Genomic DNA, 71,443 nt, shown 5'->3' on the forward strand with positions numbered 1-71,443 from the left:
GTCTTTTTCTATCTCTAGTCTCCAAATCAAATTCTTGTAGAAAGAGCATCCATCTTATCAAACGTGGTTTGACATTTTTCTTGATAATCAAATATTTGATTGCTGAGTGATTAGTGTACACAATTGCCTTAGTGCTAACAAGATAAGAACAAAACTTATCAAATGCAAACACAACAGTAAGTAATTCCTTTTTAATGGTAATGTAATTCATTTAGGTCTCTATCAATGTCTTGCTGGGATAGTAAATATAATGAAAAATCTTTTATTTCCTTTGGCCTAACACTACACCCACTACAAAGTCACTCGCATTGCACATGAGTTCAAATGAAAGATTCCGATTTGAGATTATGATGATAGGTGTAGAAACCAACTTTTTCTTCAGTTCTAAAAATGCAGCAAGGCAAACATCATCAAATTTGACAAAAACATCTTTCTCCAAAAAAATTACAGAGTGGTTTGGAAATTTTGGAGAAATTCTCGATGAATCGCCTATAGAACCCAACATGTCCAAGAAAACGTCTAATGCCTTTCACTAATGTTGGCAGTGAAAGCTTCTTAATTGTCTCAATCTTAGCTTTGTCTACTTCTAAACATCAGATGGACACTTTATGTCCAATAATAATGCCTTTTTGCACCATGAAGTGGCATTTTTCCCTATTCAAAACTAAGTTTGTTTTTTCACATCTTTTGAAGACTTTAGCAAGATTAAGGAGACAATTGTCAAAATTATCACCAGACATAGAAACATCATTTGCAAATACCTCAAGACATTGTTCCACCATCTCAAAAAAGATTGCCATCATGTATCCCTGAAAAGTAGCAAAAGTGTTACAAAGTTCGAATAACATCTTTCGAAAGGCAAAAGTGTCATATGGGCTTGTGAAAGTGGTTTTCTTTGGATCTTCAGGAGATATTGCAATTTGATTATATCTAGAATATCCATCCAAGAAACAATAAAACTCCTTACCAGCTAGTTTATCAAACATCTTATCAATGAATGGCAAAGAAAAGTGATATGTCCTTGTGACTTTGTTGAGCTTTCAATAATCCATGCACACTTTCCAACCAGTCACTGTTCTAGTAAGAATGCGCTCATTGTTGGAATTAGCAACCATAGTCGTCCTTGTTTTCTTTGGCACACATTGAATTGGACTTACCTATGAACTATCTGAAATCGGATAGATAATACCAACATCCAACCATTTAATGATCTCCTTCTTAACCACCCTACTTCATGATCAGATTAAGTCTCTTTTGATGCTCAATGGTGGCTCGGTGGTTGTCCTCTAAAAGGATCTTGTGCATGCACATAAAAGGACTAATTCCTTTGATGTCGACAATAATCCATCCTAATGTCTTTTTATGCTCCCTTAGCACTTGTAAAAGTTTATTTTCCTACACATTAGTAAGAAAAGCAAAAATACTAACAAGAAGAGTAGATGAGTCACTAAAAAAAGCATATCTTAAATGTGTTGGCAAAAGTTTAAGTTTCAAGGTAGGCGGTTCTTCAATAGATGGCTTGGCTAGTGAAAATGAAGCAGGTGGAAAAAGACCCTTTTTATAGCCTCCAAAAAGACCTAATTCTACTAAAATTGGGAAAAAGAATGCTTGGATATCAGCAAGCACTGCGGCCTTGCTTCTCAAGCGTCGCGGCCTCGAGCTCTTGGCCACAGTATGATTTTTTTTCTTCTTGGGCACTGCAGCCTTAGCTCCTTGGTTGTTGCGGCCTCAACTCCTTGCTACAGTATAATGCTTTGTGCAAATTTTGCTGCAGCTCATCCTTTTATGACGTAATTTTCACCTCATTTTGATCCGAACTGAGTAATGTGGTAAACATGAAAGTTGTAACCCTATCTCTTAGCTTTTCAATGACTCAAGAATTAGGTCAATTGAACTTCCATATCAAGAGTCATACTTGAAATACCGCAACATATACGATTAAAGCTATCACTATATTTGCACAAATTATCACCAAATAAGGTCTTTTCATTAAATTTCCTACAAAGCAATAAAATAGCTGAGCAATAACTAAACTTAAAATAATTTAAATCAATTAAATATAAAATTAAACTAAAATAACTTAAACTAACTACTCATCATGCATTGATCTTAACTAAAATACTTAATTCGAAACCTAAAATCTCAATGACGTAACAACTTAAGCACCCAAAATGTGACAAAATAACTCTCCACTAGTACAATGGGAGGGTATTAATTTCGAGTCTCAATATTTATAATCCTAAATAAATATAAAGAAATTCTAAATAAAAAATATTAATCAAATAAAAAAATAGAAACAAAAAAAATAAAAATAAAATATAATAATATTGATAATGATAGTAAATACAAAAGATACTAGATGAAATACATAAAACAATATAGAGTTGTGTAAAAATAAATAAAATAAATATTTTATGATAATTAAAAAAGAAAATTTAAATCTTTAAAATGAAAAGGATTGACATAAAAATAAAATATTTAGCTATATAAAGCACATGTAGGAAGAAAAGTAATATAATAAATAAGTAAATAATTTTACTTTCTAAAGGATATAAAAAAGAGAGTAATAAAAAGTATAAAATAAATAAAGGTAAAAAACAATAAAAAGAAATTTTCAAAAAATGGTAGAAATATAGTAATAGTAATTAATAATAAATACTAGAATTTTTAGCATGTCACGAGCCATTATTGCATTATTTAAACGTGATGGCATATCGATATATTTTGTGTGTGTGTGTGAAAGCCTCGATGATGGGACTTTTCAAGAGAGCTTGTGAAGGCGAGTTCTCTGGAAAAATTTCTTAGTTGAAAAAATATCTTCGAGTCCCACTGGTATGATAAGAGGGCTCGGAGAATATTCTTAATAAAAAGTCTTTACTTGTATTAGGGTTTGCATTACATGAAAATGTTTTTACTTATAAATGATTACCTCGATAATGAGATTTACTCGATAAGCTTGCAAATGTGAGTTTTCTAGAATGATTCTCTAGTTGAGAAGTATATCGAGTCTCATCAATATGATGGGCAGATTTGAAAAATATTCTTAATGAAAGGTTTTCATTTGACGTTTGTCGAGATTTATAACATACATTCCATGATTGCATAACGTACATGTCACACAAATAAATTGAATAATGGACCTTAGGTTGCGAATAAAATAAAAAAACAAAATAATAAACGATGATTAAGGAAATATGAGAATAAAATTAAAAATTAAGATTAAAATAGGATAGCATGTGATTAAATGATACCATTCGTAAAATAGGTGTCAGGGGTGCTAATCCTTCCTTGTAATAATCGTACTCCCAAACCTAACTTTAAAATTCATAAATCAAGTTTTGATTCTTTAAACAAACTTAAAATTAATTTTAAATCTCGTTTGATAGAACGAATTTCACATATGATCGATCACACCTTATAAAAAATATTAGTGAAAATTTTTAAAAAATATTTTCATCACACGTAAAGACAAGCTGTACGTGTAGCTGTCACGCTACACGTACAGCTTTCATTCAATCCGTTATTCATTTGGATAGGAAAAAATTGAAAAAAAAAAAAAAAGCTTATTTTTGCCGTTGGATTTTTGCGCACGGACTTTTGTAGCATAAAGGAGTCCAGAAATTCAACTGGTGGAATCTCACTGCCTCTGTCATTTGGCATATCCGGTCTTCGATTAGGGGCACTATTATCCACTTGTACAAATTTTTGTTGATCTTGAGTTGTTGTTTTAGCTTCATACACAGTGTTAACAACAACAAAGCCACTCAAACTGCCTTTTTTCATTCTGTATTAGATTTGCTTAGTCTATGTTTATGGTCTATGCATTTGCTCTAATTTTCTCCACTCGGAGGTAGGGCCTGAAGGAGAAAATATCAGGATTATCATGGTAATAGGAATATATTTTTTTGGAGGAAAAGAAAAAGAAAATAGATACGGTAAGATGGGGTCAAATATTGGTACAATGACCTTTTGAAAATTAGCTCAGACTGCTCAACTGTTTGCCGATGGTGATAGAATGATTATTGGGCCATTGTTTCGGGGTAAAACAGCTGTTGGGCCACTGACTCACTGCCTAAATTGTTCCTTTGACCGCTGATGTACACTAGCTTGCCATTTCCTTTCATCTTACCAAATCTAATTATCAAATCCTTAATATTCACTCACCTTATCATATTTACATGTTTTATAAGGATCTCGTGTTTTGTGGATAAATTTTCGGAAAAAGTGAGTTAAAATAGGAATAAGTATATTATTATTATTATTATTATTTTGGGTAAATTCCACAATGATTAACAGTATTTTTAGTTAAATTTTCATTAAAAAGATAATAATATCTAAAATTTTATTTTTTGCATTTGAACCTACATTTCCAAATTTTTCTTCAAAGAGAGAGAGAGAGATTGAAGGCCTACATCAAAGAACATATCAAACAACTCTATAAGAGTTGTGTGGTAACAACTAAACAATATAGGTGGGAATGCTAATTTGTTAATCAATGAAGGTGAGAAGGAAAAGAAACTCGCTGAGCAATACGTCGAGGCAACCCAACAACAAGAAAAAGGTGATCTTCAATGACGACAATTATTTCCACTTTCATCTAATTTCTTAGAGAGATCCTCTATTGCTCATTTCTTAATTCTTTAAAGCCTCCATCACCTTCTTTGTGTTTTCGATTGTACATTGTAGGTGGTTAAGGGATACAATCTCACAAAAAGGTCATACATGCATTATGTAAATAAAAAATTTGACATAAACAAACTTCGTTCCTAGGCTTGCCTTGGTTGTATATCTGCCTTCATAGCTATTGAGATTTACGCTAAGCAATTTATGTTTGGGTTTTTAATTTTTAAGCTTTTTACTTGTTGTCTTGAGATTTTTTTAAAGGAAGGATTTTGATCGTTTATGTATTTTTTTACAGCTTATTAAATTAATTTTTTTTTGTATATAAGTAGGTGAAGAAAGGATTGTAAACTTGTAATCTGACCAATAATAGAATTTGGACCATTGATTTTGTACAAGTTTTATTTACGTAACAATCCGTTGTTTTTCAAAAAAAAAAAATGTTTGGCTAACAGAAGTTGTCGAGAAAATGTAAATTTGTTGTTGGGATTTTTCATGTCAAAGACGTTGTCCATTCAATGGTGATTGTCAGCTTTTTTAAGAATTTTGTAGAGATATGTGAAACAATTGTTTCTTTTAATAAATGTTGGAATGTAAATTTTTTAAGGAACGGAAACCTAGTTCTTAAGAAATAAATATTAATCTATTTTATGTATATTTTTAAACATATGTCTCTTTTTGTCTTTTTAATAAAAATTTAATTAAAAATTTAGCACATAACTCTTGTAAGAACAATAGTAAAACACAATTTTATTGAAAGAAAAAAATAACCTCAAGGTATAATGTGAGAAAATACCATATCACAAAAATACATGTATTGGTTTTTTTTTTTTATCTTGTTGATATGATCAATAAGATATCTTTCCTAATGTTGTTTTTATAGAAAAATTAAATTGACGAATACACTATAATACAAATAAAGGCAAACCCATAGCGATGGCGAAGGTAAGGACCGCAACCTCTCAATTTTTAAGTTTTGTTTTTATATTCTTATTAATGGAAAAGGACCACATATATTTAAGTAAAAGGAATTCTTCATTAGTCCCTGTGCCGTGGTTTCGGCTGCAGCAACAGGCTCCAACTCAACGACCCAACAACACTGGCAGGAAACTACAGGAATTTCCCAACAGAGACAACACCACCAATTTGGAATCAAAACCCAACAGGATTCGTAATAAATTTTGACATTATCCCTCCCTGCATACCAAATAAATGTGCGTGACATTACATGTTCACCTTAACTGCTCGTCCATTATTGGGAAAAGCTTTGTCGTTTTACTATTGATGAAACAGATTGCCATTGACGGATTTACGCTTCTTGCATCCTGCATCCTGTTTTCATTCTTTGCCCTTTGAAAAACGAAGGAAGATGAGCCCACCTTTTTAATTCGATGTCGCTTCCCATCATTATACTGTAGCCTACTTTTGCTGCCCATCCTCGTGTTATTATAAAGAATTAAATTATGTAATAAATATGAGTAGCTCATCCTTCATTCTTTAATTCTGATAATATACGTGTAATATACGTATGAATACAATAATCGTTCAATATTAAATTATGATTATACGTGTGATACACGTAAGAATATAGTAAATCATTCAATTTTAAATTTTAATTATTCGTGTAATAATTTAATTCTGAATTCTGAATTCTATACTAAAATCATAATAAAAGAGAGAAAGAAAGGTTAAAAAGAAAGAAAAAATATGTTAACCCTACTTTCCAATTTAAAATTTATATTTATTAAATCCAATATATAAATTATTAACTTATTAATAATTTATGCTTTTTTTTTTCAACATTTTTCTCATCGATTACCAATCTTATTTGAGGAAATAATGTATGACTAGGACAATTAGCTGAATATATTATTCGAATTCAATCATTATCATTTGTCAAAAAAATTTATAAAAAAAAAAAAGACTTCTTCTTTTTCTAGATTCTCATTTTGTCAAAAAAAAAAAGACTTCTTCTTTTTCTAGATTCTCATTTTGTCAAAGTCGTCATTGGATTATATATATATATATATATATATATTTCAATCAACATCAATAATGCACCTAGTTTCATAAATTTATCTATAATTAAAATTAAAATTTGTTAGAGACCAATCAAAATCAATTTCATACCCACACAATTAATAAAAAAATTAATCATAATACGATTTCAAAGCAAACTCGATGTTTTTGAAGAAAAAAAATTTTGGATATAAATTATTGGTAGATAAATTTTATGACTATTTAAACTTAAAATATCTAGCTAGGCCACCCACTTGCAAAGCTAGATTTTAATTATGATTAATACTAATGTTCTTATAGAATATCGAAATCATATTAAGGTTAGTCCAATAGACTTTGGTACACACACTAATTTAAAGTTACTACCTCTATATATATATATATTAGGTAATACATAGGGATCAGTTCAAAAAAATAAAAATAGAATGTTTATATTTTCAACATAGAAATCATATGAACTCTTTGATTTATATGAGAATTGAAACAAACCAATGTGGTAATCTTTAATCAGTTTGGTTAATTGTCGTTATCCATGACTAAAACCACCTAGTAATCTACATTAGTAAACTAATTAATTTTTTATTTGTTTTCTTCTAAAGAATTAATTTAATTAAAATTCTTTGACTAAAGAAAGGCTAAGGAAAAAAGAAAGCACCACCGACCATATTCCACTCATTATTTAATTACTAAAACAAAGTTTTTCTCCCTAAATAGCAAAGTTAGGCGACACCCAAAGAAGGCAAATGAAGTCCGGAAAAAATTAAAAAAAAAAAATCCTCCTAGTCTCGTACGGAGGCGTCGGCTGAATCCCACGGTTCTGATCTGACCACGTGGCTAAAATCGGGCTGCGGAAAAAGCGGAACACGCGACACGAGGCAAAAAAAATTGTTGCTGTTCGGAGGAGGAGGGGAATTGTCCTTTCCCGACAAGCCGTACAATTGTCCACGTGGGAGCACGCTGCTGATGGGACCACCTGGTAGGTGCACGTGTCAATGTCTGCGCTCATGACCGTAGATTGCGGAGATCTTTATTTTTGGTACGGATTTTTTTTTGCTTTTATAGGGGATTGTGCCTTTGTGAGCCCTTGCGGAGCCTCTTGTAAATGTTGTGTCCTTTTCCATGAATAAAAACAAAAAGATTTTACGTGGGTGGGGGCTTCTATTTTTTATTTTAATATTATAATTATAATCTTAATAACTATTAATTATATTTTAATAAAAATTTATTTATTACTTTGGATATAATGGTTTTGGTTTTCTTCCACTCCATTAGGTTTGGTGGCTTCCAATCCTGCACATTACCCACATGCCCATCAGAAGAGGAGTTCTCCAAAAACATAAAAAAAAAATAAAAATTAAACTTTAATTTTTTTATTAATTTTTTATGCACATGTTATTCAAACTAAGTCGAAGCCATTGATAACGAATGTCGAGTTAAAATTTAAGATTATTATAGTTTTCGATAAATACGAGACAATACATATGAATGACATATTTATATATGTTCTAAATTATTGATTAAATTTGTTTTGAAATATTGGAATTTCAACTATATGCCTTTGTATAGATTAATGTACAACTTTTTTCTTGTACACGGCAGAATTTGTTGACCTTTTTTACTTTACATGCATGTAGAATGTGTCTACTTACTATTTATAGAAACAATGAGTTGAGTTGGTGTGCAATTTTGATGCACATTCTCTCTATATTTAGCAAGCCCAAAAAAATTTTTCTCAAAATTCAAAATGTCCGGTTTGAAATTTCAGAAGTGACGATTAGTTTTTAATTAATTAACCATATATAATAATGTCTATAAACAAACACGTGTGTTTAATTAATACTCGAATATGGATAAAACACAAGACTGGTAGGCACAATCATGGTTGAATTCTTGTACATTTTACAAGTATAATCCCATCAAGGTAGGTGTGGGATTAAAACCATGAAAAATTAATTAATCAAGGTAAAATATAAGAATTCAATGATTGAAGTGTGGTGGGTTTTAGATATTAAAAATAAATAAATTCTGGTATATTAATTGAAGATGAGATTGCATAAATACTGTGTTCAAATCTATAACTTACCTGGATGTCACGGTAAAAGGTAAAATATTCCTACCCCTACCTTTAGATTTTTAATGTCAACGACCTTGTTTTATTTTGTAGTTAATAGGTAGGGGGGGTGGGAATGGTGGCCATGGTCCCCTTGGCTTTGCCCAAATTGTCTTTTTACCCCCGAGGGTTCCTCTCCTTATTCTTATAAACTTTTACTTGACCACCTAGTAATTTTAAATTTATCATTTACCCCTTTTATGTTCTCCTTGAAGTTTTTTGTTAATCCTCTTTTAACCCTTGATTTCCTCTCTCTTTTTTTTTATTTTACAATTATTTTTTCAAACTTTTCAATGTGTTTTTCTGTTTGATTTTATATATATATATGTAGCTCTATCAATTAGAACTTTGAAAATGACCAAAAAAAAAATGAAATCTAAGTTTCTTTGTGACAAGAAAAATCATGTATACATCACTAAATCGAACGACACATTTCATGCAATTACGCTTTTTTACATTAAAAAATGATGACTTGTTTGCGTAACTAAAATCTAATAATAAGCTTCTACGTGTAAAAGTGGCTTGATTTCCTGTTAACAGAGAATATGGCGAATTTAATGCCCCTAAAATTAAGATAAAATGAAACATAAAGAAAATGAGCTTATAGAGCAAGCATAAAGATACTTGGGGAATTAGGTCAAGCTTCAATAAGTCTTAAGGAAAATAATAATTAGGTTAATCCAAGCAATGATCTTCACGTGCATATTATAAGTTTCTTACTTTCAACAAAATTATGCTTCAACTGAAAGTCTTTCAAGCATTTGGCTGATAAAAAGTTTGAATCCACGTACAAGTAGTCAATTTGATCTTTGCTTCCAATGCCGAAAACTTCCAAAAATAGAGCAATACGTACCGTGAAATCCATGCAAGTAGAAGAATCGTTGGCATTTAAGCAGGTGCATTCATTTTCTTTCTTTTCTTCTTAAGGCTTTATAGCAGCTTTCCAACCCTTTCAGCTGAGCAAAGTAGACCTTGCTATATAGGTGCGGATAGGGTTCAGAGTGTATGAAATTGAAGACTTGGTAACATTTACTCTCTACATTGAAGACTTGTATAAATTATTCTTCAAAAATTTTCATGAATTACTCCTTGGTCTTTTGGCTATAATAACCCTTCACGTCTACTTAAAGAATATTTCAATAATATACTCACACACCAATCACGATACTATACTTAGTATAATGCTCTTGAACTTAAAATTTTAAACAGATGGGATTAAGATGCATGGGAATGAAACTGTCTAGAGGAGAGGGGTAAGGTGACACAGATATGCTGCTAATTTCTGAAGAAATATTTCTACTGTAACTTCTAATAATGCAGAGATTTTTTTTTTTTTTGGATTTGAAAAAAAAGGATTCAAACTTTGTTCTTTGATCATGCACCAACTAATGAACCAAATACTCAGAATCCTAAAAATGTAGAGACTTGTAACCCATGCACGTGATATATATCTACCAATAATTAAAAAAAAAACTTTGTACAAATTCTGTCTCAAACTCAGAATGAATAGATTCAATCTTTCAGAATGCTAGTGTTTAAGGAAGAAAAAGATTGAATTCATCATCTGATTCATGCTATTATACTACTTAAACTGACTCTCAGCTCAACTTTATTACTAGTGATACATGCTTCTGTTTTACCTTTTTCTTTTTTGTGAAAAGCATACCAGACATATATTGAATACGAAATCATACATCTTGTGGTTTACATGAGAGGCTCAAGATGAAGCCAATCTCACAGCAACAATCAGAATGACACAACCGTGCATACCCCATCTAGAGGGAAGCACACTTATCCTTTTAATTATGCTCGATGTGTCTCCTTCAATATCAAGAAGTGTATTATTATGGTACACTTTTTTCAAAGATTTGCATGTCTAGCAGCTTAATTTGACCAAATGTTTTATCAGAACATTTAAAATCATTGCCATGACAGGCAAGGTTGAACCAAAATGCCAACTGTAAGCAAACCAAAATACATTGTTCCCAATTTTCATTAACATTCATCTATACATCTGAGTACATGTCTATGTGATGCAAATGACTTTCAAGTTCAAGAAAATCTATTCCAAGTGAAACCAACTAATAATGAACTTCTTATTCCTGCCCTCCCACCATTTCATGGATGTTCTATTCTAAAAGCAACTTGTACATTATGTCTTGCTATTTTATACTTTGGGTGGTCAAAAAGTCAGAAATCTGAACTAGCTTCATAAAACAAAGATCAATGGAAATTTTGAAGCACTCTTTTTTTTATGACCCTAGACCGTATTGCAATTTGCAAAGGCTTTTGTTGAGTTCTGTGCTAGACTGCTACTAAATAATACGTATGACTACTGGTATTGTTGGTGCATGCATGTAGTTTAATATTCTGGGATATGTGCCAGCATTTCTTGATTGGCAATGAAAGAGGTTCAGAGCTAGGAAACTAGTTCCTTGGTCGGTGCACTACGGATTGATTCTATGTTCATTTCGAGGATCAGATTTCTTGAGACATAGTAGAACATGAAGTGGTTCATTGGAACTTAAATATATATAGTTTCTCTCAAGTCACAGTTCCAAAGCTCAATATGTAAAATGTATTTAATAATTATCAATCAAGAAGGGGAAAAAGGGTATATTTTGAGCTATGCCCTAGTACCGGAAAGCGTTTATATCAAGCCTTATTTGGAAAACAATTTACAGAAAGACTTGAAGTTAATGAAGTTGAGAAGAAGGGGTAAGCATGAAAAAGAGATTAATATACTACTACTAAGCCAGAGGTTATAAGGGAAGAATTGTGAAAGAAAGTTGGGAAGTCATGATGGAAGACTTGCCAGTAAAGATTGCTGATGATGATTATGGTAACAGCTACCCTCCTTAAGAAATGATAAAGAAAAAAGGTAAAAGATGCCAGCAATAAGATTAACCTGATTATTAAGCACCACAATCATTGGATCACAAAATGTGCTATCCATCCAATTTCAATCATTTCACGCTTAGCATTAGCTTGAATCATTTGCTAAATTTTCTTTGCAGAGTGTCATCATCCACATATACTCCAGAAGATACACTCTAGAGAAGCAAGAAATATAGCACTCTAGCTTGTGTCAGCAGTCCAGAAATACACACTATGGATATATAATTAAGATTCCAGGGAGCTTCCTTTCGCCAAGCTTTAAAATAGTAATTTAATAATCTTTCAAAGGATGACACACAAAATCAGATACCCCTAAAGGGCAATCAAACATCAGCCAAGTGTATATTAAACAAGAATTATCCTTGATAATGTTCAAAAGTTTGTCTGCCCAAGTGGATTAGGAAATAGCCCTTCAGCCCTCAATATTCCATCTCACTTATTGGCTTAGATTGTACACTAATCTAATACTTTATGACATGTGTGTGTTTTTCTTTTAGCTGTCACCAATATTAGAAAAGATGAATCTAGGTTTTGTCTTTTTGCCTTATAATCGATCTGTTTTTGGTTATATTTTAACTAAAATACCTAAACGACACTATTCACGGGCTCGTGAGTTTCCTCCTCCCCAATGCCTTGTCTTTGAATAGAAACATTTTTTTATTTGAGTAAATTCTCTAAATATTATTTAAGCATAGGGAAATGCTTTCTTCATGAGAGAGAGAAAGAGGGAAAGAGAGAGAGAGGTTTCGAAATAGGTTCCATATTTATATATGAAAACAACATAAAAGATTACAGCATCTACCATTGGCATTGGCTTATACCATCATTATATATAGAACATTGTATTCTTTTACCAAGCCATTGAAATATGATCAACTCAAGTTGAATAGAGAAATACCTTATAAAAACAAAAACCCATTAAAACCATATCATCCAGACAATTGATGATTGCGGAAGGACCTATCCTTCTCCCATTTATATGGTACTTTCTGTGAAAAAACAAAAAACAAAGCTCCATTAGCATCAAGCCATATTTAGAACATTATAATTAACTGTGATTGAAAATGACCCAAGGAAAGCAGCTAGCAAAAATAGAATGAAGAAAGTATATTTATGTTAATCTGAAAGAAGAATTGTCCAGCAATATAAATCAGATATCCAGAAGTATTAACCTAGGTATAGAATATTCAATGTACATTACAATTTGATGAATGGTTGGATATATACTACATATAATAGCATCACTTTGCTACCATCATTTTTTTTCTTTTGGTACTATTCCTCTCCAATTACCTCTGCTTCCTAGGAGCTGCTCATCCCTGTCACTACCATTCCGAACTGTCCCCTAAAGAGCAATTTGAAGGGTACCCACTTATCAAAGCACACTAGCTTATTTTCAAACCAAAGCAAAAATACAGAGAGGGTTACCTCAAACTGGGAAAAACAACATAAATTAATAAGCAACCCTATACATACCAAGTCACCAACAAAGAAAAGAAAAAAAAAAGGCAAAAAGCATAGAAGGAGAAACCATATATTTGGTTCATTTTAATCAAGATAGTAGTAATTGTTTTTTGGTTACTCACTAGCGGCAGTGGCATCAGCAAGTGTTGCTGATGGCGGAGCTGGTGGTTGTGCCGATGGAGCCACCTTCTGCTTAGGCCTCTTTCTTTTCTTCTCATAGCTAACACCTCTAGCTTTGGCCTGGAAATCCCTGACTTCCCTTAAGTAAATCCTGACAGCTCTAGCTCCGAAAGGGTTCCCTTCCGGCCTACCTCCATGCTCCTCATAAGCAGCTCGGAGGCGGCCAATGAGTGCATCAAGGCTACCCCAGGCTTGTCTAAGTGGACAAGGACATGGAGCAGGAGGGTTAGGGAGGCCGAAGAAAGGACAAGTCTGGTTATGGACTTTTGTCTTGCCAAATTGATCAAGGTACCTAAGAAACTCCAGGACATGAGCACCACTACACATTGAAAGTGACAGTGGAGGCCTGTGGTTTCTCAGGTATTGGCAAAAAGTGTTCCAATCTCTGCGCTTTTGGTTCTCATAGCGGCTTGGAGTGGTCGATGCAGGTGGAGTTGTTGTTGTAGTGCCAGAAGTGGGCGTTACAGTGCTGCTGCTGATGATGTTGTTGTTGTTGGTAACTAAGGTGGCTATGGTATTTGAGCCTACTATCGGGCATGGATAGTTATTTGGGTTGTTTTGTGGGGAAATCAAGTCCATGGGAGAGATATATGATCTTTGTAATTTTCTTTTTCTTGGGTGTCGAAGGATCTTGGCAGCTGCTGCTTTTGCTGTTGCTGATGATGTTATCTTTGCTTCTGGTTTTGATGTTCTTTCTTTTTAGGGTTTTTCAGTTCCTTCTTCTATCCTTCTTGAAAGACTGAGATGACCAGAGACAAAGAGATCAGATTATATATATTGTCTTCCTTTTTGAGGAAAAAAGAATAGAGATATGAAGCTAATTAAGGAGAGTAAAAAACAGTTTCTTTTCTCTTTGCTGAGGAATTGACAAAAAGTGAAGGGCTTTTCACTTCAGGTGTATTGGTGACTATGATAGCTCAAGAAATGATGAAATGCAAGATTTTGCATGGCTTCCATGAGAATTGTTGAGAGAGAAGAGAGAGAGAAAGAAATAAACAAGTAGAGGAGGCAAACAAGGTTTTTGCTCTTTGAGAGGTAAAATTCAATTGAAGCAAAGAAAAGATATACAAGAGGAAGATGTAGTCTCCCTTGCTCTTCTTCTTCTCTTTGTTTTGGAGTTCCTTGAACAACACCCAGCAGAGTCTGCAACAAATCCTGAAAGACTGCAGTTACTGGGTATATGAAAATATGCTCTCAAGAGAAAAGATCAGATCAGATCATCAGATTTCTTTCCAGCAAAAGGGCAAGCAAACTGAAGTTAAATACTGTTGATAAAGTAAGAGAGAATGGGTTTTTGAAATAGAGAAAGAAAGAGAAAGGAAAGAGAAAAACTCTCATAGTCCAATGGGTCAAGCGATGATTGCAATGGGATATAGAGAGAGAGATATAGAGGGGGGGGGGGGGGGGGGGGTTCAGTCAGTGAATGGCCTCTGCTGGTTAATAAGTTAGTGTAAATTCTCAACAAAATAAAAAAAAATAGAAAAGAAGCGAGAACCTGTTTTGCCAAAAATAGGACAAGGTTGGCAGTGAAGGCAGACTTGATAGTGACCCAAGGGCTGTACGCCAATTTCTGCTTTCACTTGACTCACCTTTGTCAAGCGCGTGTACGCAACAGTACAACACACGCACACAAAGCCCCTCATTTTCCTTTCTATCTAAAGGCTAAAGGGAAGGGAAAGAAAGATTGATAGCTACATTCACATAGCCTAGGAACCTTCACAGCAATTGCCCAAATACCTCTCATTTCCCCCCCAAAAGGCTTGTAGGATAAGTCCTTACGATAAAAAAAAAAGGGGTTTGAGGGGTCTCTCTCCGTTTTTCATAAGGGCAAGTTTGCATGGTGGAAAAGGGGGGAGCAAAAGCAATGCCCTCCTCCACACACTATATCTTATGACCCAAACCCAAAGTACAATCTCATGTTGTTGTCAAAGGCATTATAATCTTTAGATCTTGTATCTTTGTTGGGGGAATGACTTTGGATCTTTCATAGGTAAGTTTCTAAACCTATATTTTCACCCATTTTGATTGTATATGTCCATGGTGAATCTCACACTTCTTTATGAGTCGTTGTAATTGGTTGTCTTTATGTACAATAAGAGGTAATTTGTCAGAAACCGGCAATTGTGTGGGTTCTTCATGGTAATGGACAAAATGACAAAATTTCAACAGTATTTAACATATGACTATTTCCCCCATTTACATCTCATAAAGAAAAAAATTGATAATTGCCAACAATGTAGTACAAATCATAAAGTCATTTCATTATTGAAAATTTTTAAATTGGATCAATTTTTTTTCTTTATTATTTTCATTCCTTATCAATTGAATTTCATAAAATAGTAACACGTGATATTTAATAAGATAAAAAAATCAAATAACGCGTAACATTTAAAAGGGTAAACTAATCGAATATGCAAATAAAATTTATTGCATTCCAGAGGTATTTTAATAATAGAGGAATTAAAATTTTGAATAGGAAGATACAGTAAACATGAGGGAGGAATAGGGGTGGGAGGCGGAAGGGGAAGCAAAGCAAAATGTGCAGTTTTACACTCTTTAATTACTATGTTGAAACAATGTTTACTAGAAGAAAAAGTTTAGGGACTTTTCACTTTTACTAGGCAAAGACGTAAAAATGAGTCGAGGATCAGCCAAGAACATGACCAACATTGCTCAGGAAAAGCCAATTTGATTCAACTATACGATGTGCAGTAGCCTAGTAGCCATTGATTCAGCTATATAAGAACCACTTTCTGGTGTTAAAGAGGATCATTATCACTACTCTACATCTCTAGAGATGCCTTCTTCCACTTCCCAAAGTTGGGCTACTTTTAGGGTTTTTCCCTTTGTAATTAACTTATACTATCTAATACTATACGTATGTTGTATAAATTACCCATTTTTCCAACGTAAATACAAGATCAATCCTTGCAATTTTCCACACATAAAATTTATCACCAAAACCGATGGATTTGGTACCATACAATTGTAGTCCACATGATCTTCTTTGTCACTAACAAAAATCAAGCCAAACCCACAGCTCATAACCACCACCAAAATTTATTAAAAAAGAAAAACCACCCAAAAAGCTACCTAAAATTACCTATAAATTAAACAAAATAACCAATCAAACCCAAGGCTCATATCAATGTTGAAGCTGAAATATATGTAAAATCACCTAAACTTTATGCTCAAATCCATCAAATCAATACAGGAATAGAAAGTACTTTGAAAACAGCTCATATATATATATATATATATAAATTGAGAAGAGAAAGAGAGACGATGGGATGAATGTGGATAAACATCAACCAACCACTAAGTCAAATTCTTAAATGAAATAAACAGTAAGATATACCCATGTATTTAACCAAAAGTCAAATTTCTAGATGAAATTGATAACAATAATAATACCAACAGTATATATATATATTGCTTTAAGTTACCTTTAAGTTATTGATAAAACAATTTTACATATTATAAATTTTTTTCAGATCTAACGTGGGTTCTTTATTAATACTAGGTTGTACGACACATCAATTATAAATACTGTGAATCTATATACAACAAGCTATATTTATTCCATTCAAATGAACTCTTTTTGACCAATTTGAGAAAAATGCATTACCATGATAATTTTAGTTTAAACTAAAAATTAAAAATACAATTTAAGTAGATTATGAAAGAGGTATTATACGATGAATGTTACTAGAATTATTTTTAAAATTATTTATTAATATAGTGACGGTGAAAGTTATTAATTTCACAAATTAGTCTAAAAAGTTAATACGGGTCTATTTAAAATATATTTTAATTATTAAATAAACATGTGATACTTTTTATTTTTAAAAGTTGCTAAACATAACAAAAATGTAAAAAAAGAAAAAAAAGAAAGCAGGAAAAGACCATTTCACCATATCCTTCGGTAAGAGAGCATCTAGGAAACAGAGAGGGAGAAACAATCTTTCCACACTCTCTTTACTGCTTTACCCTCTTTCCCCTTGCTCCTAAAATTTTGATAATGGATATTGGTTAGAGATATTGGGATTTTCTAAACTAGAATATCTTATTTGGAGTACGCCAAAGGAGCCATGACTGCCATAAGCCAGGATTGTTTAGAAATAGAAAACAGAGTTCTTCCCACTTAGAGTAAGGAACACAGCTCCTGCATTTGGAATCTCAAACGTACAAAGAGGGCAGCACATGCATGCTGATGACTGTCAATGGACACTTAAAAAAAGAAAGAAAGGATGGACTCTCCATAGCTGTTGGAACCAAGGAGGGTAGGGGGTAAATAGGCAGCAGAGGTAGGGCAGGTTGCTTTCCAATTAGCTTGTACCAGGAAAGGAAGCAAACCCAAATTTTACCCTCACACATGCAAACTCCCACTGTTTCTTTGGGGATTTGTTGTTCCATTTTTAGGGTACACTTTCATGCATACAGAAGAAATGCTACTAATCCAGCCTTAAAACATCTTGTCTGCTTATCTCATTTGATGTGACAGTCTTTTCTTTTTCTCCTCATTAATCTAATAAACAACTTGTTACAGATGGGTGAAGAAAGGATCTAAAGTAGGTTTCACACTTACTTTTGTGATTTTCTTTGTTGACAAAAGGAAATAACTAAACTTTGCCCTACGTTCAGGTTGAAATTTGAATATATCATCTTTGTTTTCTCTAGTTTTTTTTGTCAATTACATTGATTTTAGTATGTTTACTTTCATATATTCTTTATTTAACTGTATGATTTTGTTAATTTACATGATCCAGCATGACATAATAGAAAAAAGTCTGTAATTGAACCAATCAGGAAAAAAAAAAATGAAAACAGCATCTCAACAGATGGAGATATTTCATCACTAATAATAAAACAAACATGATATTTTTGTTTAATTTCAATATATATAATTTTATTTTATTTTAATCATTAATACATTCATATATATATATATATATATATATATAATAAAGAAAAATACCCATCACTTGGTTTGATTTATGAGAAAGCAGAAGGCATCTCGCCCTTTCTATTTTATCCTTAGATGATTGTCGTTTTGTGTTTTGATCATATGAATGACTTGACATTTTAGGCTACAATGGCTGAATGACATGTCCTTCATTTCCCTTTCCCTTTCTTTCTTTTTTTTTTTTAAATAGCTTTTTGTTTTTCAACAAAGCTGAATGACATATGTCAGTCCACAATGGGTATTACATTTTAAATTTATATTTTTGAGTAATGATCCTACTCTATTATTGATGAATTATTCATTAGAATTCATAAGTTTTTATGCGTTAGCTAATACTCTTCTATTGATTTATTTAATTCCAATAAGCTTTTAAAGTATTTTAGTTGGCAAGACCGATTAGTATTAAATGTTACTAAATATATACGACATAATTATTTCATTTAAAAAATATATAAAATTATATGAAAACTTACATATGATGAGATTTGGAATCCAAAATTCGAAAAGTTTTGAAATCTCCTCCTTATCGTCGAGGCAATGTTCATCGGACACGACTTAATTTCCTTTTATTCTTAAATGGAAAAAATGAATAGAATGAGCTTTATGGTATATGGCCCATTTGTATAATCACTTTATCATTTTGATTGTGAGAAAGTCTTTTTGGTACATGAAGAAATTTGAAATATTATCTTTAATTGTTAGAAAACTTTAAAATTTTACTTTTATTTTTAAAATTAAAGTCCTATTTAAACAAATTAGTGGTATCAACCAGAGGAGGCTCCCTTTACTTCTCATTTTTCTTATGAATTTGATTCTTATAATTACATCTAGTAAATAAATAAATTAATAAGTGAAAATAAAGTTAAATCATAATCACCTACGATGAGAATTAAACTTAAAACTCGATATTTTTTTTTTCTTTTTGGTCATTAAAAGTCATGAAAGATAGTCAATTTTGAAAGCTACAAACACTCAGAAAGTGATTAAATTTTGCTATCATTGGCAAATAAACAAGTAAGCATTTTGATTGGTAAACAATGAAAAGCAACAAAAATTAGGAACCTTCATAGCAATCCGTAGGCTTTCATGGGGCAGCGACTCCACCTGTAAATAAAAAAAAAAAAAGAGAAAACCTTTTCATGGTTGAAATCTTCAAGTTTAAGTTTGTGAGATTACAAACTACTTAGAATAAACACAAATATTCTTTCTCTTTTTTTTTTTTTTTCTTGGTATATATGGTCAAAAATTTAAAAGCTTGTAGGGTAAGTTTGTCTTGCTTAGTTGTGCACTAAGGTAAAGCACAAATTCATAGCCTTATGGCATTCCTAAGTCATTGTCACTCCATTACATTTACATGCTTGTTCATCTTACATGCACGTCTCACTATCTTCAATCACACACCTGAGCTCCAATCACTGTAGACAAAGTACAATCTATTAATGAAGTAAAGCAAATCAATGAATGATATTCACATGTAAGGCAGGCCCAATGCACGTCAGGTTTAATGGGGCTTTCATGTCAAAGGCCATGCCCAAGAAATATTCTTGGTTAGAGCCCGATAGGGGGCCAACCTGCCCCATGGTCCGTAAATCCTTCCATCTGTACTCGGTTCATTTGCCAAATCTTTCGTGTAAAGTTTGAAGAAAAGTTCACCACATATAAGAACACTATGCTTTATTGTTATGGCATTGTCCTTGGTGAAGAGATGGAATCTAAACCTTAATACAAATGCATGTACATAATTATGGCATCTGGCAGATTACAAAGATGTTGTGATAATCTCTGATCATGTTCCTGAGTTCAAGAGGTTCCGATGAAACATCAGGAAATGATCTTCGAGTAAGAGGGTATAGCAATTTCCCGCTTAGTTTCCATTTTCTTCTTGCACTCCAGTTAAAGCTTGCTGCAATAGTTAAAGAAGGAAGAATACATAAACAATAAGATCATGGAAAAATCATCAATGGGGCAGGACGCGAGAATGATGTTTGAGAACCTGAAAGCATGACAAAGTGTATTGCACATCACTTGATGAAATTTGGTGGTGAAGGACAATTCTCATCCTGAAATGAACAAAAAGACCAGCATTAACCTATTATCTAACTGTAAAACTCACAGGAAAAGTAAAGGCTAGTTTCGGAAGCCGTGTTTTACTCTTAAGATTAAATACTTGCTCTTGTAGTACTTTCGAATTTCAATCAGGTAAAACGTATGCAGCTAATATCTAGATTTGATACTCTCCGTTTTAGCTAGTTGAATTGAATTAATTGTTTGCGATATGAGTATATGTACATCCTGTAATTCTAATGTGCTCCCTGGACTTTCAGCTGTCTGTTACAAGAAATAAGTACATTTGGTTCATTTTGATGGGGGGGAATTTCGGATTTGTTACTTGGTTTCAAGTAATACATCCAAGTTTAATTAATATCTCAGGAATCAAAAGCAACAAGAACATATACAGATAAGTTTTCCAGAATCCTGGGAGATCTTTGAGGGAGTATACTGACCTGGCTGGGCCCTCTGGCATCACAAGGACACCATGTTCCTCCAAGTTCTTGTATAGTTTCTCTGCTGTGAGTTTTGATCCCTCCGCTATGTCAAAATATATCTGGTGACACAAAGTAATAAGAATCTAAGCATGGTAAGCATTGAAAAGCATTTTTGTTTTTACCAGTTGGCAAGTAATCCTCTGGCAGTAATCTGATGCAACTTTTATTTGAGGAATTTTTATTATTATTATTTTACATTTGATATTCGTTTTTTCTTGGCAAACATTGGCTGGTCACTTTTATTACTCTTCAATAGATTGAATCACAACTCCAACCACAAACCTTCCAATCCAGAGTGCATAGCAAAAGAATAGATTGTCATCCATGTAAGTTTAGTAACTAGCATACTCACGATATTGGTTTGCACAGCAGCAACATCCACTCTTAGACCTTTAATTTGATTTAGCCCCTCTGAAACCATAGAAAACCAGAATAAAAGTCCATAAATTTTGCAGGTAAGATCAAGGACGGAAAGCACCAGAGGAAAGTAATGACTGTTCTTCCAAACCAAAAAGCTCGGCAAATTCAATTAAGTAAACCAATAGTTTACCTGCTAACACCTTTGCCTTCTTATGATCACCCTCAAGCTTTCCAACATTCTCTTGCAAAGCAACAAAAGCAGCAGCACAAATAAAACCAACCTGCCTCATCCCACCACCTAAGGTTTTCCGAAGTCTTCTAGCCTAAAAAATCAGAAAAAGGAGTTATGAGTATGGATTTTGTAGATTGCAGAGATTTTTAGCTGAAAAAACTTTCGTTTTTACCTTGGTAATAAAGCTTTTGGAACCAACAATGACTGATCCAACTGGAGCACCCAGACCTTTTGATAGACATACCTACCACAAAATCAATGGAAAAAGAAAAAGTTCTCTTACTATAACACACTGGATACAAGATGCGATAAAATGTCTAAATCCATCATCTGTAGATTAAAAAACTTTTCAGAATAAAGTTGTAAATTTGGCAAAACAAAAAGCTATAAATTAACATGAAGTATGGGTTAACACTCAAAAGTTGAAATAACTAATAAGTAAGCTAATAAGAAACATGAAAAGATGCAGGAGCTGAAATAACCAATAATGTTGACACAAAGAGCATACCGAGACTGAATCAGCAGCTTGTACAAGCCTGTGAACAGGAACTCCAAGTGCCTGGTAGACCAACACTTTAGTTAGATGCTTAGACAGAGGATAGTTGCCACATATAGATTTATTACACAGACACACAGACAGAAGGCTAGTATTCTTTGACATATTGGTAAAGAAGAATACAGTTTATGCATATAAGCTGTTTTAATTTCTTGATTAGAAGTTTTCCTCAAAATTTGAACTTAAACACAAAATTCAGTGCAAGAGGAATAAATTTCCTTATATGAAGCTTCATATTGATGATAGACCTTCAAACCATACAAATGCAAGCAGTAATCTGAAGAAATTTACAAATGTTTTACTCACTACAGATGCATTGAAAATGCGAGCCCCATCAATGTGAAGCTTCAGACCATGCTTTGTGGCTAGCTCACCAACTCTGTCTGTGTATGCCACAGACAAGCATCTACCACCAGAGCTGCATCGAGTAAACGAAAACTATTATAAGACATTACAGCCAACAAGGGATAAAGTGAAAGTGAAGTAATTGAAAAGGGAGAAACAAATCATTTAAGAACTTCAACTGACATCAGTTTCTTAAGATACAACTAATTAGGCAAAATCCAGAGCATTGAGAAAAAAGTAAACCATAAATCATATTGTTATTATCACTTACAAAATTTATCGCACATATTATATATATATATATATATATATATATATATATATATATATAATATGACCCATTCTTCAATATAGTGCCAATGCAAAAGCAGTTGATATACAATGATGTTGATTAACAGAAGGAATACAATAATGTTGCCTTCTACTTAGTTGTCATACCAACTTTCTTTTATCCTTTTAAAATCAAAATGGAGGCCAAGTCTTCACCTTCAGTAAAAGTCTTTTTATAAATGTTATGAAATTGTCAATTTTGCAGAACAACTAACATGGACTTAAACTGAGGGAGGAATATAATAATATAATATCTGTAGAAACAGCCCCAAATTGCGCCCAGGATACTCCTTTGTCAAAGCTCAGTCTACCCAGACAAAACATGGATAAGGAGAAAAGTTAAGAAACATAATGGAAGCAACTTCCCTTACATAAGCAAAATGTTGGTTGCGGTCCCTCCAATCAGAGGGTAGGGGTTTCAAGAAATTTATAGCACTGATGAGTTCCCTTAAATACTCATATCCAAATAAGGATATTTCAGCCCCAGAATGCAAGTGGGAGCAGCCATGAGCAAAATTCTAAGAGAAGGCATGAAGCACATAATTAAAAACTAGACCCAGTTCTGCCCCATTCAATATAAAATTGAGAAACACATGGTGAAGGTATAGCTATAGAAAACATAGAAAAATCAAATTATTTAAGTGCATGTGATATTTGTCCAACAGAAGTCAAAAGAGTATCATAAGATAGAGAAACTCTCACTTCGCATGCGAATTTTCCAAGCAAATCAGCCTTGTAGTTGGGTACACTAGCTCTCCTCTTGGGTCTCTAATGGCGGCTTCAATCAAATTGATGTCCATTGTTCCATCTTCATTATTCTTCACTGGCCTCGGATGTACACCTCCGATTGTTGAAATCCCACCATTCTCATAAATATGGATATGCGAATTGTCTCCAAGAATGACTTCACTTCCCCTTATATCACAATGAACAAGAACACTGATGAGGTTACCCATAGTGCCTGATGGGACAAATAGACCAGCTTCCTTGCCCATGATCTTTGCCACCTCTGATTCTAACTGAAAGGCAGTCGGGTCAGCACCCAAAACATCATCATCAACTTCAGCAGTTACCATAGCAGCCCTCATTGCTTCAGTTGGTTTTGTGACTGTATCAGATCGAAGATCCACCATTCTGGTCACCATTTTTGCTGAAATTAATCCCAGAAGAAAATTAGTCCATACCCTCCAAAAGAAATAAGGCAGTTCGAAACAATCTAATACTCATTACCCCAAATCAATAACACAAAGCAAATTGATCCTTGCAATATTTATTTTATGCAACTATTTTTCAAATAACATGCGAGACCAATTAGATTTCACAAGAATACAGCCAAAATACTTCTTTTTTCTCATGGAGGATCCAAGATGACCCTCAATTGAAGAGTAAATTTGTCCTAGTGGTTGTTTTTCTAGAGTTGTTCATTTGTTCTGGTCAAAGAAAGCAGCAAGGGTTCAGGATAAGTGACTTCCCTGCCATAACCAATAAACAGGGAGCTTTGAACCATGCCAACAACATCTTGAACTAGTCTCAAGGAATCTCAAGAAACCCACCCATTAAAAAAAATTCAGGAAATCTTAAAACCCAATAAAGAACATGCACGTGCGCTCACTTTCCTCTCCTCACGCACATAGAGATAGACAGAGAGATGAGATATGCCCTTATTTTACCTGTTCAAGCTCTTTTTCTTCTTTGCCTTAGAACCCAGAACAAAGCAATCCAAATTTTTCTCTCTTGCTTTCCCAGAAAACTGAAAATTCTCCAACTAGATTTCAGCAAACTTCCTTTGCAGAAACAATCGACTAGTTCCTTATTCTCTGCAAAAATGCAAATATCATTAGAACATTTAACAAACAACAAAGAAATACAATAAATATACTACATCCAAAGGAGAGAAAAAAATTACCAATGAAAACAATTTCAAGAACTTGGGATTATAACCCCTCAAACACTCACCTTTTATAGCAAAACTCAAACAAATTGATTTAAACGACACAATTAAATTCAATAAACCAACTTTCCATGAAATATTAATATAATAATTTTAATACCTTAATCTGCACAAAGTTCAGACAGTTTTATACTTTAAAGTTATCAATAAAATAAGATGACTGAAAACGGGCTGAACAACAATTTAAAAAATCCAACCAAACCCAACTTTGGAAGTTCCTAGATTTGTTTATTCTCATTAAATTTCAAGACTTTTATCTGTATGCATGAATCCAACCAAACCCAACTTTGGAAGTTCCTAGATTTGTTTATTCTCATTAAATTTCAAGACTTTTATCTGTACGCATGAATCCAACCAAACCCAACTTTGGAAGTTCCTAGATTTGTTTATTCTCATTAAATTTCAAGACCTTTATCTGTATGCGTGCATGTATTTAAGAGTATGAGCACGCCAAAACTTACCGACTTTGGTATTGGACTGATTGAACTACACTTGTCATGCAAAACCTTAGAAAAGGAGTTGAAGAGATTCACAAGAGAAACATGAACTTGTATAAGTGGCCAGCACCCCAAGAAACTAAACCAATTGAATTAGCATTCAAATCCCATTTTTTTTTCTTTTAATGATTTCTATATTTGTTGAAAAAGAAAAAGGAAAAACATGGGAGGTTATGATATTTGTTTCTTTCTTTTGACGTTTGGTTGTCCTGAAAGAATCCACAACTATGAATGAGTGGGCCAATTGTCTTTATCTTTTAGTTTTAATGATAGAACCTTTGCGTTGGGACTGTGCTGGCAATTGGAAAAGGAAAAGCTCTCTTATCACTATCATCAAGAAGAAAATTTCCTTTTGGCTTTTCCCATTTTGCTGGGATTTCGCACGGCCTTGACGACCTCTAGTTGACTTCTTCTTCTTCTTTTCTTGATGGTTACTTCACGAAACTTTTGATTAGGGGCTAGATTCTTTGAATCAAATTTTGAAGAATCTATTAATATTACGCATCCGCGAGTTTCTGTTTGATTGTAACCAATGAAAAATCAACATCACGTTGGGAAAACAACCCTACACGGGGGACAAAGATAGGCCTGCTTCAATCAGTTTGTAAACATACATCAGAGAATCTCCATACAAACTAAAATAAGAATAAAAATATCAAAGGATGACAATCATACTCCATACTTTTACCACTCCAACTAAAATGAGAAGACAGAGCAATATGGCAGTAGAAAGTGTGTATTGTTGTTAGGACGGAATTAATTAATTTGTCAATATTTTATCTCTTTTATGATTTGCTATGTTTTGCATGTATCACATTAAAGTGTGACATCATGTACCTATTAAAAAAATAAACCCCCAAAGGCGGCTAATAGGAATAAATTCAAATGGTTGTCATCAACTTGAAAACTTAATGAAGGTAGGACATTATGCCAAGTAATTCAGTTAACTAAGTCAACCATAACCATTTTCAATGTTTGAATGGTAAAGAACATGCATGATAACTTCAAGCATTTACAGCATGGAAATAACAGTCTTGAGAAAAGTAACGAGGTTCTTGTGCAGATTATAGTTGACATCATACCTGCTTGAGACTATGAGGAGGAGAAAATGTTCATGCAGATAGGGAAGAGATACTGGGATGGATAAGGGGGGAAAGGGGTGGTTATTTGTGGGGCTAAAAATGATGGCTCAAGCAGTCAAAGCTTATCCAACAAGAAGTGTTCCTTTTGGCTTGTTGTTTTTTGGGTAGGATTGTAACTTGAATAAGGCTGCTTGGAAATTGGAATATGGGTGGATCCTGACAAAGTTTGGCAATAGTGAATCAAAACAATAATACTTTCTTTTTTATGAAGTAGTGAAATCTGACTCCTCCCTCATGTGGCCATAACCAGATAATGACTCAATTGGATAGAACTGGCTTTGACTGCTTTCTAATCTGTTATCGGAAAATAATAAAACAATTTGCTAACTACAATAATAAAGTATAATGTAGATTGCTAAATCAGATACAACACTTTCTTTTACCTTTGGGATGACCCTTGTCACCCAGAAAGCTGGTTCAAACCCTCAGGGGAATAATCTGGGCAAGAGGAAAATGCTTCAGCTTTTCTTACAACCTCTATATTGGTGAAAGAAGAGGAATCCTCACAAATTGTTGGGGATACAAATAACCATCCTAGCCACAACTTCATTGCCTCTTGTGAAAACAGATAACTGGTTTTCGTAACATGCAGGTGAGGCAAGTCCCTCAAGAAAAGAGATTTGTGTCAAAGCTACCACGGAGAGGTCCTTAATGTTTAAGCCCTGGACCTCCAATGAACAGAAGATCAAAGGATAAAGAAGGGTGAAAATCATTAGGTCAAAAAGAAATACTAGAACAGTTCCTTAATCTAATAATAATCACATGTTGAACATCACCGGCATTTTTCTAGGTCTCTTCTAAGAGAAACAATAAAAAATCTCTGGCACTTGAAAATACAGGGATGCAAACATTACAACAAAAAACTCTGCTCCAACATAGCTAGCATCCATGGAATTTTTATCACTCATGAAAGTACAGAAGCAGTTATGGATCCATCAATCCCTGAATACTACTTGTTGAATGAGGAAGAATTTCATGATTTAGTCTCTCATAGTCAAATAAAACTCATACTTGTTCAGAGCTACTTGTTGAATGAGGAAGAATTTCATGATTTAGTCTCTCATAGTAAAATAAAACTCATCACTTGTTCAGAGCTAAAACTGCTATTCTTCCATTCCAGTTTGTTTTTCAGCAGTATCTCCACCCAAGACAGAAGAATTGTCAACCTTGGTGTGGTCAGCAACACCTTCACCTTCAAGCGTTTCTTGGATGCTATCCTGTTTGGTAGAGACTGCATCAGGATTTATAGATTCTGCAGCAACCTCAGAACTTGTTACAATATTCCCAGTCATCCCATCAAGTGTCTTACTGATATTATCTTCTTTGTCTTCCACAACCAAAGGCACATTACCAGACATGATTCCATCTGTCTCTACATCCATAATAGCATGCTCTTTTCTTGAATCAACATTCATATCAGCTTTCAGGCTTGACTGCTCATCAAGAGACGAGTCAACATGCTCTGAGGAAGGTACAGGCTCTGAAAGTACTGTGCTTGGCACAACAGCTGGATTTGCAGCAACAGCAGCCTCAGACAACTCAAGAGCATGATCCTTTCCAGCTGCCTCTTCTTGTTTTTGTGCTTGTACTCTGTATATATTCATGAGGATTTGTATCCTTTCTAACTCAGCTATGCGATTCCCGTAGCGTCTTTGCAAGGTTTGTTCGAGCTCCTTCTGCTTCTGAACTTCCTCCCAGAGACCATTTATTCTGTGTGATGCTGCAAACTGCTCCTGCTTTTGTAATGCTTGAAAACACTCAAGTTCTGTTCCTGCAGTATCCATCTGCTTAAAGGTTGACTCAATCTGACGCCAAAGAGTTGCAGCCCGTCTCTGATCATTGAAATTGTCAATTATTTAGTACAAAACGAATTGAAATTTCAAACAAGTTCCACAATGATACCTTTCAAAAAAAAAAAAAGTTCCATAATGAAAAGCATGAATATTTCCAATATAGATTACACATCTCAAAGAATATCATAATTTAACAAATTATTCTTCAACTACATGTTACATTTAGAAAAAAAAATAGTTAGTTCATTAATTCATTTTCTAGAAGCTTGATAGAAGCAACTCCCATTTCCATTTAACATATATATAGTGAGAAATCACTACTAAACGGTTTGTTAACTCAGGTTCTCCCCTTCTATCAATACCAATGAAATTTCAAAAAAAAAAAACAATTTGTTTCTCAGTTCTGCATTAAAGCTAACAAGAACGATGACCTTCATTCTGACCACATACACTACTAAAAACGCTTCAATCATAATAAGGTTAAATATCAGAAATCCACCTGAGACTTTTAGAGGTTTTCTGCACCACATCAAACGTCACTAGATTGTAGAAACTATGAAATAAAAATAACACACTAAAAGAAGATACAGTATAAGCCTCTCCAGAAAATCATAAAATCAGCCTGAAACAATTAATAATAGGAAAGAAGTTTTAAAACAACCTTTTGCTCAGACACATTAAATCCTTTTCTTTATACCAGTACTTTTTCACATGCTAATTGTTCAATCCTAATCCCATACTACTTCAATCCAACAAATATATGGTTCCACAGCCCTACTTCCAAAAAGGATCTCAAGGCATCAACGTTTACTTGATTCAAACACATTTAAAGAAGACATGCAGCATAATGTCTTCAATAAATGTTATTAAGCACTACCAAAATTCTCAAAGAAATCTAATAACAGAAACTGCAGGATAGAGATTATAACTTGCTTGTGACAAGTTGCAATTAAAATTAAAATAATTGTAGTAGAAACAAATTATTTACAACAATGATTAGAATATATTCAGTGATGTACCTCATAACCCTGTGTGAGAACATTGAACTTCTTCTCCATGCTTTCTGCCTTCGACTTATCATTATCCAGCTTCTTTTTCACATTGTCAAATTCAGTCTGCAGGGCAGCAAGTTTCTCCATGTTTCCAGCAACACTCGATAGACCATAAGCATTACGAGTAGGGAAGTACATGAGATCATTTAGGCAAGTATTATGTGCTTCCACAAAATCATCAAGGGATTCATTTTCGTGCCCCATTGCCACACGAAGAAATTCAGCCTCTTCCTTTATCAAAGAATCAGCCTGCCAAGAAAAATCCAGTCATTTCTCAGTTTGCAAAAAGGTTCATCTCTAATATTACAAAAGTCAAGCATAAAGACCAATAGTGATAACAATAACAATAATCTCAGGTTCTAGCTGACAGAGACCTGAATCTGAAAATTGAGTAGTTGTTGGTGTTCAGCAGTTTGAATATAGAGTACAAGACCTTACGTGCTCTGGAACAAGTAAGACATATGTAGATTGTGATATTCAGCAAAATTTATCGACACCAAAACATTTATAAGGTGGAAGCAAATGAAAATTGCTTTTCAACTGCTCATATGAGATTTTAGGTGGTTTGATGTGTTCCCTAAGTTCAATCAAACATTAATTAAATAAAATCTGTGATAGGCATTGTTCATTGTTCATCACACATCTCAACTCAATTCTATAGCAAGAACCAAAATCAATAATTTTTACATTAATAAGCAACAGCAGAGTATGATGATAATGCCCATGAATTCACCAAGGTTCTAAAACATTAATTGCATATGAAAAAAGGAAATAAAGGCAACATAACCAGTGAAAAGCAAGACACACCTCTTTCATTTCATCTTCTTCGAAATCTTCTATACTGGGAATAGATCCATTTGCAGGACGCTTGGTACCTTTCTTCTTCCCCTTATTTGCCTTTTCATCAAGTGGATACTTAGCATTGTCATGCTCCAGCAAGGACAGAAGCTCCTTTCTTATCATTTCATCAGCCTGCTCGATTGAGGTTGGAGGAACAAAGGAACTTTTGTCTCCATCAGTCCTCAATAAAGAATCTCTAATTAGTTCAAGGGAAGCACTAGGAGGTCTCGGAAGCTCCCTCTGCAACACTTTTGATCTCTTCTTAAGTAAAGCCTGCAGCCGTGCTTCTTCCTCAGCCCTTTCTCTAGCTATCCTATCAGACATGTCTTCTTCAATCTTCTCTTCTGGTTCTTCATTTTCTTCTGGCAGTGGTTGGATGACTATTTGGTACTCATTCTTTGGCTGTGGAAGACTACCAAGTCCAGATCTCAAGTTCCTTCTTAGATCAGGTTGTCTCCGTTGCTCAAGTTTGGCACTGTCATTCAGATCCATATCTTCGTTTATGTGAAGCTCATCCCTGATGGGAGTTCCTTTAGGGGTCACACCAAAAGAATAGCCATCCCTTAATGGTGTCATTCCAATTCTAGGAGTAAGTCCTGCACCTCCAGGAGTCATTGAAGGAGTCGACATTGGATTTGGTGTTTGGTTCTCCCGTTTTTTAGGAGTGACCCCTGAGAAATCTGAAGGGTGCAACTCTGGATTTTCTCCACCAAGTAAGGGTGTCTGTGACTCCCTCAACCTAGCCAGATTTTCAGCTTCCATCATGATAGCATCACCTTTTCCAGCAGGTGTTCTTTGTGGGGTCCGTAAAGGTGTCATTCCTTGCCGTGGTGTCTGGGAATAATTTGCGAGAAGAGCACGAGTTGCACCACTCCCTTCAGCCAGTTCGTCATTCCCTGCAAGAAGATCACTGGCATATCCCATCTTTGCAATCTCCTCCAATTCATGGTCAGAAATCTGAGGTGCTGGAAGCATAAGTTTTGATCTCTTCCTCACAGTTTCTGGGTCATTCAGCTTGTTGGCCTGCAATATAGCTGATGGGGCATCCTGCCTCTGTGCAATTTTATTTTTTGCAATATCCTGCTTTCTTAACTGTGATTCTATATCAACTCTTCTTTTTCCCTCAAGTTCTTCGATGGTGGTTGGAAACTTAGGCTGTTCCACAGGTCTATCTTCATCAGCAACATCATAAAAGCCTGGAGGAGGCCTCTTCTCAAAAGGAATCTCCGAATTATAATCTATTCCCTTCCTTTTCCTCTTCCGTTGCCTTGTATCAATTCCAGCAGCCTTCAGCTCCCTCCTTTTCTGCAAAGAAGCAAGCCTCCTCGCTTCTTCAAGCTGTTTCTCCCTCGCTTTCCTCTTCGCCTTCTTGCCCCGAGTATTAGCTAACCGAGCTCGAGCTTCAGAAAGCATTTCCTTCTCATCCTCATCCATATCAACAGGATCTGGGCGCGCAGGCTTTGATTCAGGGTTCGGGTCAATCTCTCCAGGACGCAATTTCCTTGGGTCATCACCTGGCTCATAATTTTCATCTCTAGCACAGGCTGCATCAAGGAGTTTCTCATACCGCTCAAGACACTGAGATGGAGTCCGACCAACAATTGGTGCAATCGTTCTCCATTGTGTCGGCATGAGCTTTGCAAGATGAAGCAGTTTCTCATCCTCCTCTCTTGTCCACTCAGTCTGCATATATCACAAAAACAAAAATTATCAATTTCCAAATTCTTATTTCTTTCAGAATGAATGGAAAGAAAAACTGAGACAATTTGATTGCTTCTTCTTCTACTAATAGTTTTTTTCACCACAAGGAATCAAGTAATAACACTTAAATTAACTATAATGATCAGCCACAAAGAAAAATGTTAATACCTATTATATGTTTAAGCAAGAATCCAACTTGCAATTTGAAGACCAAAAGATTCAATTCCCAAAACTTCAACTCTTGTTATATTTGCCATGTTTTTATGCTTTCAGAAATCAGAAGCATAAAGCTACAAATAGTAAAATTTCTAAATAATTAAGATTTAAAATTTTTTTAAATAACCAAATGCATGGTTTTTATTTATATTCGATTGTGTGTTACATTTTATAACTAGTTGCTTATCTTTAGTCAAAAATTCTTTTGGCTTTCACCATTCAATTTTTGCTTTGTATCTTTTACTGCTAGTTCTCTCCACCAAAAAGAAATCCAGTAATAAACATTGTTAATTACGCTTAACTACTTAAACGCTAATTAAGCTTAACTACTCTAACAAAGAAAATACTAATTTAAGCAAGAACCCAACTTTCAAAATCTAAACACTGAAAACCTTCAATATCCAAAACTGATTGAATCTTTTAAGAAGAAACCCAACCTTAACCCAACTAATCTAACCAATATTATGCAAAGAAAATTCAAAACAACACTCAATTTTGAAAGAATCCCATATTAATAAAGCTAAAAATAACTAAAGGGAAAAAAAGAAAGAAATTTACCTTTTTGATAGAAGGGTCGAGCCACTCATACCACCGAGCCTTACATTGCTTAGCAGATTTACGAACAAGTAAAGAAGAAATTCGAGCCCATTGATTCTTCCCATATTTCATAACCGCCGCTTTCAATATCTCATCCTCCGTGTTCTTCCATACTCCTCCTTTTATCATAATCCTCATCTTCGCTCACCTTTTCTTTTACCTGCCCTGCCTTAAAGGATTTAATCGAAAAGAAACAAAAAAATTAGATTAAAAACTTTTCGATTGCAAAGCTCTGGGCTTTAAGCTCTTTAAACCCTAGCTGCTGCTGCTTCTTCTTTTTGTTTTATTTTCTTTTCTCTTCCTTTGCTTGATTGCAAATTGGTTATAACTGGGAGCCCAGACAAGAGGAAGGGGATCTTAATCTTATTTGTATAAAATTTTGATTTGACCCCTTGAAGATTGTATAATTAATGTAGGACCCTCAATCCATGACAAAGATATGATAGATCGGGCAATTCGTGTATTAACTCTATGGTATAAAAGTCAGTTTAAACATCGGTCATTAGCAATGACAATTATACAGATAAATATGAATACAATATGATTAGTTCATCGGATGTTATATATGTATATATATATTTAAATATATTGAGTTAAATTTTTTATGATACCACTAAAATTAAAATTTATACGATTTTATTATCTGTTTACATGATTGATATGATTAATATACGATACATACGATTAACACGATTAAAACAATTAAATTAAAATATATATAAGTAAAATATGATTCTATTATTCAAATTTATTACAAAAAATTATAAATATCATAATATATATCAAATATAATAAAATTTAATATCAATAAATCTTAATTATCATAAAAGTATTAATATTTATATATATTAATAAATGATTCTTAATTGTGTATGAACGTGTTTACATGACACGTGAAAACGATTAAATAATTAACTAATAAATGAGTCATAGATTATTTGAATATACGATAACACGATTAACTAATTGTATTTTAAATATGTTAAATATGTTTGAGATTGTGTTGACACGATTAATATATGAAACACGATTAGTTTAAATTCAAATCCACTTAAACCAGTGTCGTGTTCGTATCATGTTGCCATATTGTATACCAAATTACCAAGTTTAGGATAGGGCTATTGGCACTCTTAATTATCTATTAACATTCTCTACTAACAATTTATAATTATAATTTTCTAAATTACCTTCACTTAAATAGTTTTTTATTTAAGTCAAATTTTAATTAATTATATTATTATTTATCTATTCACATTACTAGTTAATCTTAATTACTCTCACTTTTTGTTTACGCACTTTTAAACTCTGCATAGCTTTCTTTATTCTTTGTGACTCTTCATTGTTTTCTTTCTTTTTCACTAACGTTTAATTCATTAATTTTAGATGAATCTAACAATGAGCAACAACAAATTGACGATGAAAATATGAACTTCAACGAAATCTCTTGCCCTAATGGTGAAATTAGCTTGGAATTAGAGTTAAATTCTTATCTTGGCATGCTTTCTTCTTATTGGCTCTTATTTTCTTTGTTTTTTTTTTTATAATTGGAGAAAGAAGATTCGAACCCTACTCTTTAGATAAAAGGATAATGTACCAACCAATGAACCAAATGCTCGGGTGCTGGCTATTATTTTCTTTGTTTAAATAATTTTTTGTTTTTTTATTTTAGAAATTCTACTCAACATAAACTTTTTTTCAAATTTATTTATATAGATAATTGTTTCATATTTGTTTTAGTTGAGAAGTACAAAGTTTAAATTAGAATAAAAAATTGATGGAATAGATAGAAAAAAAAGAAAATTATCATGAATGTTTAAATAAAAAAAATTGACCCCAATTATCATAAGCAAGTTTAGATGCGGGATCCGTAATGATTTCAAAATTTGGTGCAACTTGAAGTCTCTTAGATCTCAATGCACTCAATAGTTAAAGTGAGTAGCAAACTCATCTCCTAATGATTTAATAGTGCAAATTATCAATGTCTAGTTGTTTTCAATATGAGTTTAATCGTAAGGTTATTTGGTAGCAAAATTGACGATGGCGTTTGGGATTAAATATGGATTCAATAAATACACAAACATTAATATATTAATTAAAATTTAACTTTAATAAAAAAAATTATTTAAGTGTGGGTAATTTAGGACGGGCCATCCGCCTACTGAAATTGTAAACTTGACCAGCTAGAAACGATTTTTGGTCCAAGTTAGCTTGACATTTTTTAGTCCGGCCCATCCTTAAATAATTATTTTTATTTATTATATATATATATATAAAATAATGACTCTAATCCAAACACTACTAATTCAGTAATTTTGTAACTTTTTATGTCTAAATCATGTCACCCTCAAATTATAAGCTAAAGTTGTTAATAGTAATTGACTTAGATCTTTATATAAGTTTTAACAATCATATTCACATATGATTAAAATCTCGTAAGAAATTTGATTTTTTTTCTTACTTGAAAGTTGAAATTCAAGAGTAATTTTTCATATTTGAATCCGATAAATAAATAAATAAAATTTGAATAATTAAGTCAAATAAAACATATAAAAAACATGTCATATTGTATTGTACTATACATATCACATATCCAATAATATATTTTTGATACTTATCAACAAGTACAATATAAAATATTGTTTCGTATCACTTTTTGTAAATTTTAGAACATATCATATGATACCTATAATATTTTGTCCTATATTAACATCTATAATATTATTATGTTAACATTTTGTCATTTTTATAAGATTATTTTTTTAAAGTTAAATCTAATTCGAGCCCCAAATCTTTATTTTTCTTGGGACAAAATAGAAAAATCCATCCTAAGCATAAGTAAATGCCAATATAATTAAACTGGAAAAGGAATAAGAATAATTAGACAGTAAGGGAAAAAATAGCAAAGGGAAGAGAGTTTGCAATTGATTTTTTCCGGGCACTGATATGGAGGCTTTAAGACCAAACAGAACAACAACTAGCAGCAGATAAGTGACATTAATGTTAGAAGCAAAACCTATGTTTCCCGCTTAATTTTCAACCTTGTAAGATTTGTATCTTGTTTGACAAAATTGGAGAGCTACAATTATCAGAAATGAAACAAGCTCCTCAACTATGAACCGCTGAAGGGTGCCTCAATCTCCAACTAAACTCATCACCTATAGTATGATCCCATAATGTACAGAGCGACTGCTGATGCTGTCGTGATTATGAGTTCCTGCACACGAAAACTCATCACTAGGCTGAAGCAGAAGACTGGCCACCAGACAGAAAGAAGCTAATTTTGTATATCTCTTATGCAAGATTGAGCTTGGACTTGCAACCAATAAATTAAACGTCAAAATTGTACTTTCCAAAGTTTGCAAAGAACATATTTATACATTTGATAAACATACAATCTAAGCAAAAATGTGAAAGGGCACAACTTGAACAGAAGGCTACAAGTAATGCCATAATTAACCGATGTAGGATAACACCACTTAAAGCATATTCATAATGCAATATGAGGCCTATGAAGTCTAAGGTTGGACGTCAGTTCATAAAATAAATCTATTATTTATGACACAGCTCAATATTCTTACCTGGTTATTGTAAAGAACAGCAGGTATGTAACTGCCAACATACTCGATCAAATTCAAAAGACCGGTGTATGCCTGCCAGAAATTCAATCAAAATGTCATCGATGAGGCTACAAAGAGGATAAAATGAAGCTAGGAGCAAGATGGTTCAACTGACAAGTATGAAAATGAGAAAGAAACTCATATAATAAAAAAGGAGACATCTAATTTTTAAGACCAAGAGGAGCAAGGTTCTAACTGGTAGTGAAGATGGAATTAGAAGTTGAGCAATATCTCATACCAGAGAGGACAGAGCAACACAACCAAAAACTAGAGCAAGAGAACGAAGAAGTCTTTTTCCCATTCGCAGTCCCCGCCCATCATCTTCACCTTCTTCCTGCAGTTAACATCAACGTCAATAATCAACAAATTGAAGAAATGACACTGCTGCTAGGCAGAAGGTAGTCTTTATAGGGTACCACAATTTAGAAAAAAGAAGATGCAGTTAAGCTCTTTAAATATGGCTTACTGTAAATGTTGGTGATACTGGTGGTTCAAAGGCCTTCAATTTCTCAAAAAGTCGATAAACAAATGCAAAAGCCAAAAACTGCAAAGGTTTATATTCAGCATTGCGCTTGATTACAATCCAAGCTGTCTGCGTAGAAACAAGTGAAAGATGAGGTAGAAAAGAAAATGAAAGAGTAAAAGTGTCACAATTATTACAATGTCTAAATCTGATTGTTCATGTGCCTGAATTACATGTTCATAACAAATATAAAATTGATGGTTTATTACACAGATTTCATATGACTCCTTTCTTTAGTATATAAAATGTTCTCTAAGGATTTGCTACAAAACTGTAATAAGGCTGCCAAGGATCCATCAATCTATTCTACTTACAAATACAGCAGAAATTGCCAAGTTGATGCGCCTATCTTGTACGCTAGACTTGCTGAACCTGAAAGCACACCATAATTCCATGTCAAGAGCATCTCCAATGACTAAGATTACAGAATACCACTAAAGGCATCATAATGACAAGTATGGGAGAAAGATCTCACCATAAAATAAATTTAAGTTTTCTCAACAGCCACCACAATTTATCAAAACAAAGTAATGGACCAAACTTCACAAAATTTTCTAACTGAATCTTCTACTTATAGATTAGTGCAGGATGGCTATCATTTCTTATGCCCTAACACAAGAGTAGCCCTCTCTTGCTTTCAAAATTATCAGCTGTCATGAATGCAGCCATGGGTGGTAAAGACTTAAAAATGAATAGACCATTATGGCAGCAAATCAGAAATAACTTAGTATGCTATGTGTAGGTAGTGAAAAACCTTGGCCCCCAAGGTACAATTGGCTGCTTATCAGCATATTTGACATCCTTTGAAACCTGAAATTTAAAAAAAAAAAAAAGATAAACAGATGATCAGCTTAAGAGCAAATACAAGGAACAAAATGGAATACATATAGATGTTATTTCTCACACACGTGAACAGAATAAAACCAACTTGATATTCTGACTAACTGCAAATGTCATACAAAAAAAGATCTTAGTAATTAAAGATTAAACATGCATGCCACGAAGCCTACTCCTGGCTTCATTTATTTACTTGAAGCATTTTAAAATCTCCCTCTCAGATTATGCATAAATATTCAGATGATGCACAAATATACACATGGATGAACCCATAAAGAAAGCACTGATATGTACACAACCTACTGGTATAGAACATTGAATGGTTTGCATAAAAATCAACCCAATACACTCATCCCACAAGAAAAGCCACTGCCCCTTAATGTCTAAAGCCTCCAATCTTTCATCAAATTTTTTTGGTCTTACTTCATCTATATAGTATCACAACAGCTAAAGAACACCACTTGTCCTACAACAAAAACCTTTAAAGCCATGGGAAAGAAACAGATTTAGTGTTCAGTCATGCAAATCTTCTCTCCCATAAACAACCACATATACACAGTTACTGAACCATTTTAGAAAAGGTGGTATCTAACGATTTGATTGCCAAAATCGTCAAAGATACAAATGATTGAAGGACTGAATACATGATGTGGATTTCAAAAATCAGACAAAGGTATTATATTAAGCATCAACAAATAGATACCTTAAACGAACCGTAAGTCACACCCTTCTTCCGATTCATTAATTGTGCCATCATGAGTTTGTCATATGCCTTCTCAAGCTGGAAATAATACATTCGAAAACAGTAAATGGCAAAAACAGTAAGCAAAATTTCTATATCTAGATTCATTTTTTGGAAATTTAATATGCTAGGATGTGGGCATTCTTTCTTAGCAATATTTTGATTTTAAGGGAGTTGTAACCTACTAGCGCAGCAGTAGCCTCATCACCTCTCTTGTCAGCCTCCTTACGTTTTCTTGTATACACTTGCTTGACCTTTTCAAACCCCTCAATAGGGCTCACGCCGAGAACCTGAAACATACAAACATTTGAAACACCCAACAATCCAGTCACTAATAACTTGAATTTCTGATCTCCAAATGATCAAACTGGCAAGAGTTTGACACACCTCATATGGGTTTAAGTCACTGTCTGGACTAGAACTCCCAGCTGCAGATGAAGCAGCACAAATCACAATCTTAGTCTTCGGAAAAGCAAATCTCCCGGGAAACCTGATAAATTCAAGGGCTTGGCGCTAATGTTAAAAATTCACAGCATTGAAGAACCAAATAAGCTTAAAATATAATTATCACATGATGGTAATAAAGTTCTTACCTGATGCTCTACATGCTTATTGTTTATAATTCTAAAATTCATAAGCCAGCTAACCAAAATACAACTCCAATGAAAAATGAAAAAGAAAAGAAAAGAAAGAAAACCATTGCTTTATGGAGTTTCAGTGGCAAAAAGGGGAAAAAAAAGTTAATTTGTTTTTCTTTCAAATGATATTCAGTTTCCATCAAAACCAAGTAAACAAATAATTAAAACAAGTGAATTACAATTTGAAAAATTCAATTTCTCTTAGACATTTTTAGCTTCATAAAAATTTCAAAAACTTCAAATGAAGAGTACCACTATCATTTTGGCTAAATTCAGCTAAATTCAACTCACTACCCAATACCAACAGAACACTATCTATTTCACAACACTAAAATCAAAACTTGCTTCTTCTTTTTTCCTTTCTTTTCCTTCCCTTTTTCCCTGTTTTCTCAAAACCCACCACCAATAATTGGACAAAAATAAAAGAGAGTGAAGACAAACTGAACAAACAGAATCATTACTCTTACCTGAGAAAGGAAGATGAGGACTTGGAGATTGAAGAGTTTGGGATAGAATTTTTTGGTGAAACTTTGGGTTTTGGGCAGTGAAAAACATTGGACATTGACAATGCCATTGGATTCGATTTTCAGTTCAAACGAACGAATTTTTACTCTTGTCTATTCAAAGTTTTGCAGAGGGTTTTGTAGGGTTTTTTGTGTTACGGACTACAGTTTCAAAGCTCCCTGTCTTGCCCCGTGCTTTTCCAATCTCAGTCTGGTCCGGAATAGAGCCATGTCAGCCATCATCTTTTCTCTCCTAATAATAATAACAACGGAATTTTAAAAAATAACATAAAGATAAGGTATTTTTAAAAATAATTTTTTTATAATTTTAATTCTTTTTAAATTAAATTAAATAAAATTATTTTTAATGAAATTTTTTATATTTAAGTGCACATGAAATTACAAGTCGTGCACATGATATTACACATTATATTAAAAAAACATTATTATATTTATAAAAAATATTTTGCACATCATGATTAAAAAAAATTGTTATATTTTATATTAAAATAATATTATTATTACACGTCATGTATAAAAATATGGTATAAGTTATGTTGAAAAAATTTTTTATTACATTTTAATGCTTAAAATGTTATTGTTAGTTACGAATTAAAACTTCAAATCCTCTCAATTTTTTTTTTATTTTTTGACAATTTGACACTAAATAAAGTGTTTTTAACATGTTTTTATAAATCAAAACACAACTTTCTTTATCTAAAACATATGTTTCTGTTAAAAATTGAAAAAAATTCTCTTTAAAATCCTAAGTTTATAAATTTCAAAATTTTGAATTTATTATTGTCTATGCCATGAATTAATCCAATTAAAAACTATTTCAAATATTTGTGATCATTTCTACCATTTTAGTTTCATCTAAAACACCTAAATCAAATTCCTCAAATGACCACCCACCCCAAGTATATTAAAATCATCGTTTGGCGTTCTAAAAGCGCTAAAGAGAGAAATCGAGAGCACAACAGGTGAATGTCGAAGAGAAAAATCGATAAAATTAGAGAGAGCTGGATAGTGAGAAAGAGAAATCGTAAGCACATATGGATATGGAGAAATTATGATAAATGGTTTAATTTATTTGAAATAGTTTCAAGGGTATTTTTGTCAAGTCAATATTAAATATGGCTAAAAATATCTAATTTTATTTTGTGTGCTATTTTTTAAATTAAGTTACCAAGATGGTCATTTCTCACAATTTTCTCTTGTAATATTGTAAAATCCAAATGTATTTAAGGATGGCAATGGATAGATTTTAATCAGGTACTCGATCATATTAAACTTGATTTATGTGGTCATGGATAGTTATAAAACAATATAGATAGATTTTGGATAGTAAAATTAATATTCAATAAAGTTTTGAGTAAATTTTGACATGAAAGTTATATAGTAAAATTTTTACAAATTAATGCTCAATAAATTAATAATTTTTATTAAATAATATTTTTGAATGATCCGTACTTAAGATTAATGTAACAAATTAATAATTCGTTAAATTTATAAGATAATACATTTAAAAAAAACATATAAGTCCCATTTGATATATAAATTAATAATCTCTTTATATATCAAAATTTTATATATATATATATATATATAATTCAATTTTGAGGTTTTTGTAAAATGACTTCAATACTATTTGTTTTTTTTTTGAAATTGATATCTCATTGCATTTCATCTTTAACTTTTCTTAATGCATTAAGAAACTTTGATATAGTTTTCTTGTATTGTATAAAAAATTATGCAATGTAATTATTGCTCTAAATGCATCTTTACGCGAGACAAGCTTCAGTAATCACAATACATACTACATATATTAAGTTCAATATTTTAAAAAATAAAAAAATACCTTGATAAATTTATTTTTATTAATTAATGTATAAATTAATAAATTATTAATTTATCGATTAAATAATATATTGATTAATTAATAAATTTTCATCGTCCCAATAACATTAATTTATAAAAATTTTATTGTAATTTTTGTTACTAAAAAAAACCTTTATAATAAATCAATTTTGGTGCGAATATATAAATAAAAATATTTCAATTTTGTTTAATTGTTTCAATCTTGTTCCACCCTAGGATTCTTATTGTCCAGATGTGCCGTATTGGGCACACTCCTCGTCTGGTTAATTTACAATGAGCTCGGCGTATGATCAACTACGGAAGGCTTCTAATCTGAGTAGTGTAGCTGAGGAAGGTGAGTGGAATTTTAGCTTGGGGTTGGGCAGGCCTTCAATGTATATGTGTGTTTTTATTTCAATGTCTTCATAACAAAATTCTCACAAATCATGAAAGTGTACGTCGAAGAATGTTGACTGTTGCAACTTGTTCTCGATGCAGATGGGATGAGGAAACAATTCTACATTTGCTTCGGGGTTGCCTAACTGCAAGTTCCCTTTGACTTTGGTTATTACCTCAAAATGAAGTTGATAACTTCTTTTTTGCAACTATGGGTGAGTGGTTTTCCTTTAATCTCAAAAATTATAAGATGCATGCTTGTGGTGCTCTTTGAAAGCCTGTGTTTGGAGTAAGCTATTGGTATTTATAGAAGTAGGGGAATATAGAAGTATTTGGGAACAGCTTAATTCCTATTGAAAGTTGTATCAACATGGTAAAGAGTATGGTTACTGCAATAAATCTTGCCATGAATATACCAAATGTGCTTGGTGGGAATCTACTTAAAAAACAAGAGATTTTAGTGGGGTAGTCAGCACCACCATTGGATTTTGTTGCAGTTAATATAGATGGTGCCTGCCGAGACTCTGTCCAAAATGTTGCTGCTGAAAGAGTGCTTAGAGACTCAAAGGGTGTATGGATTGTGGGCTATGCCTACAACTTGGGAAAGCGTAACGCATACTGAGCAAAATTATGAGGCGTGTATCACGGTCTTCTCAAGCTTGGGGGAGAGGATTTCGTAAGATCGTATTGCAAGTTGAGCAGTCACTTCTTCATTTACACATCCTTGTGCTAGCTTAGACCTTATTCGAGCAATTAGGGAAATCCTACATCAGCAATGGGAAGTCAAAGTAAATCATGTTTATTGAGAAGGTAATAGAATTGCTGATTTCATGGCAAATAGAGATTTTGAGATAGAGTGTAATGTTCAGTTTTATAATTATCAATTAATAGAGGTTACTACTTTACTTATGAATGATATGTGAGGTATATGTTTTTTTCGTATGATTAGATAAATAAAGTATTTTTTTAAAAAAAAATTTCTAAAAAAAAGAGAAGTAAGCTGTAAATGTTGGGTTTATTTTATAAAATTAATGAATTTTCTTATTTTTTAAATGCATTTATATAATATTATATTCTACTTTATCAAATTGAATTGTTGAGTTGGGTTAGATTGAATTTGGGTTTTTAATCAAGCACCACCCAAAGAAATGGTTTTGGATAATTAACAAATATAACTAATCAATTTCTGGTTACATTCAATTAAAATAAAAATTTTAATTAGATTTTAGCAATAATAGACGATTGTCATTCTAATCCTAAATTAGTAATTCAGATCTCTGGATAAATGATGGACTGTGCCACACCATCTTTGTTCGCGTGGCCTAATGGATAAGGCGCTCGCCTCCGGAGCGGGAGATTGTGGGTTCGAGTCCCACCGTGAACGCCTGATATTTTTTATCAAAACCAATAAGAGCTTGCCACCTAAGCATTTTTTAAGCTTTTGAGTACCTTCTTCATAATTCATGAATCATTTCTTCTTTCGGTCATAATTTAATTTTTGTTGTTTTGATTATACTATAATATTTTTCTAACCTCCTAGCCTGAAACCATAAGCTAAAATCAAATACAACAAATATTTCACCTTAATTTTATAATGAAATTGAGAAAACTTGTTATCGTAAAAATTGGTCCCCTTAAAGTGGTATATATAATTTCTATATAAAAATTAAATCTCTATACATTTTAAAATTAACAATATCAGTCGAATTACTAATGATGTTAAAATATTTTCGTTATTTATATTGACATGCATAGCACTTGATTGTAATGATGTAACATTAATTTCGTAATTTTCTGCATAGTTGGATAATAATTACTATACTTTTATTTATATAAAAGGGAGTAAAGTTTCCCATCTTTGAACTTTTAATCATTATAAAAATTTAAAAACCAACATTCATTATGTGTAAACTGCAAAAATACAACATCAGTGGCATCGTAGTGCCACATCATCACCATATTATCACTTAAAATTCATATTTGTATTTAATCAATGTTACGTTGGCATAATCATAACATTATTGTCGAATACCACGTTATTATATTGAATGTCAGATCAGTACAAATATGTCACATTAGTACACTCGATTGTCATGTTAGTATATATAACGGAAATATTTTAACATTGATAATGATTGAGTTAATATTATTAATTTTGAGAAGTATAATGAATTAATTTTTGTAAATTATTATACAGAAATTAAATCTACCACTTTGATAGAGTATATGGACTAATTGTGTAATTTGATCAAAAATAAATTCTGATGATTTGAATTATTTTTTAGAACATGCGATAAAGGAGAATTATGGAGTTGCTGAATTGTGTATTGGCCAAATTTTACTGGCATGGCTGTATAAACACAAAGAAACATACAAATGAAGGAGAAAATGACGTTTAAAAAAACATGGGTAATTTGGAAAACTACCCAAACTTATCCCAAATTTCCATGGGCTTCATTCGAGTTTTCCATGAAAAGTTTGTACCAAAAATCCCTGTTACCATCAACATTGGGGCCATTGTTCTTCATGGTTTCCACCATTGAAACATGAGAGAATGGAAACTGAACTCCTGCAGACTCCTGCACAGCTCCATGTTGCTCCCCCGTCAAGGCTAATTCTTCAGTCTCCGGCTTAGGTGTTGATGTTGAGCAAGTTGGTTCCGGAGAGTGTTGTGAGGAAATCGATGGCTTCATCAGGCCAGGACTTTGATCTCTCTGATGGTGTAACGCTATTCTTGCTTCCATGATTGCTTTGCAGTCCATCGATCCAGCCGCTGCTTGTTTAAGTTTCTTCTTCAAATGACCATGCCAATAGTTCTTGATCTCATTATCTGTTCGCCCTGGTAATCTTGCTGCAATGGCCGACCATCTGAAGATCAAAGAAAGTTACATTAAATTTTGTGCTCAAGCATGCTAGCTGAAGTTGGATCATGCCTTATCATATGTAAATTTAATTAAGATCAAATATAATAATAGCAGTAAAACTTTGCCAAAATTGTAGTCTTCAATCACAATTACGATTGAGAAAATGATTCAATATTTCATGTTGGATGCAAATCTAATTACTAGAAAAAGGAAATGGCAAAACCAATCTGTACGCTCCTATTTCCAAGAACTTGATGCAGCTTAAAGATAGTCTCTTGTTCCTCACTGGTGAAGTTTCCTCGTTTAATGTCTGGCCTCAAGTAATTTATCCACCGAAGCCTGCAACTCTTTCCACATCTTGGTAAACCTGAAGAAACAACACCAAAAACATGAATCCCATTTCAGGTTCTTTCCCTTTCCAGGAAACCCGAGATGAAGATAATTAAATAGATATAAAATAAACCAGCTTGTTTTGGAAGTGCCCTCCAATTTCCATGGCCATGTCTTTGAATGTAAGATATCAAAATCCGATCTTCCTCAGGAGTCCAGGGTCCTTTCTTCATCCCCATCTTCTCACAACAAGGAGCCCTCGCCATGCTTTGCCTTTCCCTCTTTTCCCTACTTTTTCTCACAAGTACCCTTTTTGCTGCTCTTTGGCTCTTAAAATATTAACAATGGTCAAAGAATTGCATGGTTTTTCCAAAAGAGAACAAGCCCACATAATAATTTTGTTTCCCCTATAGAGAGATATCGTTGATCACTATATGAATAGTCATTGAAGAACCCTTCAGGCTTATCACTTCTTCCATTTGATTTTGAAGCCAATTGCCGTTGTCACCTCTTTTTTTTTTATCTGTGGTGTCATTGGTCTAGCACTGTTTCTCCTTTGGTTGCTTTTGTCATTAAGATGTAAAAATCCTTCCGATAGTCAAAATTAACATGCGCCATGGGGCAATAATGGTCACCACCACTCTCTCTTTCGCCGCCTATCCCAATATCTCTTTTTTGATACTGAAAACCACCAAGTGATATTCAATTAAGAAACATAAAACCAAAGAAACGTGACAGATTAGCTATACTTTCCATCATGGATTGTGTTCATTAGCCACACATTAACTTATCCTTTGATATTAATATTAGCATAAATTCTTGATAGATTAAAATGTTTTTGAAATATTGATAACAAGCTTACTAAATGATTACGGTTTGTTTAATGGTGACAAAAGTGATCACGAATTTATCTAAAATTGGTCATCTTCTATTAAAATTTAATTTAACGTTTAATTTTTTATGAAATAAATAAAAAATTAAATAATTTTTTCTATATTTAAAATATATAATTGATCTAAATTCAATCACTAAACTACGCGACAAATTAGGTCCAATTAGCCCGACAACTTTCTATCATAGGAAGGTTATATATTCCAATGTGAAATAGTGACACACAATTACTCTAATTTCTCAACTAGTGAATCATTTTGTCAGCCCAAACAAAAGGTCAATCCATCGTGAGCACAACGTGGAATTTTTTATTTGGATTTTGCACTTGCAAGGCAATAACTTCATCTTGCATTGTCTTTTCCTATGAAATCTTTCAAAGAAAAACTATGTCAGTTCCTTGAAAATTAGCTAAAGTACCACTCCTTTTTGTAGTTTGTTGAAGCATTTCAAACTAAAATCCTGACTTTCACCGACATTGGATTTGGCCGGAAAAAGTAAAGCAAAAGTGCATGGCAAACTCCAATAATAAGCCTGTTTTATTGTAGCTGAAAGTTCCACTAATCAATTGTACTTCAAAGTCAACTACTATTTACTTTTTCTAATTGATTTTTGTTATAATTTTATACTATCCTTCTTAATTCTTTGTACCATCTTACTCAGAATTTCGAAAAAATAATAATATAACAATTAATAATACGTAAAAACTCGAGTTCGAACTCAAACTTAAGCTTTAATTTTAATTTGATGATAATCCAATTTAATTGAACCAAACTTGAATTATCAAAAATGAAATTGAATTAAGCTTGAGTCAAGTTTCTAATTATGGGTTAAAAAGTCCTCATTGTTCTTGGAAGATGGGCTTTTAAAGCCCAATAGGCCCAATGACTAGGACTGAAGCTTGGACAGTAGCAACAACTCTAGCCCACAAATCCAAACACAAGGCATGAAGTTGAAGGTTCCAATCTAAGCTAGGTTCGGGCATTACAGGGTCGAATAAAGCTTAGCTTAGCCCAACAAGATTATATCAACCTTTTTATTTTAAAGGTTTCTTATTAGGAATTCTTATGCTAAATACCACTTACATCAATATTTTTATTTAATGCCTATTAATTTCATAGATAGATGAGAGGGTTTAACCCTTACACACATGTCCTTGACCTATCAATCTAGCACTTGGCTAATGCCCAGTTGTAATTGATAACGCTAACTACATTATAACCTAAGTCATCATTAAATTCATGAATTGAAATTGACAGGTAGTGGCCATGGTATGGCACATTTGGTGTCATTTCATTGACATATAGCTTCAATTATTGCATCCAATTTAAGTAGATGCTTGCCCACTTCTTAGAAAAAATTGAGCTATTATTGTACTATCCTTCTGAATATTTTTCCACCAATTCTGCAAGAATCTCATCATAATTAGTTTCATTTGCACATGCTAGTGATATAGCCCCATAGAATTGATAGGGGAAGGTGGTATTCTTGCTTATTTATTGCAACTAGCTGTTTGATTCTACCATATTTGATTTCAGCTAATTTATATGTGATTTTTGATGTTGGGTTTTTTTTTTAAAAAAAAAAATCTTGGGGAGAAATTGAAAGAGACTAGAATGGCAACACAAAATCACGACTGGGAGTTCATTGCATGGAAAAAGGGATGGAAAATGGATGATGTCAAAGACAAAAACAACATCAAATCTAGATATGTCATGGAGTTGGGTTAGTTAGAAGAGTACAAAAAATGAATTATTTGCATGCCGGTGGTGCATTTATAAAATTTCCTTGATGGTACTACTAAAATCATTAAATTATAAACATTTTAAAAGACTTCTTAAATTAAAATGTTATCATCCTATATTTTTTTTTTGTCAAAATATCCATCAAGTTCTTGTATTTATACATTTTGTTTAATTTAGTCAGGTACTTAAAATTGAAACAATTTAGTCCCTTAATTTTGAGAATTACTTTAATTTAGTCTTTCTCCTTAATGGCATTCAATTTTGCCATTAAAGGAGATAACGTCAGCACTGACATGACGCTAATTTCATAAATCTGTTATCATTGTCCTAATTTCGTAACAATTAATCGGTAAATTAAACTTTTAATGAAAAACACAAAGAACAGAGAAGAAGAGTGAAGGGTGGCCAAGGAGAAGAGTAACTATTGCCTTTTATAACTGTGAAAATGAAACTCCAATTCTAGGCGTTTTTAGGATTTGTGTAAATGACTATGTTGTCTTTCTATAAGTATATATCCAAGATAAAATATTATTTTTTTTATAAAAAGGGAATTCAAACTTGATTTTTGCAAAATAAATAAATTAATATACTTATTATGAAATCAAATGATAAAGTAAGAAAATATTATATATATTTCTTAACACTATAAATCTTTTACACTTAAACATTTGACTTATTAATAAGTATATGTATCACCTACTTAAAGATTTATATTTTTTAAATCTTTTTTCAATTTAGTCTTTAAACACTTCAATTTTGTTCAATTTAATTATTGTACTATAGATTCTTTTTTCAATTTAATCTCTATAACGTGGCACAATTTTTTTTTTTTGAAATTTTTTTTCTTGATTTGCCACATTAGAATTGCCACGTGAAATCCACACGTCAGCATGTTGGTGTCATGTCAGTATTGCCATGTTATCATATTAGTGCAAAGTGACATTGCCATGTCATCACATCAGTGCCATTAGTACCACGTGGTACTATTATGTCATCATGTTGGTATCATGTCATCAAAATGTGCCATGTCACCGCCATGTCAGTACTAACATCATTTTTTTTAATGGCAAAATTGGATAACGTTAGGGAGAGGGATTAAATTGAAGTATTTTTCAAAATTAAGGGATTAAATTGCTTCGATTTTATATACAGTGAATCAATTGAACAAAATGCATTGGTACAAGAATTTAGCAGGTATTTTGACCTTTTTTTATAAAAATAGAAAATATTATAACTCGAACCTAAATATTTTAACTTTTTAACTTTTGATTTGGCAAAATTAAATCGAACTAGATTGGTTGAATCAGTCTAACCCAACCGGTCAGTTTAAAATTTTCAACTTTCAAGTGATACCAGACCATCATTTATTATTTTATTAAAAAAAGAAAAATTTAAATTCAATTTTTGAACATAGATATACATATATTAATTATTGAGTCAAATACTAAATACAACATGAGATTTAATTTTAAATAAGAGAAAGTTAATACTATTGTATAATTTAAAATTAAATGAGATTCCATAGTAATATATCATAGTTTTTTAAAGAGCTAAGCATTGCCAATAGAATGAAATCTATTATTGCAAGAAAACAGAAATTCAATATCAAAATCAGATGTTTTTGCCACCAAACCACATTATTGGGTTGCAATCAAACGAAATGGGAAATCAATATAACAGAAATGTAGTCGACATCACACTGTTAATCAATTGAATCTAGCATGACAATTCATTTAACTTTAAACCTCGGATTATCGATAATAAAATATTATCTTCGACGTGCTAAACCCAACTTAAGCATGCTCTCTCCCATATTATATTATAATTGTCCAATAGTATATACTCTACAACAAACAAAAGAGATGCACTAGCATATTAGCTAAATTGATTCTATTCACAATTTAATTAGTTTAATAGAAAGATTGCACTTGGCAAGCAAGGTGGCAACATCATGATTAGGTCGGTACAAACCTAAGTTTAGAGAACCTTTTGAAGTGGCGTTTGCGTTGATCATACACATACATTATTTATTTATAAATTAAAATATAAATAATATAATATCAAATAATTCATTATTAACATTTTGTATTTATTATAACCCGTGACAAATGCTGCCAGCTATAACGTAAGGTCTGACATAGTCGAGGATGGTATAAAAATAATATTGGACTATAATATCGACAAATTTTCTAAACCTAAGATGTTGGAAGCTCGAATTAGTGAGAGAGACAATTATAAGAATTTTTTTGGGTGCAATTTGTTTCATACAATAAAAAATTCAGTTGTTTTTCTCGTTTCCCTTTCATCTCACAATGAGAGGCAAAGCCATTCATCAATTCATTATTCTAATTTTCTCCAACTCTTTTTTAATCAATCAAAGGCAATACTTTGATTTGATTAGATCCAGGACAAGCAGCAAGTATTTAATCACTTTCTAACTGACTGCATACATGGAAGTTTAGTGGTATTAGGTTTAACACATGAACCTCATGAAAATGACAAGTAGATTAGTGGTGGTGGCATGGCACATTTGGTTGCATTCCACTGGCAAAGCTTAATTTATTGCCATGAGTTAAAGCAAATGCATATGATCTTCATTAGAACAGTAGAAAATGTTGTATTAGTATCACTACCCCAATTGTTCTTCACCACTTCTGCAAGAATCTCAAAAAGTCATACAATAGCTGGTGAGTGGTGGTGGGGGATGATTTGCACATGAAAGAGGAGAAATTAATAAGCACACAGAATTTGGGTGTCTGCTGCTGGAATTCTTGCTTCTTTATTGCAGCCAATAGGTTTCCATAGCATTTTTGCTTTCAGTTGGTTCATGTGATTTTTGTTGGTCGGTTTTTCCTTTTGAGAATTCTTGGAATATACACAGGCGTTTGTAAACTGTTTGAAAAGGACAAGAATTGAGTTGTAAGCAAAGTTTGTCTGGAATTTGAACATGGTGATTCCCGACGTACAACAACATGAGACTGAAATCCAAGTCTTCCTCCCATTCCAGAGTTTTCTATTGAGATGACAAGGGTTTCAGGCTTCTTCATAACACTTCGTAAGATAATATGTGTAACCCTTTCTTCGAACTTATTTCTTAACTCTAATGGAAATTACTTATCAAAAAAAAAATTTAAAAAGATGGAATTGTAAAGAAAAAGGGTTTACTTTGATTTACTCTGCAAAGTTTTTAGATCAAAACTAGGATCTTATCCATACCAAAGGGCTTCTATATATAAATTTATTTATTTACTTAGTTCCTAGTAGTAGATGGATAAGGAGGGTCTAAATCTTAATTGCTTGGCCCCAAAGAAGTGTAACAAGGCTTTTGCACTTTCATATATTTCCCAAAATATATTGCTAAAATAACTTTTTGCAAGATGAACTACGGAGAGCATCAGAGCAACAGAGAAGCAGAAGTGCTTGGTGAATAAATATATAAAAGGAAATAACTTATCCACATGCTATACCCCATATTTAATTCAATTCGATGCCCTCAGCTTTGATTGTCAAATGCCCTTGCTTTGGACCTTTTTGCACTGGCCGCCAGGGCACTGATAAGTACCACTCCTCCACAAAGGTAAATGATCTCAATCTTTTCAACTCCACCTGACTTATTTTTAATTTCTTTAGGCTCCTTAATGTATCCCGCAAAGCTTGGTTCCATAGTCCATATCCTTTCTTTCCCCTCCCCTTTTTTTCATGGTATCTAGTTCCATAAGCTAATGAAGAGACTATAAATGAGTCCCTGATTTATTGAAAAGTTGTGATAGTGGAGATATACCTACCTTGCTATCTAATTAAGCTATCGATAATTACTGTATATCTTTTTTATAGGAAGAAAAATTCTAACTCGATTATTTGAATAAAAGATATAACATAATTATCATTTTATTTATTTAAATGATTATATCACTTTCGAAATTTGAATAAAATTCTATTGAGAGATTGCTTTTTGATCTAAAAAATTACAAGTCGATAAAAAAAACATATGCAATGATGTCACGGATAATTCACATCAACTTTAAATGTATTAATTTACATATCTTCGTCACCTAGTTACAATTACTTTTGGGATTATTCAGCATTTCTATTTTGATGAATAGATTGGACTTAATGCTTATTACATCTTTCATGAAGGATCAACATCTAAATTAAGAATTCTTTCGTTTTTGCCTTTTTCAAGAGGGCAATCAAATTTTTGCTTGCCAATTGTTCCATAAAGATGAAATTTCACACTGCTCCTTAGTCTTAAGTGTCACCAACTTTCTCTATCAAAGGAATTAAAATGCCACAAGGTTTATTGTAAGAGTGAAGCAATGAGGAAAAGATAATTCTATCCATCGGATGTCTACATAAATTGAATATAAAGATGTGAAAGGACTTTGTTTTTATCTTCGTTTTGTGAATTAGAATATATATATAAGCAATGATGATTTGGAAACAATGAATGGACCACTTTCATGGAGACATGACACATGGGGACATGCTATAAAAGCACCAATGTTAGATAATTAGATCAGCTAGACTTTATGGACAAAAGATAAGTAATGATAAAGTTTAGTAATAAATTATATGATTGAATATTCATTATTATTATTCTATATGTTATTAGTGGAGTTTTAAAATTTTAAACGTGAGATTAAAATATTATCGTATGATTTTCATTTATTATATTAATTTATTAATTAATTTAAATATACCTTAATGGAGTTTTTGACAACTCTCTAAACTCACTTGTGAAGAATATAAATTTTATTTAATAATAATCTTATTTTTTTCTATTTCCTTTTTAGATATTCTCTCCATTTTATTTTTTTATTCATGATTTTTTTTATGTCTCGAAAATATATTATCTTTCTTTTTTTTAACATCGAATATTTTTATTTTGTATATTTCAAAACTATTTTTCATGATCTTTCAAAATATTTTGACATAAAAAACCATGAAAAATTAATTTTATAAAAAAATTAATATAAAATTTAATTTTTTTTAAAATTTCATGAAAATCAAATAAAAACAATATAGGATGAAAAGAGTACTCTAAATATACTCAGTTTAATTTGTCAAAAGGTTTCCCACTGCACCTAAATATGCAATAAGAATCATCACCATCACATCATATCTGAAGCACAAATCAGGGATTTATACCAAATCATTTTTCTTAACATTTGTTGAAGACAAAGGAGGATAATCAATACTTGATTAATCTCATTTAAACAACTAAGTTATGCCCCACTTTATTATGGTGGGAGGGGACAATAATGGAGGAAAAGAACTGATGGATTTCAGGATTTGGTTATCAGTTCTTTCCTTCTCTTATAAATACTGATTGAAGGAGTGAAATTGACACTGAAAATCAGTATCATCAAGCAAATTAAAGTTTCCATACGGTTTATATATATATATATATTTAGTCTTGGTTAAACTTTTCTCTCATCTTTTCATGAAAACCCTACCAAGTAAATACAAAACAAAACATACTATTATAACGTTTTTTTTATAATTCATTCTGATGTGAAAGCCTATTGAAATTGAATTATATGAGGACTATATATATGGTTGAAGCGCAAGAAAGGCTATGCCAAACTATGTGTTAGGAGTAATATATTTAATTAAACAAAGATGGGCAAAGAGTAAAGGTGCCATAGCTGTGGAGCTTAGCCAAGGGAGGGGGATATAGGCAAGCAGGTTTTGTGCATTAATTATAACCAAACTCTCACTCATGGTAACCAATAAGAGGTTAGAGATATCAAGTTCTAGTTTGTTATAAAGAATTCCCCTGTTGTTTTGACAGTTACTTGGTTTGATCCTATGCCTCCATCAAAGTTATGCTTGGTTGAATAATAAAAGCCAAAAAAGCAATGCAATATGACCATTCACCCCTAATGGGGTCCTAAGTTAAAAAGGAATAAAATGAAATGAGGAAGGAAAATGCTTGGAACCCTAAACATTATATGACTGATGATTCTTTTTATTTACAATGTTTATAAAGTATTTTGACTATGATTTCCATGGAAAAATTTGACAATATGAAAGGGGAGAGTATGGAATTTACATTTAAAAAATAAAAGGAAAGTGAAAAATAAGATTCCTTACTTGCATGTCTTTGACAGTAACGTGAATTTGGCTTTACAAGTTAAACATCCATGTTGTTGCCATGTTTGCATTGCTTGTATTAATCAACAAAAAAAAAATATATATATATATATACTATATAATTATATATANTATATATATATTCTTTTATGCATTATTCCTTTATTTTTTCTTTTGCTAATGATATGCTAAAACCATTTTTTTAAAATTTTTTTGAGAAATTATTGTAAAAAAAATTGTATTTCTTTCCCCAAAAGTCAAATTGTATTTACCCACTTTTATTTATATATATATATATATATTATTGAGAAAACACCAAAAGAGCTAAAAATAAGCAGAAATAAAGGACGTGGCAGTCAATGGCAATTCCTCCCAACAAAAAGAAAAATAAATTCGAAACCAAAAGAAAGAAACATTCCAGAAAGCTAAAAGGACTCTCCCCTTTCATATTGGGTTTCCGTTTTTCCACTCTCCCAAACAAACAAACAAACAAACAAACAAACGTGTTGAATCTTAACTGGCTTTCTTCTGAATCCCTCCCCTCTCACCGAATATTCCTCTCAACAATGCCTTTCTTCCTTCTCTATAAACCCCACACCTAGCAATAAACTCTTCCAACCAAAAACAAACCCCAAAAACCCTCAGAAAGAATTGAAAACAGAAAGAAAGAAGGAAAGAAAGAAAACCCAAGAACCCCAAAAGGAAAAACAATGAGTGAAACATTGAAGAACAAGTACCAAGTATGTGAAGAGATCGGAAGAGGTCGGTTTGGAACAATATCTCGAGTGTTTTGTCCTATCACCCAAGCCTCATTCGCCTGTAAATCCATTGACAAACGCCTTCTCACAGACCCCACTGACCGAGAATGTCTCGAAAACGAGCCTAAAATCATGACCCTTTTGTCTCCTCACTCCAACATCGTACAAATCCACGATATGTTCGAATCCGAAGACACCCTTCAACTCATCCTCGAGCTTTGCCAACCTTACACTCTCTACGACCAGATTCTGCAACCGGGCTTGTCTGAATCCAAAGCCGCTTCTTACGTGCAACAGATTATGTCTGGCTTAGCTCATTGTCACAGGTTTGGTATTGTTCATAGAGATATTAAACCTGATAACATTTTCTTTGACTTTAGAGGTAAGTTAAAGATTGGAGATTTTGGTTCTGCTACGTGGTTAGGGGAACTTGGCACGGTCGATGGGTTGGTGGGAACTCCTTATTATGTTGCACCGGAGGTTGTGATGGGCAGAGCTTACAATGAGAAGGCCGATGTTTGGAGTGCTGGTGTCGTTTTGTATGTTATGTTAGCTGGTGTTCCACCGTTTTATGGTGAGACAGCCGAGGAGATTTTCGAGGCTGTTTTGAGAGGGAATTTGAGGTTTCCTACAAGGATTTTCAGATCAGTTTCGGCTGAGGCGAAGGACTTGTTGAGGAAGATGATCTGCAGAGATGTTTCTAAGAGATTGTCCGCAGAACAAGTTCTGAGTAAGTTCCTTTTTTTCCTCACTTTTTTGGGGTTTTGGTTTTGATGTGATATGAAAAATTGGAATGATTTGAAGCTTTCCCTTTCTCTTCCTGATTGTCAGAGGAGAAAGGAAAGGAAGTTCTCTAGGTTGAATCTTCAAAGGATTTTGTCTTTTTAATGGAGTTTGTTTCTTGGTCAGATTTGATCAAGTTTTCCTCATCTAATAAATTCTATCAGCATCCAAACAAGGAACAAATTGTTAATCCTTTTTTGTTCTGAAATGCAGGGCACCCCTGGATCTTGAATGGAGGGGAAACAACTTCAATGGACTGATTTTCTTTTGAAAAGAGCTCGAAATGATCAGTCAAAAGCAATGCATAATAGCTTATCAGTATGTAAATAGTAGCCCTGCCTATCAAATCCCATAAGGGAGGTCCCCAGGTTTTCTTCTCTACAAAGCATCAAAAGTCAAACAAGAACTCCATGATGGATGCTTCCCACAGAATCCAGTTTTCCAATGCCATGGAGGTAACGTAGAGAACAGAGTTTCTTAACATGGGGCTCAACCACCAAGAACTTACCGGTCTTGTCTAGTCCTTTTTTTGTTTTTTTTTTTCCCTTGTAATATGTTTTTCTTATTTTATTTTCTGTTCATGTTCAAGAGAGAAGCAAGAGAGTGTATATATATTAAATAGTAGGTTGAGAATCCTCCTCCTGTACTTTTTTTTTTGTTAATGAGAGTATAAAGGAAGTGAGAAAGCCTTACAAACAAATTGTTCTTCTCTTCTGCTTTTTATATATGGGAATCTAGTCTGCCTTTTTTTTTTCCTGAGAATATGAATCCTTGAATAGAGAAATGCAATCCCCAAAAATGAATTTTTATGTTCATTGTGGAATCTGATTTTGCATCTTTTGATGGTCCATTCCCATTTATCAGTTTCTCTGGTGGAATCTAAATGTTCATTCTTCTTTTGATAGAGGCATAACAATAGCATGTATTTGGGGGGTTGGCAAGGGAATCTGCAGAATTCTAATCAGGCATGTAATTGTGAACTAGCAGCTGGCTATTCTTTCCATATTGACATTTGTCAAAGTACTATGAAATGAAAGCTTTGATTGCATATCTTTTATCACCCACCAAAGTCATAAGGAGGAGTTTTGCCTACTAAAGAATCAAAAAAAATTTTTGGGGGACAAGCTTTGCATGTTGGCATATGCTTGGTTTATGCCCTTTTCTTTCTACTCAGTTTAAAACTTCTTAATGCCATTGTATTCAAAATCAACAAAGCATGTTACCTTCTAGTCAAGGAAGAATCTTTTGCAGTGAGGTTTGCAGTGACATAGTTGGAACTCTAATATTTCCACATGATAATTGCAAGGAATTCTTTACATTGAGGTTTGCACTTAGCACTAACTAGAAATGCTCAAATTTCAACATTGGAACACCTACTTTCAACCTTGTAATTCGAAGGAATTCTTAACACTGAGGTCTGCAGTGACACTAATGAGAGAAATGGTCAAACTTTCAGCTTGAAACTCCATCTGTCCCCTACATTAATGCATAAAAAAACAGTAAATTTTACACCAAGTTTAAAGTGTAATTAAGATGGCAGGTACAAGAAATTAATGAAAGAAAAGAGTGGAATACTCATTGTGGCTTATTACTTAACCCTCTTAAATCATGTATGTCAACAATCACCATAAAACCAATTAAGAACGCTCTGTGTGTTTATTTTCTGCAGGGTCCCAGATGAAATTCCAGAGCAGATACCAAACACTGGAATCTTTACCATCTGGCATGTGAAGCAGGGGAAGAGGTTGCCAACGTGGTGAGATCTGAAGGCAACAACATGCGGGCGTTAAATTCTATCCATTACAAAGTTGTCCATAGACGACAAAGTTGTCATTCAATTTACTGTTGCATGGGTCCCCAATAATCCTTTTCAATCAGTCGTATCGATACCCACGAGAGCTTACGTGTTCTTCTAGGTCTGCAACAGTGCTGGGTTCCTATAGTAAAACAAAAGGAAAAGTGTATGTAGATCAGTACACCGCCATATCACTTGGTCGTTGATATTTACTTAAAGGCTCACATGTGAAATATCTTTGATAAGTTATCATTCTTTTTCTTAGTCAAGAAGTTTTTGGGTATTTTTATTTGAGGAATAGACAGCATTTAATTCATCCTATTTGAAATAATTGAGAAATTTTTATTTAATTTGCAAAATCAGCAAAATTAAAAATTTTTATTTAAAAATTTCAGATTCTAATGCGATAGATAATAGATGAGATTTTATAAGATAAAAAAAGTGATTTTTTGTTATATAATTAAAATATAACAAACTTTCGTACGTATAAAATAACTATTTACGGACTCATAAAACTCAATCCTCACTCTTATTGTAATAGGGAAGTTTTCTTCTTTTTGATTAGAGCAATTAACATTGGGGTTATACTATATGCTTTGTGTACATACATAAGGCTTTCACATGGAAGATCTAATTGATTGTTATAAAATAATTTTGGTCCAATAATTGCTAAGACCTACTCAATTGTAAACATTTTGGGTCTGCTTATACTTTAACAAGCGTGTAGTATAAGAATTAAGGATTCTTGGGGAACAACTTTCTTGGCAACCAAACAAACTGTCTGTCCTACTTTTCAATATCTAATCCATATGCCTTCCTCAATAAAAGAGGAGCACCCCATTATTGTTTAAAGACAGCAACGCCATCAAACCTTACACCTACTCCATGTGCCTGCTGCAAAATTTTGGTCCTACCCATGTGATGCTATAGTTTTTGGTTATCAAAGGTTTTTTTTTTTTTTCCCTTATGGATATTAAATCAATACTAAAATATTTGTGGCTAAAAGGTTCAACCATGGTCATCCTCAATATTCATGACTTCTTTCAAGGTCGAATTATAATTTTTTTTTGAATAGTATCATAATTAAAAAAGTAATAATTAAATAATATTAGTATTTAAATTATAAAAAATGTTTTTTTATTTCTTATGTAGTATTTAAATATTAATATATAAATTATTTTTTTATGAATATACTTCAACTTGAAGTCTTTAACCTCACTTCTTATAAAATTGTCAAAAAATTAGTAAATTCGTTAATATCATTAATTACATAAAACTCTAATATAAGTAATATAATAAGTAGTTTAAAAAAAAGTAGTATAATAAGTAAAATTTTTTAACACTTCAATGAACAAGTAATGTCATATGACACCACTTGTGTTAATGTAAGTCCATCTCAAACTTCTTTTGTCTTTGACAGCTGATTTTCTTATACACATTTTTTGGGTTTAATTGACTTAAAGTGAAGCACCAAGATCCCTTAAATCATAGCATACTTTAACTCAAATTAAATATCAAAAAGAAAGAAAGATAAAACTTTGACTTTTGAATTTAATTAGTAAATTTAATCAACAATAATGAATGGGTATAAATCATTAGAGAAAAGCAAGCTCTTACTTTTGCAAATTGAGTTGCAAGTCTTTCATGAATCATGCCATGCATTGGGCATGCTTCAGCAATGCTTTGGAATCTATACTCAAAAAATGCTTCAGCAATGCTTTGGAATCTATACTAAAAAAAACCCATTCCCATGTGCTTATTATATTCATGCCATTTTTGTCTATTCAAAGGACAGCAAACTTTCGGTGAACTTGGTTTCAGTATAAATTTGATGTTAGATTTAATTATCTTTCATACAAAGTCTCAAAAAATTATGTACTGAAAAAACAGTTAAAAAAAGGATCAGCAGATAGACATGTAGCCGGTGGTGAGCTACAAGGGGTTTAGGTTTCTATTCCTTAGGAAGCATGATCTGTCTACATTAATAATATTTGGTAAGGATCTGTCAATCTGGCGCTGTTTTTGAGGAGCTTTCGTGCCTGAAACTTGCTTACAGATGTGGACATATGTGTGGGGCTGTAGATCAGTAATCTGACAGTGAAATTGGACTGCTTTTTTCTTTCTGCACAACTCATAAAATAATAAAAAAATGTCATTTTCTTTGACCGTCGATAAGCTATCCTCAGTCATTCGGTCCCCCTAGAATTTTTACATTGGATGCTATCTTTTGTACGTATTTACATCTCTTTTTTTTCTGTATTTCAACGTAAAGTTTACAGGTGGAGGGCACACCATCAATCCTTAACTCCTAAGGTTACATTTGATTGACGAAATAAAATAAAAAAATTATTATTATTTAATTTAATATATCAAACAAAATATGATAAGAATAATTATTATAATTTATTATAATATTTAGTTAATAACAATAATTTTAAAATAAATAAAAAATAAAAAAAATACTTTTCATGATATATATGATTATTTATTTTTATTTGATTTTTTAAATATTAATATTTTATTTATAATTAATTATTAATATTTTAAAATATTAATATTTTATTAAATTTTAATATTATTATGATTAAATTTTATTTTATTTTTAAATATTAATATTTGATCATTTATTTAAAATATTAATAATTAATAATTTAAATATTAATATTTTCTTTATAATTAATCACTACTATTTAATATATTAATATTTTATTTAATTTAAATATTATTATGATTAATTATTTTATTTTTAAAATATTAGTAATTGAAAATTTATTTAAAATATTAATATATTGTTTAATGTAAATATTATTATGATCAATTATTTTATTTTATTTTATTTTCAAATATTAATAATTGATTATTTATTTAAAATATTAATATTTTATTCATAATTTAATCATTAATATTTTATTTAATCTAAATATTATTATGATTAATTTTTTATTTTATTTTATTTTATAAATATTAATAATGGATAATTTAAATAGTAATATTTTATTTTTAATTTAATTTTTAATATTTTTTAAAATATTAATATTTTATTTTATAATTTAATATTAATACTTTTAAATATTAATATTATATTAAAAATTGGAACCAAGGTAAAAAAGGATGAGAGAGAAAAATAATATTTTATATAAATAGAGTTGTAACTTTTCAAACTTATAAGAAGTATTTTGCTCTTTATTATTTTTTGAATTTATTTTTCAATCATGGAATAACTAATATCAAGAAGGCTAATGGTATTAGCCTTCTCTTAGTCTTAGAGAATTTTGGTGAATAGCCATTCCACAATAATGACTATTCTTTGGGCTATATCACAACTAAATAAAAGAACAAAAGTTTTTTAGGAATAAAGGAGAAATGGCTATCAAACATGCTATAAATCTCTAGCATAAATCTCTAATATAATAACAAGTAAAAATTTTTGACATTTCACTGAATAAGTGGTGTTATTATGCACATTTTTTGGATTTAATTGACTTATGGTGAAGTAGTAAAATCTCTTAAATCACTGCATACTTTAATTCAAATTAAATCTCAAAAAGAAAGCAAGAAAAAACTTTGAACGTTGAATTTAATTAGTAAATATAATCAATAATAATGAATGGGTATATATAGATCATTAGAGAAGCAACCTCTTACTTGTACAAGTTGAGTTGCAAGTCTTTCATGAATCATGCCATGCATTTGGCATGCTTCAGCAATGCTTTGGAATCTATTCTCAAAAAAATCAAGTCCCATGTGCTTAAATTCGTGCCATTTTTGTCTATGTAAAGGACTGCAAAATTTTGGTGAACTTGCTTTCTACATACATTTGATGTTAGATTTAATTATCTTTCATAAAGGTATAATCAATCAAAAAACAATTAAAATAAAGATCAACAGAAAGACATGAAGCCAGTGGTGTGTTACAAGAGGTTTAGGTTTCTATTCCATAAGAAACAAGATCTGGCTATATTAAGGTAGCATTTGGTATAAGAAAAATGAGAGTACATTTTTTATAATGTGTCTAATTTAATTATATTGCAGTGTTTGTTTTGCAACAGAACGCTATAATATAAGATTGCAATACAATCACATTACAGTCAAGGGATATAATGTGATTACAGTCCAAAATTAATGTAATCACATTACATTGCACTCTTTAATGTTATTAAAGATATTTTTACCCTTCAACTTTATCACTTTGTTAAAAATATTTTATAATATTATAATTAAAATAAGAAATATTAAAATAAAATATATAATATAAGACTTAAAAATTAAAATAAAATAAAATATAAAAAATTAAAATTTATATAATATAGGTAAAAAATAAAAATAAAATATATGATATTAAAAATATATTTAAGAGATGATATTATATAAAAATTAATAATAAAAATAAAAATATATTAAATTTATATTTTAATAAATAAGAATAATTGTAAAAATTAATATTACATTTTCAATAAAATATTTATAAATTAAACATTATAATATTATTTTATTTATATATTAAATATTATAATTTTTTTTAAAAAAATCATATTACTTATAATTAAATTATTTATAAATTTCATTACATTGTAAAATATCCAATGCCATTTTTGGTAAAGATCTGTCAATCTAACACTGTTTTGGAGGAGATTACGTGCCGGATCCTTGCTCACAGATGTGGACATAGCTGTGGGCTGCAGATAAGTAATCTGACAGTGAAATTGGACTCGTCTTTTCTTTCTGCAACAACTCAGAAAATAATAAAAAAATGCCATTTTCTTTGACCATCGATAAGCTATCGTCAGTCATTCGGTCCCCCCTAGAATTTTACATTGGATGCTGTCTTTTGTACATATTTACATCTTTTTTTTTTTTCTATATTTCAACATAAAGTTTATAGGTAGAGTGCACACCATCGACCCTAAAGCTCCAGAATATTTGCTTAAAAATAGTACTGTTAATTCAGTACTTACATTCATAACTTCGTATGAAAAAGATAAGAAACATATAAATTGATGAGTATTTCAAGATGATAATCACGTTTAAAAATGAAATTGGTGACGATTGAATTTTTTATTTTTCACTATATGACATAACAAACATTATATGATCAAAATTAACATTAGTGAGACGAAAAGACTTTCCCAAATCTATGAATGAATGCTAACTTGTTAGAATAATGTTTCATTCTGATAAAGTAAATTTGAAAGGTAGTTTCAAAGTTATCAATTAGCTATACGTGTGAAGGAATATATGGAAAAGAATTCTGTACGATTGGATCACGGAAGAGATAGGTTAGTCTAAAGTTAGCCGACCTTTGGTACGAAGTGGGGTTAGAGATGAATGTGGAACAAAAGAAGGAATAGATTGAAAAAACAAAAAAAGTAAATAAAGTCAGATGTTTCCACCTACAACTTAAGAGAATAAACTTTCAAGGGGAGATTTATATGCTATTCACAATATTCCTTTTAAATTTGGAGTGCATGAAAAATGCAAAGAGAAATGTGAATAATTTTTAATTAGAATCCTCTTTGTGAATTTCGTGAATAATTTTTGAAGGTCATATCAACATATTTTTCCTTGTATGTCAATAAATTTTTGATGTCTATCGTTATCTTTTAAAATACTGTGATTTATAATAATTAATATATTGAAATGAACAAATCGAAATTTATAAATGTAGGGTATAAATTTCATTTCTTTTCCAAACAAGAAAAACTAAAAATAAGTTATTGTGAATTGTCGAATGAATTATAATCATGGTTTTTAATAATTTTTAATTTGCTTCCGTTTTGATTTGTAATAAATTTAGATTTTAAAGTTTAAATTAAAACAATTAAGAATCGTACATGTATTTTGTTTATGAATTGATTGCATCACCTTATTTTTCCATACCTTTAGGCAAGAGGGTTCATTCAACTTTATTTAGCCTTTCATAATGTTTTTCCTTAACCGGTTTCAATGTCAATAATGGATGTACCATCACGAGAGACAATGTGGGCATTAGACAGGACAGAGGACCTAACTTGGGAGGATATATATGGAATTTAAAATGCCAATGTCATATCCTTTACCTTAAAATCACAAATATTCATATACGTGGTATTGGTTTTTTTATTTGGTTGGATATGCAAATCCAACAGGTCTCACATGCTTTGGGGTGATTAAGGTTAGATGGGATAGCAGATCAAGGGAAGTCATCATAATTAAACCTTAATGGGTTCAAATTTGGTGAGATACCATATTTTTCCTTGCCAGATAAGATGGTAACCCATGATTTTCCTAGTAACTTATTGACTACGAAGCTCAACCTCTTTCACAGCTTTGACTGTTGATTTGTATCCCAAAAGAAAAGCAACAAGAAAATTTTCTAATCTGGTAGAGATTTCAACCCTAGATTATGGGTTAGAAATATAATGATTCTACAACCCAATTTTCTTGGGAAAATTCTGGAGAAAAATTAAACAGAATAGAAAGACAAAGTTGCCTGGGGTTTAGGCGTAAACTTGTGCGTAGCTTTTCTTTACATTAGAGATACGGAATTGAGAGAAGCAATTGTGCTTATACCTAAACCTGTTGCATAAGTCCGGTCATTTTTTCCATTTAATAATTTTGGGTCCCATTTGGAATATGCTTTTGTGCCATGAAGCATCTTTGACTTCGTGTAGCATGAGGCAGCTTGAAAATTGCTGCCCAAAGTAGCTGTGAATGTGGCTCAATTTCAGGTTCATGTTTTAAATGACGAGAAGCTTCATCACATAAAGCTTCTAGAAGAGGAAAAACAAGTACAATTTTTAGCCAATGTATAGTGTGCATAGTCTTAGGACCACTATGACTCTATTTTGTTTTCTTGTCAAATTATTAATGAAATTAAATGTAAAAAGGAAAACTAAAATAAGTAAATTAAGTTTAACTCGCGTGATAAGCGTGTAGGACGGAATTTGGATAAAAATAAAAATTTCGAACCAGTAAAAAAAAGGGTGTAAGTCAACAATTATGTGTAAATGTGTTGAAAAAATAGACTATTTCATTTAATAAGTAAATTATTTGGTCTAAGATATTTGGAAACTTTATAAGTAACATTGAACTCGGACTGTTTTTTAATAGAGGAATTCCAATTGTGATCTTATTAAAGTCAAGGTCCATGCTTTTTGGGTTGTCACTCCTAAGGACTGTCTTTGGTATTCCAATTTCTTTTTTTTTTCTCAGATAACTTATGTGTTGGGCATGGACCATCAAAGTGAAATTTCGATATTCCTTATTTGACTTATAATTTTTAAAGTTTTGTCTAATTGATATTTTTATTTTTCAGATAATTTTATTTAAAGAATCAAATTCAAATATTTTCTTCTCATAAAATTATAAATGAAATCACTTAATTGATCCGATAAATTGAGATGCAATTGTTTCTCTTCAACTTAGGAGAAAATCAACAAAAGAATTGTGTAAAAAGAATATCAAAATCCCTCACATTCACCTCATTTGAGAATTAATCAAAAACAAATTAATGACAACTTCAATGTGTGTGTGTATATATATATATATATATATATAGAACATTAAAGTTTTTCAACAGATGGGAGCAGCTAAAATAATGGGGGTGAATATTCTCTGATTGCACTTCCTCAATTTTCTATTGTTTAATTTACTTAGAATTTGATTTGTATAATGATTTTAAGAAGCAAATTGATTAAAAAAAAAGGGTTCCATTATGTTTTAACACAAGGACAAGAAAGTTAGGTGCAAGTAGCCATATGATATGTAGTTTAATTAGTATAATCTTCTGGACTCATCCAGACTTATCTCACACTTAAACACTATTTTAGCAAACATGAGAATGTGCAATATGATTAGAATATATACATTCAAAATATACAACATAAATGCATAAAATAGGAAATTAAGCTTCTAAGGAGAAAAAATGTAAATTTTTTTTTTCAAATTTTCTTTTTAAACCATAATTCAAAATAAGATTTTTTTATTGAAAATTATATTTAGGCTAAAAGAACTTGTAATATATTTGAAAATATATTGAATTGATGTGAAGGAATGGGCCATAACTTATCCATTTTATAGATAGGCAGGGTTTCAAACAACTTGTGGCGGCTCAATAATAATAATAATAATAATAATAATAATTGAGAGATACATCAATTATTGTACACAAAAAAACAAAACTGATGTCATTAAACAGTGATATAATATTATGTAGAAAGTATTAAAGAAAGATATGTTTTATATCTCGTAAGTAATAAATAAATATGAGGCAGCAATTTTCAAGCTGCCTCATGCAATTTAATGTGAGCTTAAAGAAGAAAAGTCTTCAAATAATTAACTTCAACTTTTATCATATAGGAAAGAAATACCTAAGAGATTATTATTTTATTGTGAATTGTCGAATGAATTATAATCATGGTTTTTACTAATTTTTAATTTGCTTCCGTTTTGATTTGTAATAAATTTAGATTTTTAAAGTTTAAATTAAAACAATTAAGAATCGTAAATGTATTTTGTTTATGAATTGCTTGTATCACCTTATTTTTCCATACCTTTAGGCAAGAGGGTCCATTCAACTTTATTTAGCCTTTCATAATGTTTTTCCTTAACCGGTTTCAATGTCAATAATGGATGTACCATCACGAGAGACAATGTGGGCATTAGACAGGACAGAGGACCTAACTTGGGAGGATATATATGGAATTTAAAATGCCAATGTCATATCCTTTACCTTAAAATCACAAATATTCATATACGTGGTATTGGTTTTTTTCTTTGGTTGGATATGCAAATCCAACGGGGCTCACATGCTTTGGGGTGATTAAGGTTAGTTGGGATGAGAGTTTTAGATCAGTGGGATTGCAGATCAAGGAAAGTCATCGTAGTTAAAGCTTAATGGGTTCAAATTTGGTGAGATACCATATTTTTCCTTGCCAGATAAGATGGTCACCCATGATTTTCCTAGTAACTTATTGACTACGAAGCTCAACCTCTTTCAGAGCTTTGACTGTTGATTTGTATCCCCAAAGAAAAGCAGCAAGAAAATTTTCTAATCTGGTAGAGATTTCAACCCCAGATTATGGGTTAGAAATATAATGATTCTACAACCCAATTTTCTTGGGACAATTCTGGAGAAAAGTTAAACAGAATAGAAAAAGACAAAAGTTGCCTGGGGTTTAGGCGTAAACTTGTGCATAACTTTTCTTTACATTAAAGATAAAGAATTGAGAGAAGTAATCGTGCTTATACCTAAACCTGTTGTATAAGTCAAGTCATTTGTTCCATTTAATAATTTGGGGTCCCATTTGGAATATGCTTTTGTGCCATGAAGCATCTTTGACTTCGTGTTGCATGAGGCAGCTTGAAAATTGCTGCCCGAAGTAGCTGTGAATGTGGCTCCATTTGAGGTTCATGTTTTAAATGACGAGGAGCTTCATCATATAAAGCTTCTAGAAGAGGAAAACCAGTACATTTTTTAGCCAATGTATAGTGCATAGTCTTAGGACCACTATGAATCTATTTTGTTTTCTTGTGAAATTATTAATGAAATTAAATGTAAAAAAGAAAACTAAAATAAGTAAATTAAGTTTAACTCGTGTGACAAGTGTGTAGAACGGAATTTGGATAAAAATATTAATTTCGAACCGGTAAAAAAAAGGGTGTAAGTCAACAATTATGTGTAAATGTGTTGAAACAATAGACTATTTCATTTAATAAGTAAATTATTTGGTCTAAGATATTTGGAAACTTTATAAGTAACATTGAACTCGGACTGTTTTTCAATAGAGGAATTCCAATTGTGATCTTATTAAAGTCAAGGTCCATGCTTTTTGGGTTGTCACTCCTAAGGACTGTCTTTGGTATTCCAATTTCCTTTTTTTTTTTTCTCAGATAACTTATGTGTTGGGCATGGACCATCAAAGTGCAATTTCAATATTCCTTATTTGACTTATAGTTTTTAAACTTTTGTCTGATTGATATTTTTATTTTTCAGATAATTTTATTTAAAAAATCAAATTCAAATATTTTCTTCTCATAAAATTATAAATGAAATCACTTAATCGATCCGATAAATTGGTATGCAATTTTTTCTCTTCAACTTAGGAGAAAATCAACAAAAGAATTGTGTAAAAAGAATATTAAAATCCCTCACATTCACGTCATTTGAGAATTAATCAAAAACAATTTGTTTTCTCAGCGAATCAAAAACAAATTAATGACAACTTCAATATATATATATATAACATTAAAGTTTTTCAACAGATGGGAGCAGCTAAAATAATGGATGTGAATATTCTCTGGTTGCACTTCCTTAATTTTCTATTGTTTAATTTACTTAGAATATGATTTGTTTAATGATTTTAAGCAGCAAATTGATTAAAAAAAAAGGGTTCCATTATGTTTTAACACAAGGACAAGAAAGTTGGGTGCAAGTAGCCATATGATACATAGTTTAATTAGTATAATCTTCTAGACTCATCCAGACTTATCTCACACTTAAACACTATTTTAGCAAACATGAGAATGTGCAATATGATTAGAATATATACATTCAAAATATACAACATAAATGCATAAAATAGGAAATTAAGCTTCTAAAGAGAAAAAATGTAACTTTTTTTTTTCAATTTTTCTTTTTAAACCATAATTCAAAATAAGATTTTTTTTATTGAAAATTATATTTAGGCTAAAAGAACTTTTAATATATTTGAAAATACATTGAATTGATGTGAAGGAATGGGCCATAACTTATCCATTTCATAGATAGGCAGGGTTTGAAACAACTTGTGGTGGCTCAATAATAATAATAGTAATAATTGAGAGATACATCAATTATTGTACACAAAAAAACAAAACTGATGTCATTAAACAGTGATATAATATCACGTAGAAAGTATTAAAGTAAGACATGTTTTATATCTCATAAGTAATGAATAAATATGAGGCAGCAATTTTCAAGCTGCCTCATGCGATTTAATGTGAGCTTTAAAGTAGAAAAGTCTTCAAATAATTAACTTCAATTTTTATCATATAGGAAAGAAATAACTAAGAGATTTGATTATTTTGTTGTTGTTATTGTTTTTGGTTAGTATTTGTCCCATTCTTCTTTTTAAGTTTTGGACCACATTTCCTGCAATGAAGAATTAAAATTCAATTTGATTTCCAACTAATGAATAAAAACCAAAGAGCCATCAATTAATTAAAAGATCATGTGAAAGATTTGCATTTTCCATGCCAAACTTGAGCTTGTGACTTCACCTCAAGGCTTAAGTCATTGATGATGATGCCCCCAAAAGTCATGGATGGTGCCTAAATACCCATTGGGTTTGACTTCTTTTTTTGTACCAAGCTGGGTTTTCTTGTGACGAATCAAATAATACTTTACTATTAAATCAAATGCTCCAGTTCTAAGCACTGCCAAGGATCCAAATTTCTATGGATGCGTGATGCGCCAGCAATTCTCTTTGTTCTCAATTATGTATTTTTATTTTAAAAGATATATTTATTAAATGAAACAAAATTTTTATTTATAAATTCAAGACTCGTCCATTTTTTATATATGTACGAATTTATCTCAATTTTAACATGTCTCATGAGGATCCCACATCAGTAAAGAGTTGAATCTGCTCTAATAACACTTCTCACGAACTCGTATTTTTTACTCAAAAAATATATTTGTTAATTGAAAAAAAATCTTTATTTATAAATCCAAAACTCAGGTTTTTAACTCAAAAATATTTGTTAGGTAAAAAAAATCCTCTCTTTATAAATTCAAAACTCAACCCATCTCTTATTGACGTGAAATTTCTCACACTTTTCTCATTATTCAATCTTGAAACATTAGAGATCTTAAAGAGAAATGGAATGAGATAAGACACTCCATTACTATACCCTAAAACTCAAAAAAGGCCAGGCCTTTTAAGTTCAAATATCATATTATTGTCTAAGAGAGCATAAAATTTTGAAGTATAAGGATTCAAAATATCCATGGCTTCTGCTATGAAATGCGATGATCATTGACCTTAAATCATATTCATCTACAACTACAAGAACATCTGTGTTAGTACTATTTTTACTGTTGTAGCATTCAACACTCTTAACAAAAGCTATCCGGGTAATCCTACTTAGCAGTTTTGCAAGTTCTGCAGCAGGCTATAACAAGTTTATCAGCATCATATATAGATTACCCATATTACATGAAACAGAAAAGTTTTCAGAGAATAAAGCATGAGATTTGTACCAAATCAATTTTGCTGTCCTGAATCACCAAGAGTACGCCATAACTGTTCTGACACACTTCATGGTCTCAGAGCAGAATGAGTGAAACCTTAACCTCAACACGCTAATAAATTATAGCAGCAACTGTAGCAGCTATTAGTGTACAAGGCGGAAGAGAGGGAAATTCCAGCCTTCTTATCTTCAAACCCAAATTTATATCAGAGAAACAATCTTTTGCATCAGAGTTTCTAATGATTTTTCTTTTCCAATTTTTTTACAATTTGAGCATATCATATTGAAATCAAAAGGACTTCCAGATTTCTTTACTGCAATTCTGGTGTGTTCATGATGTAACTGGGCTCTCAATTCTACCCTCGAAGTGCTGCTCTCATACCTTTGTACCAAAAAATGACTGCAATGAAATAGAAAACAATTAGGGGAGTTGACAAAAAATTTAATGCACTTGGTAAAGGCCACTGGTAGAAATACTGGGAAATCTAACTAATTCAGTACCTCTTTGTATAAAACACAAACAAGCAGATGATTCAAACTAGAATATTTCACAAATACTTCTCTCCAGTTTCCTATTTAAAGTTCCAAAAGAAGAAGAAAAAAGATGATAAAAAAAAAAGAGAAAGAAAAAAAGAAAGAAAGAGATACGGCAAACCAAAACTCTTTTGGCGGAAGCTATCACATAAACCTATTCCAAAAGTTGCACATTCAATGTTTTCACCTAATTTTTCCTCTTGAACTCATTGTCTCTGTATCTTACATCTCCCATACTTAGCCAGAAGCAGTACTAGAACATGACATACAAATGCATTTCCTACAAAGAATATAATCGCCATCTTTGACTATAACTATATTCAGCATTAACCAAAAGTATTTTATGTTTGGAGGTCAAATACACAGAAGTCAAAGGAAAATTTTTAGACTGAATGAGAGACATAATGAGTTAATCTGTTACTTGATAAGCACTTAAAAAGATTATGAGAAATGCTTCAGTGTTAATATAAGTAATCAGGAATCCTTGCTAAAACCATAAGCATAATGGGGTCTAGGCATGGAACTCTGAATTTGATCCCCATACCCAACTGGAACTGAAGTTGAATCAAACAGATTCCAACAGGATAGGCCTATCCTAGCCTAGGGGCAAGTCCTCTATCCCATTCTTCCAAATGAGTACTTTATCATTTTGTACAAACATAACAATTGTCTATACAAAACATCAAAAGTTGGGGCTACACAGTTCCTGCCATAGATTATAGTCTAACTTGTTCAATGAAAACCAAATTGTAGCAGGAAAGGACAGGAGTACAAATGGTGCATTTCTATTAAGAAAAGTTAAACAAAAAATCTAGTACTTAAATCAAAGTCTCCTTTGCCATCTCACTAGCCATGGTCTACCTTTTAAAATCTAGCTGAAAAATCTAAGTTCATGGAAATTGAATCATTTTCAGTCCCTTTTACAAAGACATAACAAATTACTTCAATGACTATAAAAATTGAAAAAAAAAGAAGAAGTGAAAAACCAAAATCAGAAACTTAAAATGACATTAAGTTAAATCCAATTTAACCAACTATTGACTTTGTCATGTATCCAACAACTCTAATAAAAGACTAAGAAAGCAATAACTTATAGTCCCTAACATAAATTGTCTGTATTTAATCTAATAACATGTTGGGGGTACAATGTGAGAAGTGAGAACCATAACAAGTGATGCCAAAACATCATGTAGTCAGTGCCTATATTCCGTTAGTTAACCTACATAGATGAAGATCTACACATAGCATTTACCTTGATTCCTGCCGGAGAGTTTCCAGGCTTTGCTGTGGTAGTGCTCCCAAAGACTCCTGTTGAAGGGTTCCCAGGCTTGGCTGTAGTTGTGCTCCCGAAGTTAAACTTTGACTTCTTATCTACAGGCTTCAATATTTGAAAGGAGCACATCAAAGTCTCGTCCACACTCATCATGGCTCCAGCATTATCAAACTCCCCACAATAGTTAGGTGCTGAAAATATAGTTACAAGTTGTCGGTTGGCAAAAAACTCATATCCATCCTCCACAACCTGCAAATAGTATATTTAAAAATTCCTAAATAAGGGAACAAGTAGTTAAGCTGGCAATCATATCCTCTGTGGTCAACAAAAAGGAGAAAGCAGAATGTATCAACGGGGGCCAAAACCAATAACAGATGAAGCTGTTGTTTGTAACAGAGTGAAAAGGTATGACATTGCAAGAAGGCAATGTCAGAAGTTCAAAAACTGAGAATAAAAGTAACTGCATGGGCATAAAATAGGCATACTTCCCAGAAGATAAACAACACCAAATGATATATGCATTGGCTCCTGCTGATACATTCTTCTTCAACCTGACTAACAGCAGAGGATATGTGGAATATAAAGTGAGCTGCTAGAGCAAGTAAAACCTGGTGGGCACGGCAAATGAGATCTAGG

The 71,443-nt window shown here is 32.0% G+C and overlaps 7 protein-coding genes and 1 non-coding gene across 14 annotated transcripts in view; 2 read left to right on the forward strand and 6 right to left on the reverse strand.

The window, feature by feature from the left end:
* On the reverse strand, positions 12,392-14,684 carry LOC18600074 (protein LIGHT-DEPENDENT SHORT HYPOCOTYLS 1). Of its 3 annotated transcripts, XM_007030354.2 has the most exons (4): positions 14,360-14,684; positions 13,234-14,030; positions 12,941-13,032; positions 12,392-12,636 (listed from the first exon to the last, which is right to left on the reverse strand). In XM_007030354.2, the coding sequence occupies exons 2-3, from the start codon at positions 13,868-13,870 to the stop codon at positions 12,950-12,952; spliced, it is 720 nt and encodes a 239-aa protein (XP_007030416.2). In that variant the 5' UTR covers positions 13,871-14,030; positions 14,360-14,684; the 3' UTR covers positions 12,392-12,636; positions 12,941-12,949. The 3 variants fall into 3 exon arrangements, 2 of the variants coding, with proteins under 2 accessions (XP_007030416.2, XP_017977872.1); XR_001928265.1 differs by having other exon boundaries at positions 12,941-13,036; positions 13,234-14,684; XM_018122383.1 differs by lacking the exon at positions 12,941-13,032 and having other exon boundaries at positions 13,234-14,684.
* LOC18600075 (probable low-specificity L-threonine aldolase 1) lies at positions 19,674-25,207 on the reverse strand. 4 transcript variants are annotated; one of them, XM_007030359.2, is made up of 11 exons: positions 25,039-25,207; positions 24,297-24,443; positions 23,329-23,776; positions 22,258-22,369; positions 21,904-21,954; positions 21,568-21,639; positions 21,354-21,486; positions 21,156-21,214; positions 20,762-20,862; positions 20,251-20,317; positions 19,674-20,160 (listed from the first exon to the last, which is right to left on the reverse strand). In XM_007030359.2, the coding sequence occupies exons 3-11, from the start codon at positions 23,769-23,771 to the stop codon at positions 20,122-20,124; spliced, it is 1,077 nt and encodes a 358-aa protein (XP_007030421.2). In that variant the 5' UTR covers positions 23,772-23,776; positions 24,297-24,443; positions 25,039-25,207; the 3' UTR covers positions 19,674-20,121. The 4 variants fall into 4 exon arrangements, with proteins under 4 accessions (XP_007030421.2, XP_017976914.1, XP_017976915.1 ...); XM_018121425.1 differs by lacking the exon at positions 25,039-25,207 and adding an exon at positions 24,678-24,931; XM_018121426.1 differs by lacking the exon at positions 25,039-25,207 and adding an exon at positions 24,583-24,680.
* Positions 26,737-32,875, reverse strand: LOC18600076 (cell division cycle 5-like protein). 2 transcript variants are annotated; one of them, XR_001928057.1, is made up of 5 exons: positions 32,377-32,875; positions 29,869-31,584; positions 29,029-29,310; positions 27,269-28,048; positions 26,911-27,196 (listed from the first exon to the last, which is right to left on the reverse strand). XR_001928057.1 is itself a non-coding variant. In XM_018121424.1 (4 exons), exons 1-4 carry the CDS (start codon positions 32,551-32,553, stop codon positions 27,320-27,322), a joined length of 2,904 nt encoding a protein of 967 aa, XP_017976913.1. In that variant the 5' UTR covers positions 32,554-32,875; the 3' UTR covers positions 26,737-27,319. The 2 variants fall into 2 exon arrangements, 1 of the variants encoding a protein (XP_017976913.1); XM_018121424.1 differs by having other exon boundaries at positions 26,737-28,048.
* On the reverse strand, positions 35,305-39,516 carry LOC18600077. Its single transcript, XM_018120540.1, has 10 exons — positions 39,240-39,516; positions 38,522-38,624; positions 38,320-38,424; positions 38,096-38,173; positions 37,310-37,365; positions 36,870-36,927; positions 36,499-36,624; positions 36,271-36,366; positions 35,994-36,065; positions 35,305-35,629 (listed from the first exon to the last, which is right to left on the reverse strand). The coding sequence occupies exons 1-10, from the start codon at positions 39,344-39,346 to the stop codon at positions 35,567-35,569; spliced, it is 864 nt and encodes a 287-aa protein (XP_017976029.1). The 5' UTR covers positions 39,347-39,516; the 3' UTR covers positions 35,305-35,566.
* Positions 42,843-42,915, forward strand: TRNAR-CCG. The gene has a single exon. It is a non-coding gene; the product is annotated as a tRNA-Arg (tRNA).
* LOC18600078 (myb-related protein Myb4) lies at positions 43,857-45,258 on the reverse strand. The gene is made up of 3 exons (XM_007030369.2): positions 44,859-45,258; positions 44,633-44,762; positions 43,857-44,399 (listed from the first exon to the last, which is right to left on the reverse strand). The coding sequence occupies exons 1-3, from the start codon at positions 44,989-44,991 to the stop codon at positions 43,964-43,966; spliced, it is 699 nt and encodes a 232-aa protein (XP_007030431.2). The 5' UTR covers positions 44,992-45,258; the 3' UTR covers positions 43,857-43,963.
* Positions 53,901-55,749, forward strand: LOC18600079 (phosphoenolpyruvate carboxylase kinase 1). Its single transcript, XM_007030370.2, has 2 exons — positions 53,901-54,942; positions 55,209-55,749. Exons 1-2 carry the CDS (start codon positions 54,165-54,167, stop codon positions 55,253-55,255), a joined length of 825 nt encoding a protein of 274 aa, XP_007030432.2. The 5' UTR covers positions 53,901-54,164; the 3' UTR covers positions 55,256-55,749.
* The window catches only part of LOC18600080 (serine/threonine-protein phosphatase PP1), a 5,761-nt gene continuing 3,104 nt past the window's right edge, over positions 68,787-71,443 (reverse strand). The window contains exons 2-4 of the mRNA XM_007030371.2: positions 71,416-71,443; positions 70,787-71,056; positions 68,787-69,400 (exon numbers count right to left, since the gene is read on the reverse strand). The exon at positions 71,416-71,443 is cut by the window's right edge and continues 532 nt beyond it. Of these exons, the coding sequence (XP_007030433.2) occupies positions 69,377-69,400; positions 70,787-71,056; positions 71,416-71,443 (322 nt within the window). The 3' untranslated portion in view covers positions 68,787-69,376. The remainder of the gene's footprint in view (positions 69,401-70,786; positions 71,057-71,415) is intronic.

The sequence above is a fragment of the Theobroma cacao genome, chromosome 5 (assembly GCF_000208745.1).
Source record: "Theobroma cacao cultivar B97-61/B2 chromosome 5, Criollo_cocoa_genome_V2, whole genome shotgun sequence".
Lineage (NCBI taxonomy): Eukaryota > Viridiplantae > Streptophyta > Magnoliopsida > Malvales > Malvaceae > Theobroma > Theobroma cacao.

Excerpts from the sequence above, each read along its gene's own strand:
- LOC18600074 (XM_007030354.2), bottom strand. The coding sequence starts at position 13,870 with ATGGACTTGATTTCCCCACAAAACAACCCAAATAACTATCCATGCCCG. Across the intron at positions 13,033-13,233 it reads TGCTGATGCCACTGCCGCTA|TGTGCTTTGATAAGTGGGTA; the intron begins GTGAGTAACCAA and ends AAAATAAGCTAG.
- LOC18600075 (XM_007030359.2), bottom strand. The coding sequence starts at position 23,771 with ATGGTGACCAGAATGGTGGATCTTCGATCTGATACAGTCACAAAACCA. Across the intron at positions 21,955-22,257 it reads GCATTTTCAATGCATCTGTA|GCACTTGGAGTTCCTGTTCA; the intron begins GTGAGTAAAACA and ends TTGGTCTACCAG. Across the intron at positions 20,863-21,155 it reads CTGCTGTGCAAACCAATATC|ATATATTTTGACATAGCGGA; the intron begins GTGAGTATGCTA and ends TTGTGTCACCAG.
- LOC18600076 (XM_018121424.1), bottom strand. The coding sequence starts at position 32,553 with ATGAGGATTATGATAAAAGGAGGAGTATGGAAGAACACGGAGGATGAG. Across the intron at positions 31,585-32,376 it reads TCGACCCTTCTATCAAAAAG|ACTGAGTGGACAAGAGAGGA; the intron begins GTAAATTTCTTT and ends TGATATATGCAG. Across the intron at positions 29,311-29,868 it reads AAGAAGATGAAATGAAAGAG|GCTGATTCTTTGATAAAGGA; the intron begins GTGTGTCTTGCT and ends TTTTCTTGGCAG.
- LOC18600077 (XM_018120540.1), bottom strand. The coding sequence starts at position 39,346 with ATGGCATTGTCAATGTCCAATGTTTTTCACTGCCCAAAACCCAAAGTT. Across the intron at positions 38,174-38,319 it reads ATGAGGCTACTGCTGCGCTA|CTTGAGAAGGCATATGACAA; the intron begins GTAGGTTACAAC and ends TATTATTTCCAG. Across the intron at positions 36,066-36,270 it reads GTGTTGCTCTGTCCTCTCTG|GCATACACCGGTCTTTTGAA; the intron begins GTATGAGATATT and ends AATTTCTGGCAG.
- LOC18600078 (XM_007030369.2), bottom strand. The coding sequence starts at position 44,991 with ATGGCGAGGGCTCCTTGTTGTGAGAAGATGGGGATGAAGAAAGGACCC. Across the intron at positions 44,763-44,858 it reads GGCACTTCCAAAACAAGCTG|GTTTACCAAGATGTGGAAAG; the intron begins GTTTATTTTATA and ends TTGTTTCTTCAG. Across the intron at positions 44,400-44,632 it reads CATCAAGTTCTTGGAAATAG|ATGGTCGGCCATTGCAGCAA; the intron begins GAGCGTACAGAT and ends TTTGATCTTCAG.
- LOC18600079 (XM_007030370.2), top strand. The coding sequence starts at position 54,165 with ATGAGTGAAACATTGAAGAACAAGTACCAAGTATGTGAAGAGATCGGA. Across the intron at positions 54,943-55,208 it reads GTCCGCAGAACAAGTTCTGA|GGCACCCCTGGATCTTGAAT; the intron begins GTAAGTTCCTTT and ends TCTGAAATGCAG.